The 59,399-nt window shown below is 43.6% G+C and overlaps 2 protein-coding genes across 4 annotated transcripts in view; one reads left to right on the top strand and one right to left on the bottom strand.

Annotated features, from left to right (window-relative positions):
• EEF1AKMT2 (EEF1A lysine methyltransferase 2) overlaps positions 1–16,327 on the bottom strand; it is a 37,646-nt gene extending 21,319 nt beyond the window's left edge. For 2 of the 3 annotated variants that reach the window (XM_023224316.2, XM_023224314.2), the window contains exons 1-3: positions 16,110–16,265; positions 14,654–14,719; positions 13,415–13,529 (exon numbers count right to left, since the gene is read on the bottom strand). In XM_023224316.2, coding sequence (XP_023080084.1) covers positions 13,415–13,529; positions 14,654–14,719; positions 16,110–16,219 — 291 coding nt within the window. In that variant the 5' untranslated portion in view covers positions 16,220–16,265. Of the gene's footprint in view, positions 1–13,410; positions 13,530–14,653; positions 14,720–16,109 lie in introns of all 3 variants that reach the window. The other variant, XM_023224315.2, reaches the window with a different exon arrangement.
• An 8,463-nt stretch (positions 16,328–24,790) lies between these two features.
• On the top strand, positions 24,791–54,580 carry ABRAXAS2 (abraxas 2, BRISC complex subunit). The gene is made up of 9 exons (XM_023224346.2): positions 24,791–24,901; positions 29,583–29,673; positions 36,045–36,081; positions 38,844–38,910; positions 43,327–43,517; positions 45,849–45,968; positions 46,481–46,565; positions 48,437–48,551; positions 52,419–54,580. The coding sequence occupies exons 1-9, from the start codon at positions 24,803–24,805 to the stop codon at positions 52,886–52,888; spliced, it is 1,275 nt and encodes a 424-aa protein (XP_023080114.1). The 5' UTR covers positions 24,791–24,802; the 3' UTR covers positions 52,889–54,580.
• The last annotated feature ends 4,819 nt before the right edge of the window (positions 54,581–59,399 follow it).

Genomic DNA, 59,399 nt, shown 5'->3' with positions numbered 1-59,399 from the left:
CTCGGCCTCCCAAAGTGCTGGGATTACAGCACTTTGGGAGGCCGAGACGGGTGGATCATGAGGTCAGGAGATCGAGATCATCCTGGCCTACACGGTGAAACCCCATCTCTACTAAAAAAAATACAAAAAACTAGCCAGGCGAGATGGCGGGCGCCTGTAGTCCCAGCTACTCGGGAGGCTGAGGCAGGAGAATGGCGTAAACCCGGGAGGCAGAGCTTGCAGTGAGCCGAGATTGCGCCACTGCACTCCAGCCTGGGCAACAGAGCAAGACTCCGTCTCAAAAAAAAAAAAAAAAAACATGTACACATACACAGCCATGTGTCATCATGGAGTGTACTTACACAAACATAAATGGTGGAGCCTATTGCACACTTAGGTTACATGGTATGTCTTATTACTCCTAGGCTACACACCTGTATAGCATTTTCCTGTACCAAATACTGGAGGCAACTACAGCATAATGGTATTTGTGTATCTAAAGTTTTTTTTTTTTTTTGAGACAGGGTCTCAGTCTTGTAACTCAGGCTGGAGTGCAGCAGGATAATCATGGCTTACTGCAGCCTTGCCCCCTGGTTCAATCAAACCTCCCACCTCAGCCTCTCAAGTAGTTGGATAGGCTCATGCCACCACCAGGCCTGGTTAATTTTTGTGTTTTTGTTTTTGTTTTTGTTTTGTAGAGACACAGGGTTTCACTACGTTGCCCAAGATGGTCTTGAACTTCTGGGCTCAAGTTATCCACCAGCCTTGGACTCCCAAAGTGCTGGGATTACAGGTGTGAGCCACTGTGCCCAGCCCTAAAGATATCTATACATAGAAAAGGTAAAAACACAATATTATAACCTTATGGGACCACCATTGTATATGTGGTACACTGTCAACTGAAACATTGTTATGTAGTATATGACTATACCTACATATACACACACACAACCCTCTATATCCACAGGGGTTCGAGACCAGCCTGGCCAACATGGTAAAATCCCATCTCTACTGAAAACACAAAATTAGCTGGGCGTGGTGGCGGGTGCCTGTAATCCCAGCTACTCGGGAGGCTTAGGCAGGAACCCGGGAGGTGGAGGCTATAGTGAGCTCCTACAATTTTAATACACAGTCCATACACAAACACATACACACACAAACATATATATATATATATATATATATATATATATATATATATATATATATATATATACAATCCATATGCGGAATCTGAGAGGAAAGGAAATCAGAACAGGGCAGAAGAAAAAATGGCACATGGCTAAGAATATTCCAATAGTGACAAAGGACTCAAGCCTCAGATTCAAGAAACACTATAAATTCAAGGCAGATGAAAGCAAAGAAAACTCCACTTAGGAACATTATAGTGTATCTGATGAAAAAAACAGAAAAATCAGCTGGGTGTGGTGGCTCATGCCTGTAATCCCAGCACTTTGGGAAGCCAAGGCTGGCGGATCACCTAAGGTCAGGAGTTCAAGACCAGCCTGGCCAACATGGTGAAACCCTGTCTCTACTAAAAAGACAAAAATTAACCAGGTATGGTGGCACATGCCTGTAATCCCAGCTACTCAAGGAGAATCACTTGACCCTCAGAGGCAGAGGCTGCAGTGAGCAGAGATGGTGCATGGCGCTCCAGCCTGGGCAATGGCACGAGACTCCATCCCAAAAAGAAAAACAAAAAAATCTCAAAAACATCCAGGGAGTAGGGATGCGGGATACAAGGAGACAGATTATCTTTAAAAGGACAACAATAAGGCTTACAGCTAACAATAAGTGATAAAGAATGGAAGCCAGAAGACAGTAAAAGAAAAATAGTAACCTAAAACGATATAGCAAAAACATTCATCAAAAATGTAGGAAAAGTAGCCATCAAAAATGTAGCTGATCAATGAAAAAGTAAGAAACGGTCTTCAACGGCTGTTAATATAACAAAAAGATAACAAAATGTTCTACGCCACATATGCAAATGTACACCAACACCTAATAAGTTTACTTGCCAAAACAATAAATCTAATAAAAAATCTCTCAGTCCAGGGTCAGCAATCTTTTTCTTTTTTTTTATGGAAACAGGGTTTCCTTCTGTCACCCAAACTGGAATGTAATGGTGTGATCACGGCTCACTGCTGCCCAGGCTCAAGCGATTCTCCCATCTCAGCCTCCTGAGTAACTGGAACTACCAGCACACACCTCCACACCTGGCTATTTTTCTGTGTCTTTAGTAGACACAGGGTTTCACCATGTTGCCCAGGCTGGTCTCAAATTCTTGAGGTCAAGCAAACCTTCCACCTTGGCCTCCTAAAGTGCTGGGATTACAGGTGTGAGCCACCACTCCCAGCCAGCAACTGTTTTCTATAAAGAAACAGAATAAATATTTTAGGCTTTGCCAGCCATACAGTCTCTGTTATAACCAGTCAACTCTACCAATGCATCACTTAAGCTGCCATAGACAATATGCAAATGAATAAATGTGGCTGTATTCCAACAAATATTTATAAAAGCAAGGGAAGTCCAGATTTGACCCACAGACTGTGGTTTGCTGACCCTTAATTTAGATCTAATGTCCAACCTAGAGACAAGACAAGGGGCAGAACACATGTTAAATACTACAGAGATGCAATTAGAAAATTCATTGTGAAAAACCATTTGGACAAATGAACTACCTTCTACAAAAAATAAATCATAATGGTAAATAAAGAAATAATGCAGAAAAAAATTAAGACATACCAACCAATTGCAATGTGTGGACTTAATAGCAAAATGAAGGTGACAGAGAAAAAAGTCAGTGAACCTGAAGACAGATCAATTAAAATATAACATTTGGCCGACAAAGACAAAAATGACTTTTAAAAAATTGAACAGAGATTCAGGGACCTATGGAGCAATAGAAAAATTGACATTTCATGTGTACAGACTCCCAAAAGGAAAGGAGAAAGACAGCAATACAGGAAAAAAAACGGAAAAAACAAAAGCTAGAAATATCGCAAATCTGGCAAAAGGCATAAGCTTACAGATGCAAAAAGTTCAGTGAACAACAAATGGGATAAGCCAAAGAAATCCAAGCGACAGTACGTATCATAAGCAAACTGCAAAAAACAAAAGACAAAGAAAAAAAAATCTTAAAAGTATCCAGAAAAAGGATGCATTCATAGGAAAACAAAATTCAAATGACTGCAGATTCCTCATGAGAAAACATGGAAGTCAGAAACAAGTGACATAACTTATTTTTTGAGACAGAATCTTGCTCTGTCGCCAAGCTGGAATGCAGTGGCGCGATCTTGGCTCACTGCAACCCCCGCCTCCCGGGTTCAAGCTATTCCCCTGCCTCAGCGTCCTGAGTAGCTGGGACTATAGGTGCGTGCCACCACGCCCGGCTAATTTTTTGTATTTTAGTTGAGATGGGGTTCCACCATGTTGGCCAGGATGGTCTCGATTTCCCGACCTCATGATCTGCCCGCCTCAGCCTCCCTAAGTGCTGGGATTACAGGCGTGAGCCACTGCACCCGGCCCGTAACATTTTTAAAGTACTGAAATAAACGGCTAGCTCAGAATTCTATATTCAGGCTGGCTGTGGTGGCTCACGCTTGTTATTCCAGCACTTTGGAAGGCCAAGGCAGGCAGATTATCCAAGATCAGGAATTCAAGACCAACCTGGCCAACATGGTAAAACCCCATCTCTACTAAAAATACAAAAATTTGCTGGGCATGGTGGAAGACACCCATAATCCCAGCTATTCAGGAGGCTGAGGCAGAAAAATCGCTTGAACCCAGGAGGTGAAGGTTGCAGTGAGCTGAGATTGTGCCACTGCACTCCAGCCTGGGTGACAGAGTGAGACTGTGTCTCAAAAAAAAAAAAAAAAAGAAAAGATTTTATATTCAGCAAAAAAAAAAAAAAACTCCTTAGGAATGAAGGTGAAATAAAGCTATTCTCAGGTAAAGGAAAACTAAAAAAATTTATTGCGAGAAAACTCTCTCTAAAATAATTTCCAAGAAGAGTTTCTCAGACAGAAAGAAAAAAAAAAGCTCAGAAGATCCAGAATACAAAGGTGAAATAAGTATCTAGGTGAATATAATTAAATATTCTTAGCCTAGTGCATTCCTTAAAATGCTTGAAAAACATCATAATATTATCTAATGGAATTTTCAACATAAAGATAATATTAAAGGCAATTACAACATAAAGGGGAAAGATCAAGAACCCAACATAATAAGGTTTTCACATTCCACTTATAGTGGTAAAATACTGATTCCAAGGAGATTTTGACAACTATATATATTGTAATCCACACAGGAAATACTAGAAAAGCCGTATCAAAAGACACAGTCAACTGCTTAAAGCAAACACTAAAACAGGCATATGCAAAGAGATATATTCAAAAAGATACACATAAATTAAAATGAAATACTAACAAATGTTCAAATAAACCAACACCAGCAGGAAAAGAAAAAGAGAAGAATAAAAAACAGAGGTTAGGCCAGGCGCAGTGGCTCAAGCCTGTAATCCCAGCACAAAGGCGCATCACCTGAGGTCAAGAGTTCAAGACCAGCCTGGACAACAGGGCGAAACCCCATCTCTATTAAAAATACAAAAATTAGCTGTGCATGGTTGTGGGTACCTGTAATCCCAGCTACTCAGGAGGCTGAGGCAGGAGAATCGCTTGAACCCGGGAGGTGGAGGTTGCAGTGAGCCGAGATCCCCCCATTGCACTCCAGCCTGGGCAACAAGAGTGAAACTCTGTCTCAAAAAAAAAGAAAAACAGGTAAAAAAGAGAAAACAATAAAATGCAGACCTAAATCCAAACACATCAATAATCACATTATACATAAATGTTCTAAATACACCAGTTAAAGGTTACAGATTGTTAGGATAAAAATAAGTACCAACTATATGCTGGCTACAAGAAACTCACTTCAAATATAATAAGTTAAAAAGTAAAAGGATGGAAAACGATACAACATGTAAAAACTAAACAAAAAGGGGTTGAACATCAAGTCCACTAGGATGGCTATAATTTAAAAGATAGATAATAAAAAGTATTGGTGAGAACATAGAGAAAAAAAAATTTTTTTTTTTTTTGAGACAGAGTCTCACTCTGTCTCCCAGGCTGGAGTGCAGTGGTGCCATCTTGGCTCGCTGCAACCTCCACCTCCCAGGTTCAAGCAATTCTCCCATCTCAGCCTCCTATATTTTTTGGTAGAGACAGGGTTTCACCATGATGGCCAGGCTGTTCTCAAACTGCTGACCTCAAGTGATTCACTGGCCTTGGTCTTCCGAAGTGCTGGGATTGCAGGCATAAGCCATTGTGCCCAGCCAAGAATACGGAGGAATTTAAACTCTCATGTATTGCTGATGGAAATTTAAAATTGTGCAGCCACTGTGGAAAATGGTCTAGCAGTTCCTTAAAAGGTTAAACTTAGAGTATGCTTAACTGGCGTATGACCCAACAATTTCCCTCTTAAGTGAAATTTCACCCAAGAGAAGTGAAAACGTATGTACACACAAAAACTTACACATGAATTTTCCTTTTTTGTTTTTGGAGACAAGGTCTCTGTCACCTAGGCTGGAGTGCAGTGGCATAATCATGGCTCACTGCAGCCTTGACCTCCCCAGGCTCAGATGATCCTCCCACTCCAGTCTCCTAAGTAGCCAGGACTACGGATGCACTTGCCACCAACCAAACCTGGCTAAATTTTTTTACTTTTTTTTTTTTTTTTTTTGAGACAGAGTTTCACTCTAGTTGCCCAGGCTGGAGTGCAATGGCGCGATCTCAGCTCACCGCAACCTCTGCCTCCCAGGTTCAAGTGATTCTCCTGCTTCAGCCTCCCAAGTAGCTGGGATTACAGGCATGCACCACCACGCCCAGCTAATTTTGTATTTTTAGCAGAGACGTGGTTTCTCCACGTTGGTCAAGCTGGTCTTGAACTCCCGACCTCGGGATCTGCCCACCTCAGTCTCCCAAAAAGCTGGGATTACAGGCGTGAGCCACCATACCTGGCGATACATACATTTTTCAAGCTCACATGAAACATTCACCAAGACACACTGTATCTTGGGTCATAAAACAAACCTTAACAAATTTGAAAGTACTGAAATCATACAAATCATACAAGGCATGTCATCTGACTATAACCGAATTAGACTATAAATCTGTACCAAAAACATAACAGAAAAATCCCCAAAACATGGAAATTAAACAAATTTCTAAATAACTAATGGATAAAAGAAAACAAAATTAGAAAAATCAGAAAACATTTTGGAATGAATAAAAATACAACAAATCAACAACTTAAAAAACAATCCGCCGGGCGCGGTGGCTCAAGCCTGTAATCCCAGCACTTTGGGAGGCCGAGACGGGCGGATCACAAGGTCAGGAGATCGAGACCATCCTGGCTAACACGGTGAAACCCCGTCTCTACTAAAAATACAAAAACTAGCCGGGCGAGGTGGCGGGCGCCTGTAGTCCCAGCTACTCCGGAGGCTGAGGCAGGAGAATGGCGTAAACCCGGGAGGTGGAGCTTGCAGTGAGCTGAGATCCGGCCACTGCACTCCAGCCCGAGCGACAGAGCAAGACTCCGTCTCAAAAAAAAAAAAAAAAAAAAACAATCCAGGTGAGGTGTAGAACATTTTTTTTAAAATACAATATATCAAAATTTGTGGGATGCAGCAGTGCTTACTGATAAATTCATAGCATTCATAGCATTAAATAATTTCATTAGAAAAGTCTCAAATCAATAACCTAAGCTTCCACCTTAACAAGGTAAAAAAAGGAACAAAGTAAATTCAAGAAGAAAAAAAAAAGAACAGAACTCAATGAAATTAAAAACATAAAAATAGGCCGGGCAGGGACAACATGGTGAAACACTGTCTCTACTAAAAATACAAAAATGAGCAAGGCATGGTGGCACACACCTATAATCTCAGCTACTCAGGAGGCTGAGGCAGGCGAATTCCTTGAACCCCAAAGGCAGAGGTTGAAGTGAGCCTCTGCTCACTTCAGGCCACTGCTCTCCAGCCTGGGAGACAGAGCAAGATTCCATCTTTAAAAAAAAAAAAGGTCTAAATGTAAAAGGTAGGCTGGGTGCGGTGGCTAACCCCTGTACTCCCAGCACTTTGGGAGGCCGAGGTGGGCAGATCACGAGATCAGGAATTTTAGACCATCCTGGCCAACGTGGGGAAACTCCATCTCCACTAAAAATACAAAAATTAGACGGCCATGGTGGTGTGCTCCTGTAGTCCCAGCTACTCCGGCGGCTGACGCAGAAGAATCGCTTGAACCAAGGAGGCGGAGGTTGCAGTGAGCCGAGATCATGCCGCTGCACTCGAGCCTGGGTGACACAGCGAGACTCCATCTCAAAAAAAAAAAAAAAGAATGTAAAAGGTAAAATGTTAAAACTTTAAACAAAAACACAGGAGTTCTAAGTGACTCTGGGTTAGGCAGAGTCCTTTAATATGACAACAAAAGCAGGATCCAAAAAAGGAAAAAATTAATTGGACTTCATCAAAATTAAGAACTTCTGCTCTTTAGAAGATACTGTTAAGCGAATGAAAAGATAAGCCAAAGAATAGAAGAAAACATCTGCAAATCCTGTACCTGGTGAAGAACTTATATCCAGAACATATTAAAAATTGTCAAAACTTAGTAAGTAAACAACCCAATTTAAAAATGGGCAAAAGATCTGAACAGACATTTTACTAAAGAAGATAAACAGGCCGGGCGTGGTGGCTTACACTTGTAATCCCAGCACTTTGGGAGGCCAAGGTGGGTAGATCACCTGAGGTCAGGAGTTCGAGACCAGCCTAGCCAACACGGTAAAACCTGTGTCTACTAAAAATACAAAAACGTTAGCCGAACATGCTGGCGCACGTAATCCCAGCTACTTAGGAGGCTAAAGCACGAGAATCACTTGAACCCGGGAGGTGGAGGTTGCAGTGAGCCAAGATTATCCCACTGCACTCTAACCTGGGCAACAGAGCGAGACTCCATCTCAAAAAAAAAAAAAAAAGATATACAGATGGCAAATAAGCACATGAAAAGGTGCCCAACATCATTACTCATTAGAGAAATGCAAATTAAAACCGTAAGAAGCTACTACAGTTAATATCAAAAACAGCCTACTATCTGATGATAGAAGTGACAGCAGTGGTCACCTTTAGAAGGGAAGGAGTGGGAGAGGCCACAAGGAGGCTTCTATGGTACTAGAAATGTCTTATTTTTTTTAGTAGCGTTGGTGAATAACCCAAGGGGTTCATTTTGTACCACTTATGCTCACCTTTCTACATAAACTACACTTCAATTAAGTTCAGGCCAGGCAGAGTTGCTCACACCTGTAATACTAGCACTCCAGGAGGCCTTGGCATGCAGATGGATCACCTGAGGTCAGGAGTTTGAGAACAGCTGGCCAACATGGCAGAACCCCATCTCTACTAAAAATATAAAAATTAGCCAGGCATGGTATATGCCTGTAATCCCAGCTACTCAGGAGGCTGAGGCAGGAAAATCGCTTGAACCCAGTAGGCAGAGGCTGTAGTCAGCCAAGATGGTACCACTGCACTCCAGCCTGGGTGACAGAGCAAGATTCTATCTCAAAAAAGAAAAAGAAAAGGAAAAGAAAAATTCACCTCAAAAAAGAAAGACTTCCCAAAAATGACCCTTCATCTAGGTGGTTCCACCAGTGAATTCTAACAAACATTTAAGGAAGAAGTAACACTTTTTTTTTTTTTTTTTTTTTGAGACAGAGTCTCGCTCTGTCACCCAGGCTGGAGTGCAGTGGTACGATCTCGGCTCACTGCAAGCTCGGCCTCCCAGCTTCAAGCCATTCTCCTGCCTCAGTCTCCCGAGTAGCTGGGACTACAGGCGCCTGCCACCACGCCCGGCTAATTTTACGTATTTTTAGTAGAGACAGGGTTTCACTGTGTTAGCCAGGATGGTCTTGATCTCCTGACCTCATGATCCGCCCACCTTGGCCTCCCAAAGTGCTGAGATTACAGGTATGAGCCACTGTGCCCAGCGAGTAACACCATTCTTAAAATTTCAAAAAATAGAATTTCAACTAATGATACCAGCATAACCTGACAACAGAACTTGACAATAGCATCAGAAGAAAATTACAGGACAATCTCCATCAGGAGAGAGCTGCAAAAATCCTAAACAAAATATTAAACTGAATCTAGTGGCATAGATAAGTTTGATTTATTCCAGAAATACACTTAACATTTGAAAATGGGCCAACATAATTTATCAACATTAATAGATTGTAAGAGAAACATTACTTGATTATCTTGATAACAGGAAAAACATTTGACAAACAACAAGATTCATAAGAAACATACACACAGCCAAGTGTGGTGTTGGGTGCCTATAATCCCACCTACTTGGGAAGCCAAGGCAGGAGAATTGCTTGAGTCCAAGTGTTCAAGGTTGCAGGGAGTTGTCATCACACCACAGCACTCCAGCCCAGGAGACAGAGTGAGGTTCCGTCTCCAAATTAAAAAAGAAAAAAGAAACCAGCCAGGTGTGGTGGCTCACACCTGTAATCCTAGCACTTTGGGAGGCCAAGGCGGGCAGATCACCTGAGCTCAGCAGTTCGAGACCAGCCTAGGTAACATGACGAAATCCCATTTCAACTAAAAATACAAAAAATTAGCTGGGTGTGGTGGTGCGCACCTGTAATGCCAGCTACTGGGGAGGCTGAGGCACGAGAATCACTTGAACCTGGGAGGCGGAACTTGCAGTGAGCCAAGACTGTACCACTGCACTCCAGCCTGGGTGACAGAGTGAGACTCCGTCTCAAAAAAAAAAAAAAAACAAGAAACACACATACATACATACATACACACACACACACACACACACACCCCTCTCTTAGCAAAGCAGGAATAGCTTTTTAAATCTGATATGGAGTTATCTACAAAACAAACAGCTAACATCACACCTAAGACTGAAATATTGAAAGCATTTTCTGAAAAGGAAAAGACAAGGTTGTCGGCCGGGCGCGGTGGCTCAAGCCTGTAGTCCCAGCACTTTGGGAGGCCGAGACGGGCGGACCACAAGCTCAGGAGATCAAGACCATCCTGGTAACATGGTGAAACCCCGTTTCTACTAAAAAATATATACAAAAAACTAGCCGGGCGAGGTGGCGGGCGCCTATAGTCCCAGCTACTCGGGAGGCTGAGGCAGGAGAATGGCATAAACCCGGGAGGCAGAGCTTGCAGTGAGCTGAGATCCGGCCACTGCACTCCAGCCCAGGCGACAGAGCGAGACTCCATCTCAAAAAAAAAAAAAAAAAAAAAAAAAGACAAGGATGTCTTCTATCACCACTTCTTTTCAACATTCTACTGCAGGTCCTAGACAATGTAATAAGAGGAAAATTTATAAAGGATTGGGAAGAAAAAAATAAAATTGCCACTATTCATAGTGTATATAAGTGAAGAAAGCCTAAAAGAATCTACAAACTGGCCGGGCACGGTGGCTCACACCTGTAATCCTAGCACTCTGGGAGGCCAGGGCAGGCAGATCACTTGAGGTCAGGAGTTCAAGACCAGCCTGGCCAACAGGGTGAAACCCTGTCTCTACTAAAAATACAAAAAAATTAGCTGGACATGGTGGTACGTGCCTTTAGTCCCAGCTACTTGGGAGGCTGGGAGGCAGGAGAATTGCTTGAACCCAGGAGGCAGAGGTGGCAGTGAGTCAAGATGGCACCACTGCACTCCAGCCTGGGCTACAGAGTGAAACTCCATCTCAAAAAAAAAAAAGAAAGAAAAGAATCTATAGACTATTAATCTTGAAGGATAAATCATTAGCCTCTACCAGTAAACTTTTTTTTTTTTTTTTGAGACGGAGTCTCGCTCTGCCCCCAGGCTGGAGTGCAGTGGCGCAATCTCGGCTCACTGCAAGCTCCGCCTCCCGGGTTCACGCCATTCTCCTGCCTCAGCCTCCCGAGTAGCTGGGACTACAGGCACCTGCCACCGCGCCCGGCTAGTTTTTTGTGTTTTTTAGTAGAGACGGAGTTTCACTGTGTTAGCCAGGATGGTCTCGATCTCCTGACCTCGTGATCCACCCGCCTCGGCCTCCCAAAGTGCTGGGATTACAGGCTTGAGCCACCGTGCCTGGCCTAAACTTTTAAAACTCAAAAGAACCTATGTAAGTAAACAAAGAATAAATGAAACTGATATTATTGTACAAAGGAATCTTTTTTTTTTTTTTTTTTTTTGAGATGGAGTCTCACTCTGTTGCCCAGGCTGATCTCCGCTCACTGCAAACTCTGCCTCCCAGGTTCACACCATTCACCTGCCTCAGCCTCCCGAGTAGCTGGGAAAACAGGTGCCTGCCACCACTCCCAGTTAATTTTTTGTATTTTTAGTAGAGACGGGGTTTCACCGTGTTAGCCAGGATGGTCTCAATCTCCTGACCTCGTGATCCACCTGCCTCAGCCTCCCAAAGTGCTCAGATAACAGACATGAGCCACCATGCCCAGACACAAAGGAATCTTATACAGCAATAAAAATGAACTACATAGCCAGATATAATGGCGTGTGCCTGTAATTCAAGCTACTCAGGAGGCTGAGGCACGAGAACTGCTTGAACCCAGGTGGTGAAGGTTGCCGTGAGCCAAGATCGTGCCACTGCACTCCAGCCTGGGCGATAACAGCCAAAACTCCGTCTCAAAAAAAAAAAAAAAAAACCTGAAAGACACCAGAAATAGCACATCCTAAAGAGTTTCATTTATACCTTCCAAGGTATAAATGAAAACAGGCAAATTAATCTGATGTTAAAACTCATCTTTGGTTCATGATTGGTAGATAGTGGTTACTTTTAAAAAGGAAGGAGGGCCAGTCTGGGCAACAGAGTGAGACCTTGTCTCTACAAAAAAAATCAAAAAATGAGAAGACAGGATCACTTGAGCCTGAGGGGTTGAGGCTACAATGCGCCATGATCACACCAGTGCACTCCTACCTGGGTGACAAAGTGAGACCCTGCCTAAAATAAAAAAAGGAAGGATGGAGTAATAATTGGTAGGGAGTTCAAGGGGAATTTCTAGAGTTCTGTAATATTTTACATCTTGACCAGGTGATTGTTAACGTGAATGTATTCACTTTCTGATAATTCACTTAGCTGTACACTTCTGATTTGTGCACTTTAATGTATACATACTATATCTCAATGTTTCAAAAAGGTTATTTCAAGTATTTCTAATCATATTCCACTACTAAAAACACTTTAACAATTCCCCATAGCCTAAATGCAAAATTGAAGCTCTTAAGCATGGCAAAGCATAATATGGTTCCCATCTTTTAACTTAATCCTCATGTCTGTCCATCCCCACGGATACTTTGTATTTCAATTTGTCAAATTATTTACAGGCCCAGAACATAAAATACTGCTTCAGCCTTCATGCCTTTAGATAATATTTCCATTAGTTGAAATTTTCTCCCTCTTTACACTCCACTAGGTCACCATACTGTCCTTGAAATTTCCACCCAACTTGGATATTAACTCCTCCAAGATGCTTCCCTATCCTTCCACTCCAAAATTAATCACCCTCTTTTCTATATTCAGTGTATTACTGCATGCATCAAGTGATAGCACAACTGTCTATGTCAGTACATACTCTATTGTAATGTAAACAATTCAAGCACAAAGTCTAAATTTTCATGTTGCCAATGCCAAACATGAAGGCTTGGCACGTGGTGGTTACTCAACAAATTTCACTCTTATGTTTATTTCTGTACTAATTAAGACTGTAAAACTATCTAGGATGAAACCTAAGTCTTATAATTCCTCCATAGCACGCAGCATAGCAAGAGCACACTACAGGCATACAACAGTGATGGTTTAGCTAGCAGAGTTTACCAAAACACAGTTTCATGGACAAAATGCGCATTTCAAACCATATGCTCACCTAAGATATGTATGGCAGAAGGTCATATTTTTATATATATATTTTTTTTATTTAAATATATATATATAAATATATATCTTTTTTAAATATATAATAAAATAAAAAATATATAATATATATAAATATATATTTATATACAAAATATATTTTTTATTTATATATATATATACATATATATATATATACACACACACACACACACATATTTCCAGAGTTTTGAGCTATAAGAAACCAATAGCAATCACCTAGTTACAACTCTTAGGGAAGAACTGAAGCCTAGAAAAATTAAGTGGTTTGCTCAAGAATAAGGCTATATAGCCAGAAGGGTCAAGACTAGGACTCAGATTACCTAGGTTCTCTCACAATCCATGTAGCCTCCCTTTTGTACTATGTGACTTCTCAAAGTATGACTGCTTTACTATTTTATATTTAGATGGTTAATATCCACAATTGCAGGGCTTTTAAAAATTTTCATTTTAAAATTTGTCTCTAACAAACAAATACTGAAAGTACCAACAAGTTCAACCAGGAAAACACCATTTCCAGTTCCAATATCAAGCACTGAAGCATCCAATGGAATCTTGTGTTTCTGCATCCACCTTATTAGTCGATTCATACTCTCTTCTCCAAACCTGTTAGAGAGAATCAGTCAAATAACTGAGGGGTACAGAGCAAAAGTCACCACTATATTCCATTTAAGCTATTTATACCATATGCTCAAACTCTTATTTGAAAGTGAAAACAGGCCGGGCGCAGTGGCTCAAGCCTGTAATCCCAGCACTTTGGGAGGCCGAGATGGGCGGATCACAAGGTCAGGAGATCGAGACCATCCTGGCTAACACGGTGAAACCCCGTCTCTACTAAAAATACAAAAAACTAGCCGGGCGAGGTGGCGGGCGCCTGTAGTCCTAGCTACTTGGGAGGCTGAGGCAGGAGAATGGCGTGAACCCGGGAGGCGGAGCTTGCAGTGAGCTGAGATCCGGCCACTGCACTCCAGGCTGGGCCACAGAGCGAGACTCCGTCTCAGAAAAAAAAAAAAAAAGAAAGTGAAAACATCCGTGACTGCTTAAGCTTTGTCTCTACTGTAATTTAGAAGAAACCACCTCCAGGAATACAACAGAATAGACAAGGTCAGTATGTTACTAACATTTCTCTGTATCAGCATTAACACTTGTATGTGTTGGGGGCTCAAAATTTTATTGTTTATTGAAAAAGGACAACTACAGGGTGAAATGTTGTCATCAAATGTAAATGTGAGATTTTAAAAGAGGGCTCACACCCATTCTCCCAACACTTTGGAAGTCCACAGTGGGAGGACTGCTTGAGGCCAGGAGTCTGAGACCAGCCTGGGTAACACAGTGAGACCCTGTCTCTACAAAAAAGAAAATTTGCTGGGCATGGTGGCACGTAGTTATAGTCCCAGCTACCCAGGAGGCTGTGGCAGGAAGATCACTTGGGCCCAGGAGGTACAGGTTGTAGTGAGCTATGATGATCATGCCACTGTACTCCAGCCTGGATGACAGAATGATACCCTACCTCTCTAAAAAAAAAAAAAAAAAAAAAAGTAAAAAATAAAAAATAATAAAAGAAAAGACATACTTTAAATCTACCCACTAAAGTCAGACTTAATGCAAGGTTCCCAGGATTTTTAGGCTTTCTTTAGGTATAAGCACTTGAATATATACATATTTTTTTAAACACACACACATATAAATACAATCTTCTAGATTATAACTTGATTCTTTTCCTAACTCACCAGATTTCACCTGTATCTCCAAATTCTCGGAAAGTTTGCAGTTCTCTCTCATAGACAGCATCCCAACTATGTAAACAATGAAATGCAAAGCAAGACTTTTGAATTAAACTGTATTATGAATTACATGTATGTTTCTAATACATTGCAGAGCTATTTATGACAGAGGTTTAAAACATCACTAGTGTTATTAATAAGTACACACATAGTTCAATCTTTTAACATCCTTGAGTTAAAAGAATGAAATATGTGGGCAAGCAGAATACATTTATACTGTACATGTAAAGCATTTAGGACAGTATCTGATGCACAACAATAAGTTTCAGCCTAAAAAAACACAGACATTTGTCCACGTATCCCTAAGTCCCTGACCCAAGTTCAAAACTTGATGAAACAAGCACATCTGGTCTCAAACGTGCAGGCACACAGTCTCTTTCCCGTGCTATTTGTCTCTGCCTATTCCAGTCTTCTAGCCCTCCGTTTAAATTTTCTCTGAACGCTTTTCTTTCTTTTTTGGGACAGTGTCTCGCTCTGTCGCCAGGCTGGAGCGCAGTGGCGCGATCTCCGCTCACTGCAACCTCTGCCTCCCGGGTTCAAGCGATTCTCCTGCCTCAGCCTCCCGAGTAGCTGGGACTACAGGCGTGCGCCACCACCCCCGGCTTATTTTTGTATTTTTAGTAGAGACGGAGTTTCACCATGTTGGTCATGGCTAGTCTCGATCTCCTGACCTCGTGATCCGCCCGCCTCGGCCTCTCAAAGTGCTAGGATTACAGGCGTGAGCCACCGCACCCGGTCCTCTGGATCCTTTTCATTTGCCTTGTCTTTTCCTACAATGATTCTCTAGAATCCCTGCTCCCTCTCATCCCGCCAATTTACCTCTCCCCAGCCGTTCCCTGCAGTCATTGATCCACCCACATTAATTCATTTAATAATTCCTGAGCGTCTGTTTTACGTCAGATCGCTTTCTCTCACCCCATGATCCCCCACTATCTTCCTCGCTCCCGCCTCGGGCCATCCGCTATTCCCACCCCACTTCTAGATCCCACATCTCTCCCCTCCTACCCTTAGCCTTTTCAGCTCCCAGGCCCAGCACTTCTCCCTCGGTCTCTCACTCTCGCTGACCAGCCCTATTCGCCAGCCTCGCCCTCTCCCCCTTTCCCCCAAGCCTGGGCCTCAGGTTCGAGACTCTCAGAAGGCCTCCCAGGAGCTTCAAAGCCTGTCCCGCATCCACAAGCCCCTTGGGCTCCAATCGCTTGAAACGTCGGTTAACCGCGCAGGGCGACCCCTAGAGATTCCACTCTTTCAAATCCCCCTGAGACCCCCGCCAGGTGGCCCTGCTCCCGTCATGCTCCCGAGGGTCTCCCTGTCCCCGAGCCCTGGGTCTCTACCCCGCCGTCCCCTTCTCGGGGCCCAGGCAGGGCGGCACGGCTCATCCTCCCCTGCCCAGCGTCACACTCACTGCTCGCGGGTCCCCAGGGCCGACGGGACGAAACCGTCCTCCCCGGGACTGCCCTTGTCCGACAGCGCAGCCACCTCAGCGCCACTGCCGCCGTCAGCATCCGAGCTCATCTCGCTCCACGTCCTGGACGGCCGTTGGGTCCGCCATAGAGACGGGGCACAGGCAGAGCGGACAAGCGGGCCGGCGCCTCTAGGCGGCGGGAGGCCGCCCTCTCGACTGCTCCATCCCCCCGCGCTGGGGCTGGGCTGGGGACGCGAAGCCCTCCGGGGTGTACCCGGCCTCCAGGCGTCGGCGCGGACCGTGGGCTCTCCCCAAAGCGTTAGTGGTACTCCCTTCATCGAGGTCCAAGCGCGGCTGTATTTGGGGACTGCTGTTTGTGAGGGACCATTAGAGGTATTGCATTTTGGTAAAAGGCTAGCTTCGGTACCGTGGACACCTAAAGCCGACGCCGCTCTACCCAAACGCTGAAATCACCTCACCTCTGCACCGGGTGCGCCCGTCTGCGAAGCGGCTGAGAGCGTCCATCCAGTTATTTGGCTCCTGGACAAGAGGCCAACTTCGTTTCTGGCTGAGATTCTGACTTCAAAATTGCGTTCTGGCCTCTTGTGATTTGATGTCACCGGTAAACGGTGGAAATTTATGTCCAGGGAAAGGAATGCCCTGCAACTCCCCACAATAAGCCAAACACGGCGATCAGTGTGGTGTGAAAGAAAGACTGCTAAGTGAGAGGATGCCTGGCCTCGACCCAGGCACCTGGCCTTGTCTAAGAGTTTTGGGGGTTTTTTGGGTTTTTTGTTTGTTTGTTTTGTTTTGTTTTGTTTTTTTGAGACGAAGTTTCGCTCTTGTCGCCCGGGCTGGAGTGCAATGCAATGGCGCCATCTCGGCTCACCGCAACCTCCGCCTCCCGAGTTCAAGCGATTCTCCTGCCTCAACTTCCCGAGTAGCTGGGATTACAGGCGTGCGCCACACCTGGCTACTTTTGTATTTTTAGTAGAGATGGGGTTTCTCCATATTGGTCAGGCTGCTCTCTCCAAGTCCCGACCTCAAGTGATCCGCCCGCCTCGGCCATCTTGGCCATCCCAAAGTGCAGGGATTACAGGTGTGAGCCACCGCGCTTGGCCTCTTGCCTAAATCTTAACCTCTGTGTGTTTCCTCCCTGTACCATGTTAGAACTAGGCAGTGACTTTGTTCCACAAGACTGCTCCCAACCCGCGAACCGGAGATTGCATCTGCCTCTAGGTCTGACTGCCATTGGTAGATCTGCAGTATAATACGAGAGATCTTATGGGCCAAAGTCTGGGGTATTTTCTGTAGTAGCTATGAAATACTTTTGGTCCAATGTCCTAGGAAAGGCCCCCAAAGACCCCTAGCGAGACTGCCTTCCAACCAAAAAGCATTGTTTGCTAAGCCACGTTTCTGTTGGCTTGGCAGACAGAAGCGCAGTAGCAAGTCCCTAAAGATAAAACAGCGTTAGAAATCCTTCCTAGGATCGGAAGCGCATCTCCTATACATGGTGATCTGAGATCTTCAGGCAGCCACTAGTAATAGGGTAAGGTAAAAGGCACATGGGAGGCCAGACGTGGTGACTCACACCTGTAATCCCAGCACTTTGGGAGGCCGAGGCGGGCAGATCACGAGATCAGGAGATAGAGACCATCCTGGCCAACATGGTGGAACCCTGTCTCTACTAAAATACAAAAACTTAGCCAGGCATGGTGGCGGGTGCCTGTAGACCCAGCTACTCCGGAGGCTGAGGCAGGAGAATCACTTGAACCCGGGAGACAGAGATTACAGTGAGCGGAGATCGCACCACTGCACTCTAGCCTGGCGACACAGTGAGGCTCTGTATTTAAAAAAAAAAAAAAAATGGCAAATGGAAATCCATGTGCATAGTGATTAAACAAAAGGCCGGGCGCAGTGACTCAAACCTGTAATCCCAGAACTTTGGGAAGCTGAGGCAGGCAGACTACCTGAGGTCAGGAGTTCGAGACCAGCCTGGCCAACATGGCGAAACCCCATCTCTACTAAAAAGACAAAAATTAGCCAGGCGTGGTGGCAGTTGCCTGTAATCCCAGCTACTCAGAAGGCTGAGGCAAGAGAATTGTTTGAACCAGGGAGACTGATGGTTGCAGTGAGCAGAGGCTGCACCACTGCACTCCAGCGTGGGCAACAGTGTGAAACTTTGTCTAAAAAAAAAATTTCAAGAAAGAACTTTAGTAACCTTATTACAGAACAATAAAACCACCTGATGCCACGGTCAATTAGTGCTGGGCAAGTGGTTCTTTTGATCTTTTCTAGGTTCTAGATGCTAGAGAAAGCAAGCTTGAGTGGGGCTGAGTGAGCCTTTAAGAGTTTTAGGTCGGCCAGGCACGGTGGCTCAAGCCTGTAATCCCAGCACTTTGGGAGGCCAAGGCGGGTGGATCACGAGGTCAGGAGATCAAGACCATCCTGGCTAACATGGTGAAACCCCGTCTCTACTAAAAATACAAAAAAAAAAAAAAGTAGCCGGACGTGGTGGCTGGCACCTGTAGTCCCAGCTACTCGGAGGCTGAGGCGGGAGAATGGCGTGAACCCGGGAGGCGGAGCTTGCAGTGAGCTGAGATCGCACCACTGCACTCCAGCCTGGGCAACACAGCGAGACTCCGTTTCAGAAAAAAAAAAAAAAAAAGAGTTTTAGGTCAGCCAGGCTCAGTGGCCCACGCCTGTAATCCCAGCACGTTGGTAGGCTGAGGCGGACAGACGAGGTCAGGAGATCGAGACCATCCTGGCTAACATGGTGAAACCCCGTCTCTACTAAAAATGCAAAAAAAATTAGCTGGGCGTGGTGGCTCACGCCTGTAGTCCCAGCTACTCGGGAGGCTGAGGCAGGAGAATGGCATGAACCTGGGAGGTGGAGCTTGCAGTGAGTCGAGATCACACCACTGCACTCCAGCCTGGGCGACAGAGTGAGACTCTGTCTCAAAATAAATAAATAAATATAAATAAATTTTAAAAATATAAAATAATTTTTGTGAGTACATAGGTGTATATATTTATGGGGTACATGAGATGTTTTGATACAGGCATGTAATATGAAATAAGCACATTGGAGAAAAGGGTATCTATCCCCTCAGAAATGTATCCTTTGAGTTACAAACAATACAATTACATTCTTTAAGTTATTGTAAACAATTAAGTTATTATTGACTATAGGCACCCTATTGTGCTATCCAATAGTAGGTCTTACTCATTCTTTTTTTTTTTTTTTTTTTTTTTTAAACCCATTAACCATCCCCACTCCCCAGCAACCTCCCACTATCCTTTCCAGCCTCTGGTAACCATCCTTCTACTTTGTATGTCCATGAGTTCAATTGATTTGATTTTTAGATCCCACGAGTAAATGAGGACATGTGATGTTTGTCTCTGTGCCTGGCTTATTTCACTTAAGGTAATGATCTGCAGTTCTATCCATGTTGTTGCAAATGATCACGTTTCTGTTGTTTTGGCAGACAGACAACTTTGGCCCTCATTCTTTTTGTGTATTCCCTTGTGTCTATATGCTACATTTGCTTTATTCATTCATCTGTTTTTGGACACTCAGGTTGCTTCCAAACCTTAGCTATTGTAAACACTGCTGCAACAAACATGGGTGTGCAGTTATCTCTTTGATATACTGATTTCCTTTCTTTGGGGTATATACCCAGGAATGGGATTACTGGATCATATGGTAGTTCAATTTTTAGTCTTTTGAGGAAACTCCAAACTGTTCTCTACTATGATTTGACTAATTTCCATTCCTACCAACAGTATACAAGGGTTCCCTTTTTTCCATGTCCTCGCCAGCATTTGTTATTGCATGTCTCTTGGATAGAAGCCTTTTGAGACAGAGTCTCGCTCTGTCACCCAGGCTAGAGTGCAGCTCACTGCAAGCTCCACCTCCGGGTTCACGCCATTCTCCTGCCTCAGCCTCCCGAGTAGCTGGGACTACAGGCGCCCGCCACCACGCCCGGCTATTTTTGTACTTTTAGTAGAAACGGGGTTTCACCGTGTTAGCCAGGATGGTCTCCATCTCCTGACCTCGTAATCCGCCCGCCTCGGCCTCCCAAAGTGCTGGGATTACAGGCGTGAGCCACTGCGCCTGGCCAATAGAAGCCATTTTAACTGGAGTGAGATGATATCTCATTATAGTTTTGATTTGCATTTCTCTTATGATCAGTGATGTTGAGCACCTTTTCATATGCCTGTGTTAGTGACTTCTGATTCCAACCTCTTGCTCTCCCTCCAGATTTGTATTTTCTCTTATTTTATTGTATTGCAGCTGCCTGGATGTCCCTTGCTACATTAAACTCAATGTGTTCAAAACTGAACTCACTTGCATTACCATCCCCACACCGTGCCTCCCCTCCAAACCCTTTCTCCTCTGTGTTTGCAGGTGGTCCCTGACCATCTACACTGTCACCCAAAGCGAAGCATCATCCTCCTCCTTTCCTCCCTGCACAGCTCCTCTTGGTCTCTTCCTGGTCCCTGGGCTCACTTCCTTCTGGCCACTCAGGCCATTGCAGCAGCTTCTGAGTAAACCTTCCGCGAGCCATTTGGCACTTGGCCCTTCCTCAGGCCCCAGCTATGCCTTGTTTCCCATTCCCTCTTGAAAGGCCTCCAAGACTTGCCCAGTTTTCCTCTCCTTCAGTGCCTGACATCACTCACTCTTTTCCTTTGCATTTTCCCACCTGATCATGGACTGTAGAGGCAAACCAACTTGAACTTGAATCACAACTTAGTCCATACAAGGTATGACCTTGAGTGAGTTACTTAATTTAAACATCTTAACTCGCAGTTTCCTCAAATGGGCATAATCCAAATGAAGCTGGACTTTCTCGTTCCCACTTTCAGGCGCATCATAGCAAAGTGTGGCATTCTTATGCAGAAATGCTTTGCATTGTATTGATACATATAAATGGAATCTTACTATTTGCATGTTTGCATTTTACATCTTCATTTAACAATATCCAGTGATATACTGTACTTGGAAATCTTTTTTTGTCAATGCCTATGGATCCCTTACCTTTTAAACTAATTCATGATAATAGAAATGATGGCTAGCAATCGTACAGCTGTCACTGTGTGCCAAGAACTGTGTTCAGTGCATCCAATGTATTATTTCAGTTACTCCTAATGATAGCCACATTCCCAGCACTTTGGGAGGCCGAGCCAGGCAGATCACGAGGTCAGGAGTTCAAGACCGGCCTGGCCAACACAGTGAAACCCCGTCTCTACTAAAAATACAAAAAATTAGCCAGGCATGGTGGTGGGTGCCTGAAATCCCAGTTACTCGTGAGGCCAAGGCAAGAGAATCGCTTGAACTCAGGAGGTGGAGGTTGCAGTGAGCCAAGATCACACCAGTGCAGTCCAGCCTGGGTGAGAGAGCGAGACTCCATCAAAAAAAGAAAAAGAAAAAAAGATTGTCACATGAGGTAGATACTAGTATTAGCCTCATTTTACAGATGAGCTAACTAGGGCACATAGAAGTAAGTTCTGGAGCTGAGATTGGGACCCAAGCAATCTTTCATAAAGTTTTCAAGCATAACCACTACATGAGTATGCTCTATCACTATGGGTGTTTTGCTGAAGATTTTCTTTTGTTTGTTTGTTTGAGACAGGGTCTCACTCTATCCCCCAGGCTGGAGTACAGTGGCATCATCTACTTTTTTTTCTTTTCTTTTTTTTTGAAACAGGGTCTTACTCTGTCACCCAGGCTGGAGTGCAGTGGCATGATCTCAGCTCACTGCAACCTCTGCCTCCTGGGTTCAAGCAATTCTCCCACCTCAGCCTCCCAACAAGCTGAGATTTCAGCTGCATGCCACCACATCTGGCTCATTTTTTTGTCTTTTTAGTAGAGATAGGATTTCACCATGCTGGCAGGCTGGTCTTGAACTCCTGACCTCAAATGATCAGCCCGCCTCTGCCTCCCAAAGTGCTGGGATTACAGGCATGAGCCACTGCACCCGGCCTAGTGGCATGATCACTTAACTCACTGCAGCCTCGATTTCCTGGGCTCAAGTGATCCTCCCAACTCAGCCTCCCAAGTAGCTGGGGTTACAGGTGCCTACCACCATGCCCAGCTAATTTTTTAATTTTTTTGTAGAGACAGGGTCTCACTATGTTGCCCAGGCTGGTCTCGAACTCCTGGGCTCAAGCGATCCACCTACCTCGACCTCCCAAATTTCTGGGATTACAGGTGTGAGCCACCAAGCCTGGTCAGAGCCTAAAAATTCTTTATCCTCATCTCTCTGTCACCAAAGTCCAGAACCTCACTGTAGCCACTCATCTCCTCTTCTCATCCTCTTTCTCCTTCACCCCCTAAATTTTCCCAGTTCATCTGTCTGTCTTTCCTCTCTCATCTCCTACATCCCAAATTGTTTCTTCAGTGAGCAAACCTAGGCACCTCCTTATTAGCAAGCCTACACCTTTTATCAGCTACTTTTGTCTCCATCCCCCTCCAGCACCCTGCTGATCAAACACAACTATCTCCCCTAAAACCCTCTCACTTTTTCATACAGCATTCATTCTACAGTCCCGTATTGGGCAACATTTACATGCCAGCCATTATTCCAGGTGATGGACATGCAACAGTAAATAAGCAGGAATCCCTGTCTTTGCTAGATGTGGTGTCTCACGTTTATAATCCCAACTACTGAAGAAAATAAAAGAATCCCTGTCTTCATGAAGTTCAGAACATGCTCAGAGAGGGGGAAAGACAATGGACAGGAAAGATGAATAACACAGAGATGCTGCTAGATGATAAGTGGTAAAGGGAAAAGTAAACAGGGAAGTACTACTGAGAACATGGAGTGAAGGTTGCAATCCTTGATAGTGTACCAGGGAAGGACTGTCTGAGGGGGTGGCAGCACTAAGTGAAAACCTAAAAGAGGTTGTCATTGGTTTTGTTCCCAGGGAGCAAAGTGTGACACTGAGATGAACATGGAGGAAGTTGATTAGGGAGTATTCTGAGAATCATCATCTGTTGGAGAAGAAAAAGAAGCAGGATTGGCTGAATGAAGTAGTTGGACTGAGGTACCACTACAACAGAACTTCAGCAAATCCTCCTGGCCCTCCCCTGTATTCATCTACCTCAACCAGGCATTGAATGCTGGATGCCCACAAAGGGGAGGACTGGCCTTAGGCAATGAAGCTCTCTTCAACTAGGCATACTTACAGGAGAGAGCTGACCTGCAGCAATCACTCAATCCTGCAAGGTGGACCGGAGGTCTCAGCGGCACACCAAAGCATCTAGGGCGGAAATAGTAAACCATGCAGCTGCCTGGGAGAAAAGCATCCCAGGCAAAGAAAACAGCAAGCTCAAAGGCCCTAAGGTGGAATGAGCTAGGGATGTCCAGGAAGCAGAAAGAAGACTAATGTAGCTGAAGCTCGGTAAATAAAGGGGGCAGTAGCAAGTAATGAAGTCAGACAAGTAATAGGGGCCAGGTCTTGGCAAGACTTGTGTGTTTGGCCAAGAAGCAACATGGTTTAATTTTTACATTTAAATGTCGACCATTTTGCTATGTTGAGCATAGATTTGGCAAGGAGGAGATTAAAAGCTGAAGCAGAACACCGGGTTTCTCAGCCTTGTCACCACTGATGGTAATTATTTGTTGTGGACCTGTCGTTGTGCACTGTAAGATTTTTAGCCCCTTCTCTGGCCTCTACCCACCCACCAGATGCCAGTGGCACCTGACTCCAAATTATGATATCTGATAATGTTTCCAAACATTGCCACATGCCATTTTGGGAGGCAAAACTGCCACCAGTTCAGACTCGGTGAGTAAGAGGATGCAAAATTCTGAGAGAGAGAGAGATGATGGTGCCTTGAACCACCATTTCACTTCCCTCCCACCCCATGACGCTACAGTCTCAACTCTGCAGCCAAAGCAGTCGTGTTATCTGTTATCACATTATGTCACTACTATACCAAACTGTTTATTTGCCTGAATTACCTCTGTCCTTTGATCCTTGAGCTTGGTAAATGTTGGCCTTTTTTCTTTTCTTTTTTTTTGAGACAGAGCCAGAGTGCAGTGGCACAATCTCGGCTCACTGCAATCTCTGTCTCCCAGGCTCAAGTTATCCACCTGCCTTGGCCTCCCGAAGTGCTGGGATTACAGGCGTGAGCCACCGCGCTCAGCCTAAATGTTGGCCTTTTTTTTTTTTTTTGAGATAAAGCTTTGCTCTTGTTGCCCAGTCTGGAGTGCAATGGCACGATCTGGGCTCACCGCAACCTCCGCCTCCCGGGTTCAAGCGATTCTCCTCCCTCAGCCTCCTGAGTAGCTGGGATTACAGGCATGTGCCAGCACGCCCGGCTAATTTTTGTATTTTCAATAGAGACGGGGTTTCTCCATGTTGGTCGGGCTGGTCTCGAACTCCTGACCTCAGGTGATCGACCCACCTCGGCCTCCCAAAGGGCTGGGATTACAGGCGTGAGCCACTGCGCCCAGTTTCACTTGCAAAGGGAAAGAACTGTTTGTGTAATTATCAATCGCTGAGGCGTGTCGGGAGCGACACCCCCTGCGGAGGATAAGGTACCGAGGTCCTTCCGAACAGGCGTTCCTCAGCCTTCAGGACTGGGCGGGCTCAGGGCCCTCGGCCGCTGCCCGCAGCGGACTCCACTTCCCATGATGCCAAGGGGTCGGGCCGGCCGGAAGGCCGTGTGCCCTCCGCGGGGCATGATGGGGGAGCTAGAGATTTCCATCATGGCGGCGTCCATTTCGGGCTACACCTTCAGTGCTGTGTGTTTCCACAGCGCCAACAGCAACGCGGACCACGTAGGTGCCGGGCCCCCTGCCGCAGCCGCTGGGGGCTTTCAGCCGCTGTCTCGGGCCGGCGCTCGCGGCTAAGCCGGGACCTCATGAGGCTCGCCCCCTGGGCACCAGGGCCGGCCAGAGGGGCTGGTGACCCGGGCGGCTCCCGCCCCCGGTGAGCTCTTGCCTCTGGGGGCTCTTTCCCCCCTGGGACGGGCCCCGTAGCTTCGCGCTCTCAGCCGCTGGGCCGTCCCGGCACAGCCGCCTCCCATGCAGCAAAGCTGTCCCACCTGGCCTCCTGCAGTGTCAGGAGTCGCTCGGTGGAAACCCAGCGCCTGCCCCTCCCTGAAAATCAGGCTTCTAGACTTATGAGGGGCGCACGGGGTCGGGAGGGAATCTAGAGGCCGGGCGTTTAGTCCAGAAGGCTAGGTACTCAGTCCCGCCCGCCGGTCTTACAGGTTGTCGTGGGGGTGCTACGAGTGAAACCATGGCTGTCACTATTGATACTTGTTAGGCATGGTTGTGTGTTTTCTTCGCCCTGATGCAAAATGGAGAATGTAAACAGGAGCGTTAGGTGCAGGTTCTATTTTGTATTTCCTTGAAGTTGCGTGTTTAGTTCTTTGGCCGGAGTTCTAAGACCACGGGACTAGTCACAGTGAAATAGGGAAGTGACAGGCCCACTAGTGAGTGATCGGAAATGCATAGGCTTTGGAGCCCACAAGAGGATCAGATCCTCTCTGTTTTAGTGCCTTTATTTTACAGATTGTCTTTTAACGTCATTGATCTCTGATTGGAAATGCTTTGTGAAACTAGATCACTTTTCTCTTAAAGGGCGTATATAATTTGGCCACCAAATTGGGGGATTATTTTAAGTTATGTTAACAGTGAATGATTCAAACTCATTAAACCTATATGTGGGGTTTTTGGTTGTCATTACAAAGCAAAATGGTACACTGCAGAAGGAGGAACTGCATTTGGTTTGATGTCAGCAATCTTAGCTTCTATTAATAAAAACTGATTTCAGAGAGGTGATTCCATTAGTAAATTGAATGCAATTAAATTATTGTACCTTTCATCCCTTCAGTGTTGATGGTAGAACTTAATGATAGGAATAGGAATATATACATCATGGGTTTTTTCCAGAGGCAGCTTTGAACACTATGGCCTACGGTACTACAACCAGCTATTTAATAATGTAATATAGTTCCATATGTAAAGGTTTGTGATACCCCTAGTGTCCATGGACTATTAAAAATGGGACCTTTATTTCTTGAGTGCCTAGTAATATCACAGTTTATGTATATGGCAAGATTACTGTAAGAACAAGCAGCTACCTGTTGAAAAAAATTAATTCAAGAGCTATCCCTTAATATCTACTCTGTGCAAGGCATGGTACTAGACTTCATAGAAATTTTCACCAATGCCAATAGTTTGCAACTGTGTTTTATATGACCATGCCTGTTTATAGTAACTTTCCCACAATTATAGATGTGGAGTCCTTGAAAATAATTTCAATTTTAAGGTTGAAGAACCAACAATTTACTTTTGTAGTACATACTTATTTTGTCCAGGCAAGAAATTAATTTAAAACCACTCATCTGTAGACCTGGGGCTAGCATACTTTTCTGTACAGGGCCAGATAGTAAACTTTGTAGGCTTTGTAAGCCATATGGTCTCTGTAGCAACTATTCAACTCTGCTATTATTGGGAGAAAGCAACTATAGACAGTAAAACATTTAAGTGACTGTTATTAGCTGGGTGCGGTGGCTCATGCCTGTAATCCCAGCAGTTTAGGAGGCCGAGGCGGGCAGATCACCTTAGGTCGAGAGTTCGAGACCAGCCTGACCAACATGGAGAAACCCCGTCTCTACTGAAAATACAAAAGTAGCCGGGCGTGGTGGCACATGCCTGTAATCCCAGCTACTAGGGAGGCTGAGGCAGGAAAATCGCTTGAACCTGGGAGGCAGAGGTTGTGGTGAGTCGAGATCACACCATTGCACTCCAGCCTGGACAACAGGAGCAAAACTCCGTCTCAATAATAATATTTAAATAAAATAAAAACATAGAAACCATTCTTAGCTTACAGGCCATACATTAATAAGCATTAGGCTGGAATTAGTCCCCATGCCATAGTTTGCCAACTCCTACTATAAAGTAACAGTGGCTCAGATAATCCAGACCAGTAGATGTATAAACATTCCTCTTATACTTGGCTTTAGAATGTCCTTTTAAAAAAAAAAATTACAGACAAGTCTTGCTATGTTGCCCAGGCTGATCTCAAACTCTTGGCCTCAATCAGTCTTCCCTCTTTGGTCTCTTGAAGTGTTGAGATTACAGGCGTGACCCACCGCATCTGACCTAGAATTTCTTGATGTCACTGTTGAGTTATATCGTTATTCCACAAACGGAAGACTGTTGTAGGGTTACCAGATGAAATACAGCACACTGAGTTAATCTGAATTTTAGATAAATAGCAATTTATTTATAGTATAAGTATATCCCAAAACTTACAGAAGAAATTATTTGTTATCTGAAATTAAAATTTTATTGTGTGTCTTGTATCTTTTTTGCTAAATCCAGCAACCCAATACTGTAGAACACCAGGAATCTAGCTAAGTTCTTAAGGTCTAAAGTTCTGTGTGAATATGAAATTATTTTTTCGCTTTGATTTTTTGAAAGTGGGTTTGGTTTTGTTTTGTCTTTTGCTTGTGACAAGACAGAACTGCTTTTGTGGTGAGAATTCATAACCGAAAGATTTTCATAGGGTCAAACAAGCTTATTTAGGCAGTGTTTCTCAAATTAGTAGTCATGGACACTCCTTTGGGTCGCAGTTTTTTTTTTTTTTAAAGGGAATATATATATATTTTTTTGAGACGGAGTCTTGCTCTGTCACCCAGGCTTGAGTGCAGTGGCATAATCTCAGCTCACTGCAACCTCTGTCTCCTGGGTTCAAGCAATTCTTCTGCCTCAACCGCTCTAGTAGCTGGGATTACAGGTGCGTACCACCACACCCGGCTAGTTTTTGTATTTTTAGTAGAGACAAGGTTTCTCCACGTTGGCCAGGCTGCTCTCAAACTTCTGACCTCAGGCAGTCCACCCACCTCAGCCTCCCAAAGTGCTGGGATTACAAGTGAGAGCCACCGTGCCCAGCCTACGTGTTTCTTAAGTTTGAGAAATGCTCTGTGATGATTTGGTATTTTAGGACACTCCCCCTCCTCAAATCAAATACAAAAATTAGGCTGTAAAGTGTCTGTCTGTCCCCACTCCCGTAGATTCTCACTTTAAACTGGAAATGTTTTTAAACTAGGCAACTTCATTAATTGATTTGAGGGATCAACTTAGAATAGAGGGATATATTGTACAACGGCATTGTTTCAACAAATTTATTCTACGAGTGTTAGTGAGGCACCTACTAAGTATTAGGCATTGTGCTGGGTGATGAGATAGAGCAGTGAACAAGCACAAAGTCCCTGCTCTCGTGGAGTTTACATTCTGGCAAGGGATGATAAATGTATTTATTTATAAATATGTAATATGATGGATAATGAGAAGACTAAGAAGAAAGAGAATGTAAGATAAAGGGGGCAGAGTGCCTGGCAGATGCTATTTCCATTAAGTTGGTCAGGCAAGACCTCTCTGATAGGGTGCCATTTGACTAGAGATCTGAATGAAGGAAAGGAGTAAGCCATGTGGTATCTGGGGAGAGAGATTCCAGGACAGCTTCTCAGTTCAACCCTCTGTATAGGAAAGTTACTTTAAGATTTAGAGTATGTCTCCTCCCAGCTGTGCTTGTGCAGAACATGGCAGCAAGTACACAAAGAGTAGGTAATAAGCCAAGTAATCTAGAATCAACTGTGATGGTTAATGCCCTCCAAAAGTGTAAATAAATTAACCTCTGCATTTATTAAAGAAAAAGATTCATGTGAATGATACGAAATTAATTTTCTATGCCAGCCTGTATAAAAGCATTTAGTTGTCATTGTGTTAACTTTATCTTTTTATCATCAGCGATGTTTTTCCAATAACGAAATACATTGTATGTGATTTCAAGAAAACAACTATGAAATATTTCCACTTCCTGAGTTTTTTGGCATTGGTTATGATCCTTAAGATTTAGGTGATGAGGCCGGGCACAGTGGCTCAAGCCTGTAATCCCAGCACTTTGGGAGGCCGAGATGGACGGATCACAGGGTCAGGAGATCGAGACCATCCTGGCTAACACGGTGAAACCCCGTCTCTACTAAAAAATACAAAAAACTAGCCGGGCGAGGTGGCGGGCGCCTGTAGTCCCAGCTACTTGGGAGGCTGAGGCCAGAGAGTGGCCTAAACCCAGGAGGCGGAGCTTGCAGTGAGCTGAGATCTGGCCACTGCACTCCAGCCTGGGCGACAGAGCAAGACTCCGTCTCAAAAAAAAAAAAAAAAAAAAAAAGATTTAGATGATGAAATTCACTCTTCCAAAAACTGGGAAGAGTTGAAGGGATTAAAATAATATTTTATCTTGTTATCCTTTTTTGGAACAATCCAATTAATAGATATACCTCAGATTGCTTTAGACTATTTGTTGGTTTATGGAACAGTGGTTTACATGGGAAGCTTGTTTGGATTATTGTGAAAATTATAAATTTATATGTCCTCAATTCCTCTTAATTTCAGTAAAAGTCATTTTTATTTTTAGTCTGCAACTATTTTCTTTAATTACTTTTAGGAAGGATTTTTACTGGGAGAGGTAAGACAAGAGGAAACGTTTAGCATCAGTGACTCACAAATCAGCAACACAGAATTTCTGCAAGTAATTGGTAAGTAAATTTCTCAATGACTTCAGAAATATCTTTTTTGTATGTTTACTTAATGTTTGTTTTGTTGTTTTGCCCTGAACTGATTTTATCCTAAAGAATTCAGAGTATGCTGGGTACAGTGGCTCAAGCCTGTAATCCCCAGCACTTTGGAAGGCTGAGGCAGGCGGATCACGAGGTCAGGAGATCGAGACCGTCCTGGCTAACACGGTGAAACCCCGTCTCTACTAAAAATACAAAAAAATTAGCTGGGCATGGTGGCTGGTGCCTGTAGTCCCAGCTACTTGGAAGGCTGAGGCAGGAGAATGGCGTGAACCAGGGAGGCAGAGGTTGCAGTGAGCCGAGATCGTGCCACTGTACTCCAGCCTAGGGGACAGAGCAAGACTCCGTCTCACAAAAAAAAAAAAAAAAAAAAAAATTCAAAGAGTATGTAGAAGAGAAACTAAAAGGCTGGCCATGGTGGCTCATGCCTGTAATCCCAGCACTTTGGGAGGCTGAGGCGGGTGGATCACCTGAGGTCAGGAGTTTGAGACCAGCCTGGCCAACATGGTGAAACCCTGTCTCTACTAAAAATACAAAAATTAGCCGGGCTTGGTGGCAGGTGCCTGTAGTCCCAGCTACTCAGGAGGCTAAGGCAAGAGATCGCTTGAACCCGGGAGGCGGAGGTTGCAGTGAGCCAAGATCTTGTCTCAAAATAAAAAGAAAGAAAAAAACTAAGATTATTTGCACTAATAAATGATATGAGATGTTTTTATGTCACTATAAAGTCAGAGAAAACAGAATGTCTAACTGTAAGTATGGGTCTTCTATAAAGTGTTCCTTTCCCACCAATGGGGGTGACTTTCACTGAATTGTTGTGTGACCACTTGATCGATAGTCTCTGCAAAACCACCATGAACCTCAAGTTTGCAAATTAGGCTCTCCCTATTGCCAATATCACCTCATACTATAACAAATGCATCTGTTGTGCTGGTCCTTCCTAAAGGGATCCAGCAAGGATATTTACATTTGTTTACATGGGATATTACTAAACCTATACAGCCTTCTGAGGGATAAGCCAGATACCACTTTGGAGGAGGTATCTGGGGAAGATGAAGGAGTCTTTGTAGATATAAATGAACCCACTCTCTTTGGATCAGCCTCCTTTTGGTGAATAGAGGTCATAATCCTTTCAGGTACACTTCAGGCAGATCACCAAACCGCATATCCTAATATTCTGAACAAAGCAAGGCACTTTTCATTTATTTATGCGGCAAACATTTATTGAAGAACTTTCATATGTGAGGTGTGTGCTGGGCAGTGAAGGAAATACCCAGAATCATCCCTGCCCTCTAGAGCTGCGGGGAGGATTAGACAGGCAGGAAGAAATACCAGACAGTATGAGAAGAATGCTATAAGAAAGTAATAAAGAAAATCCCCGAAGTACCCAAAGTTGAGAGGAAAACTGCTAGTGGGGAAATCAGTTAAGATGTGTGTCAGGAGGTAACTAAATGGGCAGTACATTCAGGGGAGCACAGAACAAGGTCTGCATAAAACACACAGGGAATCTGGCCTGTTCATATGACTAAAATACAGAATATGTGGAGATGAGTGGTTTGTGGTTTGAAATACTGTTGGCTAGCCGGGTGCAGTGGCTCACGCCTATAATCCCAGCACTTTGGGAGGCCGAGGCGGGCGAATCGCCCGAGGCTGGGAGTTCAATACCAACCTGACCAACATGGATAAACCCCGTCTCTACAAAAAATACAAAATTTAGCCAGGTGTGGTGGCACATGCCTGTAATCCCAGCTACTCGGGAGGCTGAGGCAGGAGAATCGCTTGAACCTGGGAGGCAGAAGTTGCGATGAGCTGAGATCGTGCCATTCTACTCCAGCCTGGGCAACAAGAGCAAAACTCTGTCTCAAAAGAAAAGAAAAGAAAAAGAAGGAAATACTGTTGGCAAATGGCAAGTTTGGTCATGTTGGTAGCAAATAATTTATTTCAAGCCTGTTCTGATAGGCTTCTAGTATGTGGGGTAGGGGACAAGGGTGTTTTATTTATTTATTTATTTTTGAGACAGAGTTTGGCTCTGTCACCCAGGCTGGAGTGCAGTGGTGTGATCTTGGCTCACTGCAACCTCAGCCTCCTGGGTTCAAGTGATTCTCCTGCCTTAGCCTCCCGAATAGCTGGGATTACAGGTGCATGCCATCACGCCTGGCTAATTTTTGTATTTTTAGTAGAGACGGGGGTTTCTCTCTGTTGGTCAGGCTGGTCTCGAACCTCTGACCTCAGGTGATCCACCCGCCTCAGCCTCCCAAAGTGCTGGGATTACAGGTGTGAGCCACTGCGTCTGGCCCCAAGGGTGTGTATTGAAGTTAGGTCAGGATTAGGGGGAATCAAGAGACTGAACTACCTACTAATGCAGGCTTGTCCAACCCACGGCCTGTAGGCTGCATGCGGCCCACGACTGCAGCCCAACACAAATTTGTAAACTTTCCTCAAACATTATGAGGTTTTTTAAAAAAATTTTTTTTTTTTTTGAGACGGAGTCTTGCTCTGTCACCCGGGCTGGAGTGCAGTGGCCGGATCTCAGCTTACCGCAAGCTCCGCCTCCTGGGTTTATGCCATTCTCCTGCCTCAGCCTTCTAAGTAGCTGGGACTACAGGCGCCCGCCACCTCGCCCGGCTAGTTTTTTGTATTTTTTAGTGGAGACGGGGTTTCACCGTGTTAGCCAGGATGGTCTCAATCTCCTGACCTTGTGATCCACCTGTCTCGGCCTCCCAAAGTGCTGGGATTACAGGCTTGAGCCACCGCGCCCGGCAAAAATTTTTTTTTAAGAGCAAGTTTTGCTCTTGTTGCCCAGGCTGGAGTGCAATGGCGCAATCTTGGCTCACTGCAACCTCCACCTCCCAGGTTCAAGCAATTCTCCTACCTCAGCCTCCTGAGTTGCTGAGATTACAGGCATGCACCACCACGCCCAGCTAATTTTTTTGTATTTTTAGTAGAGACGGGGTTTCTCCATGTTGGTTAGGGTGGTCTCGAACTCCCGACCTCAGGTGATCTGCTCGCCTCGGCCTCCCAAAGTGCTGGGATTACAGGTGTGAGCCATCCTGCCCGGCCATTGTGAGATTTTTTGCAATTTTTTTAAAGCTCATCAGCTATTGTTAGTATATTTAATGTGTGACCCAAGACAATTCTTCTTCTTCCAGTGTGGCCCAGGGAAGCCAAAAGACTGGATACTCCTGCCCTAGTGGATCAAAACTGTAAAACCCACTCACCACATTATTGACTTATTTACTAAGTAAAGGCTTGAGGCTGGGTGCAGTGGCTCATACCTGTAATCCCAACACTTTGGGAGGCCGAGGCAGGAGGATGGCTTGAGGCCAGGAGTTCAAGACCAGCCTGGGCAAGGTGGCGAGACCCTGTCTCTACTAGAAATTTTTATAATTAGCCAGGCGTAGTGTTGTGCTACTGTAGTCATAGCTACTCAGAAGCCTGAGGTGGGAGGTTTACTTGAGCCCGAAAGTTTGAGGCTGCAGTGAACAGTGATCATACCAATTCACTCCAGCCTGAGCAACAGAGCAAGATCTCATCTCAAAAAAAAAAAAAAGACTTGTGATGTGTAAGACAGTAGAGCTAGTCTTTCATCACGGATGTTTTTGTTTTGTTTTGTTGAGACAGAGTCTCGCTCTGTCACCAGGCTAGAGTGCAGTGGCACAATCTCGGCTCATTGCAACCTCCACCTCCTGGGTTTAAGCGATTCTCCTGCTTCAGCCTCCCGAGTAGCTGGAACTACAGGTGCGCGCCACCACTCCCAGCTAATTTTTGTGTTTTTAGTAGAGATGGGGTTTCACGGCCGGGCGCGGTGGCTCAAGCCTGTAATCCCAGCACTTTGGGAGGCCGAGACGGGCGGATCACGAGGTCAGGAGATCGAGACCATCCTGGCTAACACGGTGAAACCCCGTCTCTACTAAAAACTATAAAAAACTAGCCGGGCGAGGTGGCGGCGCCTGTAGTCCCAGCTACCCGGGAGGCTGAGGCAGGAGAATGGCGTGAACCCGGGAGGCGGAGCTTGCGGTGAGCTGAGATCCGGCCACAGCACTCCAGCCTGGGTGACAGAGCGAGACTCCGTCTCAAAAAAAAAAAAAAAAAAAGAGATGGGGTTTCACCATGTTGGCCAGGGTGGTCTCGCTCTCTTGACCTTGTGATCTGTCTGCCTTGGTCTCCCAAAGTGCTGGGATTACAGGCGTGAGCTACTGCACTGGCCCATCAAGGGTGTTTTTGTTTTTATTTTCATTTTGCTTAATTCTTTAAAACCCTAAAATGGCTGGGCACAGTGGCTCAGAGATTGTGCCACTACACTCTAACCTGGGCAACAGAAAAAAAAAAAATTAAAAAAGAAATGAAGCAAGAGAATCGCTTGAACGTGAGAGGCGGAGGTTGCAGTGAGACGAGATCGTGCCACTGCACTCCAGCCTGAGTGACAAAGTGAGACTCCGTCTCAACAACAACAAAAAAGAGTATCACATTTTGAACATGAAATGTCTGCATCTTGTTTTGAATATGTATGAATTGAAAAAGCTGTGCTAACTCACTTGAAGCAGAGCTGTCCCCCCTTAGTTCTAGGAGTGGCAGGGAGAAGGCAGCAACAGAAGTGTCCCTAGTTAATGAGGTGATGCAGTAACAATTATTGGAAAGAATGAAAGGAGGAAGGAGAAGAAATGTTCAACTCACCCAACAGAAAGAAAAGCAAGAACAGTGGCACCACGCAGCAGGGATTTGTAAAGAAATGTGTGCTGCGAGGCGACGTGTACATGAACAGGTGTCTACTGTGTTGTTGAGGCACAAGAAACTCTGGAAATTCCAGGTGAGGCTGCCCAGCCCCTGCCTGCTTCCAGAGGTTTACCTGTCTATTAAGGTGCCCTCCAACTTCATTTGGATCTGCAGTTTTTCATGTTTGAGATAATCACTCTGTTTTTCCATGAGTGCTTAGTATTGCAAAACATCTTAGAAAGCTTTAACTTCCTTCAAAAAATACCACACAATTTCCATAGACTGTCTTTAGCGTGCTTCGAATCCAGTTTGTAAAGTTGAAAGAAACTGCTTTGGTAACAGTGTGCATTCAGAGTTCAGAACTTACTCCAGGAATTTCATTAAATGACAGTTCTTTAAAGTAGAAGATGATTTTTTTGTATTTTTAGTAGAGACGGGTTTTCACTGTGTTAGCCAGGATGGTCTCAATCTCCTGACCTTGTGATCCGCCACCTCGGCCTCCCAAAGTTCTGGGACTACAGGCTTGAGCCACCGCACCCGGCCTGTGGTTTCCTTTTAATTGAGTTAAAATTACAGCCTAGAACTCTGAGGCTGTGGTTTTTTAAACAGCAGGTAATGAGCTGCTCTCTAGGAGAATGTGATTAATATAACTGAATGGTCAATTAGTTTCATGGTCTTATAAAGAAACCCAGACCCTAAACCCCCTGATGAGCTCGAAGAAATTGTTCAGTCTGCTTAATCACAGCAACTTTTCAGAAGCTGTTACAATCTACCCTGCAGTGATTGTTTCCCTAGGTACTGACCATCTTTGAAAGGATTAATAGACTTCCAGAGTTCCTTCCACTTCAAAACACCTGGCCCAAGTTGTCATGAGTTATTATTGGTTATTAATGGTAGGGTGAGGGTGGTTAAGGCCCTCTGTCCCCAGGCTGGCCTCACAGCATTTTTTTTTTTTTAATGAGACAGAAACTCACTCTGTCGCCCAGGCTGGAGTGCAGTGGTACGATCTCTGCTCACTGCAGCCTCAGCCTCCTGGGTTCAAGCGATTCTCCTGCCTCAGCCTCCCGAGTAGCTGGGATTACAGGCGCCCACCATCATGCCCTGCTAATTTTTGTATTTTTAGTAGAGACGGGGTTTCACCACTTTGGCCAGACTGGTCTTGAACTCCTGACCTAGTGATCCGTCTGCCTCGGATTCCCAAAGTGCTGGGATGGTGAGCCACCACACCCAGTCACCTTACAGCTTTTATCCCACTTGATTAAATGCTTCCAGTCAGTGGTTGCTTTTTCCTGTGATGCTTTTTTAAATAGATAAGATTGAATAAGGCACATAATAGCTGCATATTCCTGAATAATATCTTTCAGATGTGTGCTCATCATACATGGGCAAATAGAAATAGAACTTTCATTCTGTAGTCTCCTTTATTCTGAGAGTGTGTCACTGAGGGTGAATGTTCAGAGGTCGTGCTGCCTTCACTGGTGTACACGTAGCAACTGTTTGGCAGAGGAAAAAGCTGTCTTTGTTGTCAGAGATTTTGGTTTAAAAAAAAAATCCTGAGCTATTTTATAGTTGCCTATGTCTTATATGATTAACTAAGATGTATTTCCTCTTTCTAATTACAGAAATCCATAACCATCAGCCTTGTTCAAAACTTTTTAGGTAAGCCACGTGTAAGCTTTTAGTCCTTATTAAAAGGATTGATTGATGAAAAACGAGTGAATTTTGGCCTGTAGCTGATTGTGGCTGTAAAGTCACAAGGGTACCCACATCCATGGATTTATGGAGTGCTGTGTACACGGCATTGTGTTAGGTTAGGAAAAGGGAAGGGGAGAGCGTCAGTTGTGGCCATAGTGATTTAGAATGGAAGTATTTCCTCTCAGCCTATCAAGGGCTCTTCAATTATAGAGAAGAAAGTTAATCAACATAACATAATTCAATGGATGTTCTTAAGAGGAATAAAAAATGTTTAGTGTTCAACTTTAAAAATGTAAGAAAGGCCGGGCGCGGTGGCTCATGCCTGTAATCCTAGCACTTTGGGAGGCCGAGGCGGGTGGATCACGAGGTCAGGAGATTGAGACCATCCTGGCTAACACAGTGAAACCCCGTCTCTACTAAAAATACAAAAAACTAGCCAGGTGTGATGGCGGGCACCTGTAGTCCCAGCTACTCGGGAGGCTGAGGCAGGAGAATGGCGTGAACCAGGAGGCAGAGCTTGTAGTGAGCTGAGATTGCGCCACTGCACTCCAGCCTGGGCGACAGAGCAAGACTCCATCTCAAAAAAAGAAAAAAAGAAAAAAGTAAGAAAAGGGAGTATAAAACGTTCTTTTTGTGGTCATTGAAGTGAATACAGTAGTCCCTGCTTATCCTCGGGCGATACGTGGCAAGACTCCAGAAATCATGGATAGTACTGAACCGTATCTATATGTACTATGGTTTTTCCTATATGTACATACCTATCATGAAGTTTCACTTATGAATGAAGCACAGTAAGAGATGATTGAAGTTATGTGAATGTGTCCACTCACTCTCAAACATATTTGAGAGATTGACCAAGGGTAACTGAAACTGGAAAGTGAAACTACAGGTAAGAGGGGGACTACCATATTCACCAATGCCATATTATGACCAACTAAAGGACAGAACGAAAAAGAAATGAGGGGAGAAACGTTCGGAAAGGAGAAAGCATACAACAGAGAGACATCTGGAGGGAAAGGAGTGAGGAAGAGTGAGTCCAGGGTCTCTTACTGGACTTCCCCCCAAACCACCACCAGGCCTTTGCCTTCTTTCTCAGCCCTAAATCCTTCCACCTAATGGCTGGGATCATGATTTCAACTCTATGTTTCATTAAATTCCCCCAAGACCCAACTTCTTACCCCTTTCCAAAAGCCAGGCCAATACTTTCCTTCTAGCATTGCCCACATGAATACTATCAGCGTTCCTGATCAGTACTTCCTTCGGTAACACCAGCCAGCCCTTTCACTTGCCTCTTCCTGCTGTTCCCTGCAGCTTTCACCCTGACCACTCTCCCACTGTCAGGTGGCCCAAAAACCTAGCCCCCTTGCCCACAAACCCCTGGAGACTTGTGTCACATTCACCCTCGCACATCCACCCCCACCTATTGATTGCTTCAGAGAATTGTCACCATGCAAGATGACTACCTATAAATGAAGCCATCAGTTGCTGAGAACCTCACCTCTTTGAGATGTACACATAACTGAAAGAGGAATGGGGAAGCAAGACGATCAGTCAGCAGTTCGTTTGAGAGGAATCTCAGAACAAGTGAAATTGTTTAGACTCTGGTTCACACATTGCCTCAGGTCTACGAAGGTATCTGATTTGGTTTTGACTGTCCAAAGCTTCACTAGGTGTACCCTGCCTCAGCCTTCTGAGGAATTCATTAAAATAGTGTCAGCAAAGCAGTACTAGAACAAGGATTTGAGTTTAAAGAATAGACTCAGTTATTAGAGCCAAAAGAAACCTTAGATAACATCTGTCTATTCCAAACTCCTTATTTTGCAAAAAATGGAATGGAAACCAGGTGAAGTGACTTGCCCCAGATCATACAGTGAGAAACAGAACAGGAGCTGGAGCTTGTGTCACTTGCCTTTCAAGCCAGTGGTTTTGTTTGTTTGTTTGTTTGTTTGTTTGTTTTTAACCATATATTGAATTCCTTTCTGTCTTATAAGGCCCCAGCTTATGGTGGTAGGGAAAGAGGTAGAAGTGTGGCTTTCCCAAGCCCACATTCAGTGATAGAGGAGGCCCATGCATCATTATACCTGGATGTACACCACGGCATCCTGGTCATGTTGGTCTGTTTTGGAGGTGATTGTATTAGGTTTGAAGCTAGCCAGACCTGGCTTCAAATTCCAGCCCTTCTGTCTACCAGCCCTGTGATTTGGAGGAAGTCACTTGGCCTTGGTGCATTTATCTACGAAACTGGGAATAAAACTTGTGGAATTGTTGGGTCAAACTAATACCTCCCAGCACTGAGGCAAGAATGGAATGAAACAACCTGAGAAAGTATGCAGCCCAGTGTCTTCTTCCACATCCCACAAATGTTTATTTCCCTTCTTCATTTCTCAGAAAATGAGCTGCTATGTTATCTTTTTTTCATAAGTAATTGATACCTAGAAACAAAGAAAAGATGTCACAGCCATTTGAAACCCCACATTTTATAATTACTTGCTATCAACACCTCCCACATGTGGAAGTAATATCTCTTGAATGTACCAATCTCTTGAGTATTCTTCGATGCAAAAGGTACCTCCTTTCAGAAAAGCATTTAGACTGATTTCTCTTTATGTGCCTATGTAAGGTGAGAAATTAGGTCTTCATTAGGGTTACCACAGACACATGTAGCTCAGCACGTCTATGTCACAAAGCTATGTGGTTTTAGTAAAAGATTTTTTTCTCTTAAACAGTTTTTATGACTACGCAAGCAAAGTGAATGAGGAGAGTTTGGACAGGATTCTTAAAGATCGGAGAAAGGTATGTTCTGTTTGTTGCCCAGTGTGATTCTGAAATCGTTCCTTATCTCCCAAAGCTAAAACCAGACAGGAACGTAAAATGGAACAATAAGATTTGGTGTTAATATGTAAGAGTTTTGTTAACCTACATAGATTTTTTGATATATTAATAGAAAAAATTTAGATATTTATAGCCTGATACCATTATTATTATACGCCTGTAATCCCAGCTACTCGGGAGGCTGAGGCACAAGAATTGCTTGAACTCGGGCGACAGAGGTTGCAGTGAGCTGAGATTGCACCACTGCACTCCAGCCTGGGAGACAGAGCGAGACTCCATCTCAATTTAAAAAAAAAAAAAAAAAGGTTGAACACAGATGTTTCTCCAAAAGGTCATGCGTTTATTATTTCTATCAGCATTTGCATACGATGTTCTAGTTATGTATAGACTAGGTAACCGAGTCTGAATACAACTGAAAATAAACCAAAGTTTTCTTGTTGCAGTAGTGACTAATAATGCCATTTGTAATTTACTGTGTTGTACCATGTATGGGTTTTACTTTTTACCTTGGGATATTAATTCTATAAAAATAGATCCATTACTAACCATTTCTTAAGAAAGAAAGTACCAATAAAAGTTTTCAACTTGTCGCCGGGCACAGTGGCTCATGCCTGTAATCTCAGCACTTTGGGAGGACGAGACAGGAGGATCATGAGGTCAGGAGATCGAGACCATCCTGGCTAACACGGTGAAATCCCGTCTCTACTAAAAATACAAAAAATTAGCCGGGTGTAGTGGCAGGCGCCTGTAATCCCAGCTACTTGGGAGGCTGAGGCAGGAGAATGGCGTGAACCCAGGAGGTGGAGCTTGCAGTGAGCCGAGATGGCGCCAGTGCACTCCAGCCTGGGCAACAGAGTGAGATTCCTTCTCAAAAAAAAAAAGGTTTTCATCAAGCGGGAAACAAAATGCCTTTGTTTAACAGTGTTAGAAGTAAGTGCAGTTAGATTAAAACAACAGCCTTTCTAATGTACAGGAGGAGGTAAGGATAAAAGGAAGAATAGGAAGTGTGGAAGGATAGGTCAGAAGAAAGGCAAATGGCTTTATGCAAGATAGTAAGCTGAGGAGGTGCTCCATTCTGGTAGTCTAACCAAGCTGCCTGCCGAACCAGGAAGGGGTGTTAAAGCAGCCACAGGCATCACATGGTCCAGCACTCTCATATTAGTGAGTTGCCTGGGAACAGACATTCTGGAATCTCTTAGCAGCCTATCCCTCACCTCTCAGATGCTACCTTACAACCTCATTTTTCATATTTTAAATTATGAACCTTTATTATACTTTTTTAAAAAACTTTTTATTTATTTTTTTGAGATGGAGTCTGACTCTGTCACCCAGGCTCTAGTGCAGTGGCGCGATCTCGGCTCACTGCAAACTCTACCTCCCAGGTTCAAGCAATTCTGCCTCAGCCTCCTGAGTAGCTGGGACTATAGGGGTGTGCCACCACACCCGGCTAATGTTTACATTTTTGGTAGAGACGGGGTTTCACCATATTGCCCAGGCTGGTCTCAAACTCAAGTGATCCACCTGCCTCAGCCTCCCAAAGTGTTGGGATTACAGGCATGAGCCACCGCACCCAGCCATGAATCTTAATTATACTTTCTAAAACTAAAATTTGTTCTATACAGATTCTTTTTGGAGCACGATTTTCTAGAGCACTCACTACATATTAGAAGTACCAGGAAGTATTTTTTTGTAAACAGATTTCAAATTTTTATTTGATTTGATTTTTATTTATTTATTTTGAGATGGGGGTCTCATGCTGTCACCCATGCTGGAGTGCAGTGGCATGATCATGGCTCACTGTAGCCTCGACCTCCCAGGCTCAGGTGATCCTCCCACCTCAGCCCCCCAAGTTGCTGGGACTACAGGCATGCGCCATAACACCTGGCTAATTTTTTGTGTTTTTAGTAGAAACGGGGTTTTGCCATGTTGCTCAGGCTAGTGTCAAAGCCCTGGGCTCAAGCGATCTATTCATCTTGGCCTCCCCAAGTGCTGGGTTTACAGGTGTGAGCCACTGCACCTGGCAGATTTCAAAATTTTAAGTGAGAAAGATGAGTAACGGCCTTGAACAGGAAATTCACAAAAGAAATCCACTGGGCACGGTGGCTCATGCCTGTAATCTCAGCATTTGGGGAGCTGGTGGGTCACAAGGTCAGGAGATGGAGACCATCCTGGCTAACATGGTAAAACCCCATCTCTACGAAAAATACAAAAAAATTAGCCAGGCGTGGTGGCATGCCAGGTACTTGGGAGGCTGAGGCATGAGAATTGCTTGAACCTAGGTGGTGGAGGTTGCTGTGAGCCAAGATCATGCCACTGCTCTCCAGCCTGGGCAACAGAGCAACAAGACTCCATCTCAAAAACCAAAAAAAAAAAAAAGGCAGCTGGGAAAAAAAATGAAATAAAATAGTTCAAATTGGCATAACTGAAAAGCACCGTTATTCATCCAATAGCCACTTGAAAGATTCTGTCAGTCAATGAGTATTTCATGAAAACAGCCAGTGTGCTGAGCACCGTTCAGGTCTTTGCAGGAAGGTGGGGGAAGTGTGGGGCATGCCTGAGGTCTACTGAGTAGGTAATTCCAGCATTCCAAATAGGAGTTGGGTACGGAGTATTGAATCTTAGAATGAAATGTGCCGTGTTCACATACATCAATAGCTCTATCTAATTGTATCCACATTTTCTTGAAATGAAAACTATTTTTACCTTTTTTATGGCCACCATCGTGTCTAATGTAGAATGTGAAAGTTAGTGTTGCCCGGTGGAAAGAGGCAGGCATCTTGATTCCACATCTTGGCTGTCACTCATGAGCTCTGTAACTTTGGACCAAACATCTCTTCTATAAGATTATATACTGAGGCCAGACACAGTGGCTCATGCCTGTTATCCCAGCACTTTAGGAGGCTGAGGCGGATGGACCACTTGAGGTCAGGAGTTCAAGACCCACCTGGCCAACATGGCGAAACCTCATGTCTACTAAAAATACAAAAATTAGCTGGGCGTGGTGGTGCATGCCTGTGATACCAGCTGCTCGGGAGGCTGAAGCAGGAGAATCACTTGAACCCAGGAGGTGGAGGTTGCCATGAGCCGAGATCGTGCCACTGCACTCCAACCTGGGCAACAGAGCAAGACTCTGTCTCGGAAAAAAAAAAAAAAAAAAAAGATTACACCCTGAAAGAAAAGCTTGGGTTTTCTTTTTATTTAAGGAATATCAGAATTAATTGCTTTAATCTATGGGAGGATTTGTTTTATGTTCAGTAGTACTCCTTGAGTCGGGAACTATTGCGTATTTCTTTGTTCTCTGTAGTTCTTTGCATGTGATATGAACTCAGCGGAGAAAACATTATTCATTTAGAGTGGTGTAATTAGTGAACATATTTGTGACATAGCTAGCCTCAGCAAGAGTTGGCTTACTTTCTACATGCAAGTGTCAAAACAATCTCGATTTACTGTTAATTTTAATTTTAATGTGACACTAATAGATTTAAACTACCTTTACTTCTTAAAACAAGATTTTAGCCCAGAGTTGGTTTCAAAGAAGGAAGCTGTATGAAAATTGATCTTCTAATAAATAATTAAATGTTTTGACAACAGATGTTTTTAAATTTCAATATGCAAAAGAAAAATTCAGAAACGTACTTAAATTCAGATTCCTGGCTCTGTCTTGGGAGGTTCTGATTCTGCAGATTTGGGTGGGGCCCAGGAATCTGCACTTTAGCAGTCTTTCGGATATCCCTGAAGTCATCTGTCTTCCTGATGACCAACAAATCACATTGTGAGTATTCTAGAGAGCGTAACAGTTTCATCAGCCAGTTTAGTTATGCTGTAGTTAGAGCTGACAAAGCCAAACTTTTAAAATAGTTTTATTGAGGTAAAATTGACATATAATACATATTTCAAATGTATACTCTTAGAAGTTTGATGTATGTATAAACTTGTGAAACCATCACCATACTAAGATAACGAGCATCTCTATCACCTACAAAAGCTTCTTCATGCCTTTCCAGTCCTGCCTTCTCCCCCGATTCCTGTTAACCACTGATCTGCTTTATGTCACTGTAGATTAGTTTTCATTTGCTAGCATTTTGTATAAATAGAACCCTATAACCTATACTTGTTTTAGTGAGGAGGTGTCTAGCTTCTTTCACTCAGCATAGTTATTTTGGGACTCATTCGTGTTCTTTTTCTTACTAAACAGGATCCAGTGTATGTCGAAACCAGTCTGTTTATCCATGCTCCTGTTGATGGACACTTGGGTTGTTTCAGTGTGGGGCTTTTGCACATAAAGCTTCTGTGAACATTTGTGCATTTGTGTTTGTATGGATACATTCAGAATTAAATTTGTAAGATTTCATGCAACTCTTCACACTTTTCTTTCAGAAAGTCATTGGGTGGTACAGATTCCGGCGCAACACACAGCAGCAGATGTCCTATAGAGAGCAGGTTCTTCACAAGCAGCTCACCCGCATCCTCGGTGTGCCCGACCTCGTCTTTCTTCTCTTCAGCTTCATCTCCACTGCCAACAATTCCACTCACGCTTTAGAATACGTACTCTTTAGACCAAATAGAAGGTAAAGCTTTCTTTTCCATCTGTCTCACATACAAGAAGGATGTTGGGACCAGGCGCAATGGCTCACGCCTGTAATCCCAGCACTTTGGGAGGCTGAGGTGGTCAGATCATGAGGTCAAGAGATCGAGACCATCCTGGCCAACATGGTGAAACCCTGTCTCTGCTAAAAATTCAAAAATTAGCTGGGTGTGGTGGCACGTGCCTGTATTCCCAGCTACTCAGGAGGCTGAGGCAGAAGAATCGCTTGAACCTGGAGGCGGAGGTTGCAGTGAGCTGAGATCGTGCCACTGCACTCCTGCCTGGCAACAGAGCAAGACTCCATCTCAAAAAAAAGAAAAAAAAGGACGGACGTTGGTACAAGTCATTGAGATTCATGACTTTGAAAATGTGCATTATAGTGCATTTTATCCTTTTTTTTTTTTTTTTGAGACAGAGTCCAGCTCTGTCATTCAGGCTGGAGTGCAATGGCGCGATCTCAGCTCACTGCAACCTCTGCTTCCCGGGTTCAAGCGATTCTCTTGCCTCAGCCTCTCCAGTAGCTGGGATTACAGGCGCACACCACCATGCAGGCTAATTTTTTTGTATTTTTAGTACAGACAGGGTTTTGACATGTTGGCCAGGCTGGTTTCGAACTCCTGACCTCAAGTGATCCACCTGCCTCGGCCTCCCAAAATTTTATGCATCTTTAAATAAAAACTTATTCTCTTTAGCTCTTTTTGTGGTTACAGAAAGTATTTTTCTTGTCAGTTATTTACATAAAATTGTTTTTGGATCAAGAAGCATTAATAAGACGTGTTTATTATGCATAAATTCTTATAAGGAATAAATAGCTGGAAATCATCATTTGCTTCTCCATAATCCACTGTGTGGAAATGCAGTTTTATTGCTGTGGAAGTCTGATTATAATTTTGAAACATAAATTTCAAATACAAAATTGTGAAATTGATCCACCTGCTGGTTAATAAGGGTTTTGCATTGTGAACTTGTTAAAGCAAAAAAAAAAAAAAAAAAAAAAAACACCCATACGATTATATGATCATGTTGTCTGTTTGAAAACAGCAGAATGGTTTCCCTCTGGAAGTTTATTTGTTGTAGAATTGTAGAATAAATTAAATTGACATCAGTGAAAATAATTGTTAATTGTTAAAAAGGTTTTTTTTTTTTTTTTTTTTTTGAGACGAAGTCTTGCTCTGTCGCCCAGGCTGGGGTGCAGTGGCCGGATCTCAGCTCACTGCAAGCTCCGCCTCCCGGGTTCACGCCATTCTCCTGCCTCAGCCTCCCGAGTGGCTGGGACTACAGGCGCCCGCCACCACACCGGGCTGTTTTTTTTGTATTTTTTAGTAGAGACGGGGTTTCACCGTGTTAGCCAGGATGGTCTCGATCTCCTGACCTCGTGATCCGCCCGTCTCGGCCTCCCAAAGTGCTGGGATTACAGGCTTGAGCCACCACGCCCGGCCTAAAAAGGTTTTTATAAGATTTCATTACGTAATCTGTAGGTATTTCTTGAGCGCTTACAATAGGCTCAGCATTGTGTCAGTCACTGTGGGTATATGAAAGATGTGTAAGGCATGACCTCTGCTCTCAAGGAGTTGATAAGCAAAGTTCTACTTTATAGGAGGGGAAAACATTACTAACTCATGTATCCTTGGGTTGTCTTAGAAGGAGGTGCTCCATGAGACCTTCCTGTTAGTTTACCAATGTCAGCAATTAAGACTCCTATCACCAAGCCCCATTCTTTTTTTTGTTAATTAATTTTATTTATTTTAATTTTTTTATTATTATTATTTAGAGATAGGATCTTGCTCTGTCACCCAGGCTGGAGTACAGTGGCACTATCATAGTTCACTGTAATCTTGAACTCCTGATCCTGTCACCTCGGCCTCTTAAGTAGCTGGGACTGTAGGCACATGCCACCACACATGCCCTTTTTAAAGAATTATTTATTTATTTATTTATTTAGAGATAGTCTCGCTCTGTCGCTCAGGCTGGAGTGCAGTGGCACAATCTTAGCTCATTGCATCCTCCGCCTTCTGGGTTCAAGTGATTCTCCTGCCTCAGCCTCCTGAGTAGCTGGGACACAGGTGTGCACCACCATGCCCAGCTAATTTTTTTTTCATTTTTAGTAGAGACAGGGTTTCACCATGTTGGCCAGGCTGGTCTTGTTCTCGAACTCCTGACCTCGGGTGATCTGCCCACCTCAGCCTCCCAAAGTGCTGAGATTACAGGTGTGAGCCACCACACCTAGCCCTTTTTTTTTTTTTAACTGTCAATCTCATTTGAATATGATAGAATGGTACATTTAACATGATCTCTTTCTGAATTTTTCCCATAGGTATAATCAAAGGATATCACTTGCTATTCCCAATCTAGGAAATACTAGCCAGCAAGAGTACAAAGTGTCTTCAGTGCCAAATACTTCTCAGAGTTATGCCAAAGTGATTAAAGAACATGGGTAAGTTGAAAGGTAAAGTGCTAGTTTTTTCTTTTCTCAGCAATATTTCTTCTGTTAATAACATTTAAAAGGTGTATGGAAAAATGTAAAACCAAGTTTGATATGATTAAAACTGGAGAATACAGTAAGGTAATTGTCTAGATACCACCAGCATGCATCAAAATTTTGTTCTTGTTGAAAAGAGAATTTCCTTTTATGAATTTTTAAAATCATTTACCACAATATTTTTTGTAATTGATACAAAAGTTTTGGATAGAGTATTATTTCTGAGGTTCTAAAACCTAAACATAGTCACTGAAAAATACATAGCTTTTTATTATTTTTTAAATGATCTTGGTAACATGGGTTTTTTAAATTTCCGTAATTCTTGTGGTATGAGCATTATTCCTTAAACACTGTCACCTTGGAGTCACAGCATTTAAACAATAAAGTGGAAGAGATAGGAAAAATGCCTTTCCATTTCACAGCGGTTATGGTAACCTTGTGACATCTGTTTTCTGTTTGCCTTCTAGTACTGACTTTTTTGACAAGGATGGAGTAATGAAAGATATCAGGGCGATTTATCAGGTTTACAATGCACTTCAGGAGAAAGTTCAGGTAACTGATTTATTTATTAGTTTTCATCTTACTTGTCTTGCCCAAAAGTTTTTAATTCTACTTTAATTTTTAATTATCTTCCAACTGACAAATAGAGTTATGATCCGAAAGTCAGAATCTGTTTTCCCAGAACAGAGTCAGGCTGTGGAATAATGATTCGTGCCGTCTTGCAGAAGCCCAGCTCACTCACTCTGTGCCTGAAGTAGATTGTTGATGCTACTGTTTCAAATACTTACAGCCCCATTTGTGATCGTAGTTTTTCTAGGAAAATGTAGAAAGGCTTGCTAAGAACACAGCTATCTCCATCAGTTATATTCTAAGTAGAGACAATATCAAAAGGCACCCATAACTGGTTGCAGCTCTGCTTCTTCATCCTAGTTCACTCATTTTGCCCCCAGCTGCCTCCCTGAAGTGGGAGGATCTCGGCACAGCCTGTTCATTCCTAGTCATTTATGCAACAGGCATCGATGGAAACATCTCCTGTGAGCCAACTACTGAGCTAGATGCTAACGATACTTTCCCACATTCTTTTCATCATCCCCGCTGTCTTCTTAGGAGTAGTTTACTCTAAAATCTAAGAACAGAAGAGCCTTTGAACTTGCCTTTTGAGTACAGCAAAGAAAGTGGTAAAATTGATGAAGCTCTCGAGATCCAGAGAAAGGCCTGACTTTAAGGAAAAAGGCTTTGGCCAGGCATGGTGGCTCACACCTGTTATCGCAGCACTTTGGGAGGCCTAGGCAAGAGGATCTCTCGAGCCAAGGGGTTCGAAATCAGCCTGGGCAACATAATGAGACCCCATTTCTACGAAATAGTTAAAAATGAGCCAGGTGTGGCAGCATGCACCTGTAGTCCTCTGCTACTTGGGAAGCTGAGGAAGGAGGATTGCTTGAGCCCAGGAGGTCAAGGCTGCAGTGAGCTACGATTGTGCCACTGCACTCCAGCCCAGGTGACAGAGTGAGACCCCATCTCTAAAATATAAAAATAAAAAGGATGAAGGCCTCAATGAGTAGAAAGAGGAATGAAGGCAGACACTGAAAAAGAGGAAAACAGGCTGAGTTCAGCCCAGGGCAAAAGGAGAAGCATACAAGAGCCATTTCCAGTCTAGTGCTCCAAACTAGGGTCACTGTGCACCTACCAGTATAGGGAGCTTTATACAGACTCACTGATAACCAGCCTACTTTCTGGAAGCTTCTGGTATTTCTGCTATGGAAGGAACGTGCAGTGGAAAATAGCTTTTTGTCCTGAATTCATGACCATGCCCTTTTCAGAATATCAGCACTGGCCAAAAGTGGCTGTTATATTTCATTGTTGATTGAATAAGGCCTGCTTTGAAAATACCAAATCACAGAGTTTTCTCAGGATTATAAATAGCTACATTACACAGATGCAGTCTCAAATAACTATCTTTTATTAAACCTTGACTTTGAAACTTTTTTCAACTTTTCTTTATAAATATTTTCTGTTAAATTGTCTTATCTGATTTTTTGAACGTTGGTGATAAATAAAAGTTGAAAGCATCTTATTCCTGTCTTGTCTTTTGTTCTTCCTTTGTATGCTAAACTGGTACCAAGAGTTGCCTTTTCATTTCAATAAAAATTATTAATCAAAGGAAAGAGTAAATCTTTCCTATCTTACCCTTATTGGTCAAGAATTTATAAGCTAAATAGCGTAATCATCTTAAAATTAAAGCAAATCAGTGAATAATAACAATTCTAGTTTTTTGGGCTTTCTTGATTTTGTTCTACCTTATGTGGCTGCTTTTTAACTCAGTAAACCATCTGGACTTTTCCTGGAGTTGTAATCAGCGCTGAATTTATGGAATGCCTTGTGCTTGAACTTGAAGCTAACTTTGTTGTCATTTTTTTCCTCAGGCAGTGTGTGCAGATGTTGAAAAGAGTGAGCGAGTTGTTGAATCTTGTCAGGCGGAAGTGAACAAATTAAGAAGACAAATCACTCAGAGGAAAAATGAAAAGGAACAAGAAAGAAGTAAGTTTATTATTAATTTTACCATTCAGTATGAGGGAAATGTTGTTTTAAACATCAGATTATATTATACAATAAATGATATGCCTCTTTCTATGCTCATCAGGTCTCAGATTAGCCTGGCTGGGGCAGAGTAGTCTCTTGTGCAGCTTCTCTGGAGGGCAAATGCTGTTTTTCATAGTAGCCCCCTCAATTCTCTGACACTTGAAGAAAAAGAAGACCAAAGGTAGAAAAGCTGAAGTGGAAATTAGAATAAATCCCAAGAAGTTATTGATACAGATTTGTGTATATATTGACAGTCGGATCTAGTTACAGTGAATGTGGTGGTTGTTACTTAGTTAACCCTGGCGTGCCCAGCAGGTAGGCACTGTGTCCTGTTTTTTTTTTTTTTTTAGACGGAGTCTCCCGCTGTCATCCAGGTTGGAGTCAGTGGCGTGATCTTGGCCCACTGCAACCTCCACCTTCTGGTTTCAAGTGATTCTCCTGTCTTAGTCTCCTGAATAGCTGGGACTATAGGTGCCCGCCACCATGCCCAGCTAATTGTTTTTTTTTTGTTTGTTATTTCAGTAGAGACGGGGTTTCGCCATGTTGGCCAGGCTGGTCTCAGCCTCAGGTGATCCATCCGCCTTGGCCTCCCAAAGTACTGGGATTATAGGCGTGAGCCACCGAACCCAGCCTGTGTCCAGTCTTAATACAGCCTCATAGAGGAGCTACCAAATATTCTTTTAGCTTTATGTTCGGTCATAGTAAAAGTTTTAAATGTCTAATTTTGGTAACCATGGATGAATACACACCATTAGGCTAAGGAACAAACTGAATGAGAATTAGGCCCATGAACCTAGTAATTCCAGCATAACAGCCATGTTTGCTGTAACACCACCAGAATTATTATCTGTATGTAAAATTTATAAACATATGGCAGATAATATCAAGTGTAAAAGATAAGGTTAGGGCTAAACTTTTCTAATTTAATAAGAATATATATAATCCAGTTAAAATGTAATTCATGTTTTCAGGCAAATGTAACAGTCTGATTTACTGTTACATTTTTCTGGAAATAATCAGAAATATAGATAGGGCCAGGCGCAGTGGCTCACGCCTGTAATCCCAGCACTTTGGGAGGCCGAGGCGGGCAGATCACCTGAGGTCAGGAGTTCGACTAGCCTAGCCAATGTGGTGATACCTCATCTCTACTAAAAATACAAAAATTAGCCAGTCATGGTGGCGTGCACTTGGCAGAAGAATTGCTTGAACCTGGGAGGTGGAGGTAGCAGTGAGCCAAGATCACACCACTGCACTCCAGCCTGGGCGACACAGTGAGACTGTCTCAAAAAAAACACAACAAAATAGAGGCTGGGCATGCTGGCTCATGCCTGTAATCCCAGCACTTTGGGAGACCAAAGCGGGCAGATCACGAACTCAGGAGTTTGAGACCAGCCTAGCCAACATGGTGAAATCCCATCTCTACTAAAAATACAAAAATTAGCTGGGCATGGTGGCAGGCACCTGTAATCCCAGCTACTCGGGAGGCTGAAGCAGGAGAATCGTTTGAACCAGGGAGGCGGAGGTTGCAGTGAGCCAAGATCACGCCACTGCACTCCAGCCTGGGCCACAGGGCGAGACTCTATCTCAGAAAAAAGAAAGAAAGAAATACAGATAGGAATTTTTATTTTCATTTTTTAGAGATGAAGTCTCACTCTGTTGCCCAGGCTGGTCTCAAACTCCTGAGCTTTAAACGATCTTCTTGCCTCAGCCTCCCAAAGTGCTGGGATTACAGGTGTGAGCCACTACGCCCGGCCAAAATAGGAATTTAAAGTAGTTAAGTCAGCAAAAGTAAAATAATTGAATAAATTACAGTATGTTATAAATATGTATAACTATAATTTGTCAATTTACAGTTATAAATTTTATTTAAATTATGGTATATATATGTATGATGGAATATTATACAGCCATTGAAGTGAATTTGAGTTAATGCCCAATATATTATTTTATTTTATTTTTTCTTTTTGAGACAGAGTCTTCCTCTGTCAGCCAGGCTGGAGTGCAGTGGCTCAGCTCACTGCAAGCTCTGCCTCCTGGGTTCATGCCATTCTCCTGCCTCAACCTCCCGAGTAGCTGGGACTATAGGCACCCGCCACCACACCTGGCTTAATTTTTCTGTATTTTTAGTAAAGAGGGGGTTTCACCACGGTAGCCAGGGTAGTCTCGATCTCCTGACCTCATGACCCACCCACCTCGGCCTCCCAAAGTGCCAGGATTACAGGCGTGAGTCACCACGCCTGGCCCCAATATATAATTTTAAGTAAAAAAACTAGACTGGGCACAGTGGCTTACACCTGTAATCCCAGCACTTTGGAAGGCTGAGGCGGGCAGATCACGAGGTCAGGAGATCAAGACCATCCTGGCTAACACGGTGAAACCTCGTCTCTACTAAAAATACAAAAAATTAGCCGGGTGTGGTGGCGTGGTGGGCGCCTGTAGTCCCAGCTACTCGGGAGGCTGAAGCAGGAGAATGGCGTGAACCCGGGAGGCGGAGCTTGCAGTGAGCCGAGATAGCGCCAGTGTACTCCAGCCTGGGCGACAGAGTGAGACTCCGTCTCAAAAAACAAACAAACAAAACTAGGTGAGCCATGGTGGCTCACGCCTGTAATCCTAGCCCTTTGGGAGGCCGAGGCAGGTGGATCACTTGCACCCAGGAGTTCAAGACCAGTCTGGGCAACATGGCAAACCCTGTCTCTACTTAAAAAAAAAAGAAAAGAAAAAAAGCCAGGTGTGGTGGCATGCACCTCTAGTCCGAGCTCCTTGGGAGGCTGAGGTGGGAGAATCACCTGAGCCCGAGAGGTCAAGGCTACAGTGAGCCATGATTGTGTCACTATACTCCAGCCTGGTGACAGAGTGAGACCCTACCTCAACACACAAAAAACTAGGATCTAAAACAGTATAAACCAGGTGGTGTCAGCCATGTTTTATATCCATGTGTACAGACAAACACTCAAAGCTGGATAATAAAACCGAGTTCAGCAAGGATTAGTGACTTCTGTAACACAGCAAGGAAGTGAGGGCCTGATACTTACAATTTAGGTCTCTTCGCTTGCAATCCTGTGCCCTTTTCATCCTGACAATGTTATTGGGATGATGGAATTGTGGGCAGCCTTTATTTTCTTTCTTCCTTTCTAAATAAACATTGTACGAGTGTGTATCAGTTTTATAATACTTTTAAAAAATGTAAATGTTACCTACAAAAACTTTCAAGACTATATGGACTATGTGGGTTCTTTCACAGCATTAATAAAAATAGAGCAAAGCTGTGGTTCAGTACCTACTTAACATAGGGCTTTTAAAGTTTTAAAGCGTATAAGTGTATTATGACAGGTAGCTATAAAGAAATCGGTTTTTTGATAGGAGGCTGCCAAAGAAAGAATCTCACATTTCCATTCCATGGACAGGACATTTCCATTTCAACCTTTGGGCCCCACAGCGTGACACAGCAAGCCCCACGCCAGGGAACCCGCACAGGGTGTGGAGCGGCAGAGCCTGCATTCTGAGTCTCAGGCCCACTTCCAGCTGTCCCCTTAGCCACATCACCTCACCTTTCAGAACTCTGGTTTCTTTGCATCTATAGTGGAAACAGTAATCATAACGATAATGATAACACCAGAAATTTGTCATGGCCTTAAATGAATTAATGTGTAGGGAAATATATTGTAAATTATCAAGTACTATGCAATTGTAAAATAATGAATAGTAACAGTTAGCTTCATTGCCTCACTGCTGTTTTCCAGAACATTCGGGTTGACCATGTTATACATTGAGATGAAAAGCTGTGAGAATCTAGAAAGTGTTAGAATATTCTTTTTTTTCATCCAGGATTGCAGCAGGCAGTGTTAAGCAGACAGATGCCGTCTGAAAATTTGGACCCGACATTCAGTCCTCGGATGCCCTCTTCTGGGTTTGCAGCTGAAGGTAGAAGTACACTTGGAGATGCAGAGGCCTCTGATCCTCCTCCCCCCTATTCGGATTTTCACCCAAACAATCAAGAAAGTACTTTGAGCCACTCTCGCATGGAAAGGAGTGTCTTTATGCCTCGACCTCAAGCTGTGGGCTCTTCCAATTATGCTTCCACCAGTGCCGGACTGAAGTATCCTGGAAGTGGGGCTGACCTTCCTCCTCCCCAAAGAGCAGCTGGAGACAGTGGCGAGGATTCAGACGACAGTGATTATGAAAATTTGATTGACCCTACAGAGCCTTCTAATAGTGAATACTCACATTCGAAAGATTCTCGACCCGTGACACATCCCGACGAGGACCCCAGGAACACTCAGACCTCCCAGATTTAACTAAACAAAAGAACTCTCCACCTAGCACTGTTTTTCTTCATTGCTTACTGAGAGGTTTTTTGAGAACTTAATCTGGGGGAACTGCTTTCTCAGATACCTTGACTCCCAAGAAGAGAGTCCTTGTGCACAGAACCTGTGGGAGGCTCCATCTGTGGGTCTTTTCCTTTGGATACAGTGTGCAAGCTTCATGGCAGAATCATTAAGATAATCAAATTGTCCTAATTCTGGTGCGATTCATGGATGTACTGGTAAATTTAGGCAAAGTGAAACTTATCAGCGTAGTTTCTGTTCTTTAAAATAAATTGGAAATTAGAGACTAAGCACAATTAGTCTATAAATGTTCTATAAATCAAAAACTTACCTCTTGCACTATCATGCCTTGAAATTTACTTTTTCAAAGGGAAACAAGTTTAGCAGCAGCCTTCAAAGAACTTCTTTCTATGATGAGCCAAATTCATCTTTGCCAGAAAAGAAATTTTGATAATTCCAAGAAACCTGATTGGAACAAATCAGATACACCTTCTCTTGTCTGCATGACTTTGTGAGATAAAAGAGAGGGCTTTCAACTCTTTTCTACTAGCTTGATATGTATTATCACTTAAAATGGTTGCCTTTAAAAAAAAAAAGTAGAGATACTAATTACCAGTAAGTAATCATCCAAATAAATATGTCATAAAATACATGAATTATTGTTTTCTTGATGGAGTACAGTGACTACTGCGTTGCACTGGCACCTGTATGGTCTCTGTTCTGGAATCCTAGAGGACGCACAGCAGTGGAGAACAGAAGGAGTGAGTTTTATGATGAACAGATTCCAGACACGGTAGCTTTAGCTGAGTTCATACAGAGGAGATATAACTCATTTAGATCTTCTGACAAATCCTAGTGTTAGTTTTATTTGTGGAGGAAAGACATTTAATAATAAACTGTTTGGGACTCTTGGTGAATAAAGATTCATTTTCAAGCTGAATAACCATACTTATTTGAAGTTGCCCTTTAGGGAATCATTGCGATATGTGTAGAGACTCTCTTGGGATGCACTTATATTTTTATTTAATGACTACTTGTTTTCTAGTTTCGCCCACAATGTGTGAAACCACTAAGACATTCAGGAGCATGTTGGGCTTCTGGTTTGGAAACTGCAAGACCCGCCATTTATGACAAGGACAGCCAAGAGGTTAATACTTGGAGTTTTAACTGCCTTTCCTTTGAACTAGTTAAAACCTGTAAGAATAAGGAAGTTGTTGGAGAGGCTTAAAATCTTGGTTCTGAAAAAGTAGTTTCAGTTTATAGGATAGACATTTACTCACTGAGCTCCAGTTCCAGTACTAAATTAGACAGTATCATATAGACCGAAAATGAAACGCTAGAACTGCCGTTCTTTGGATCGCCCCTCTATGGGGGTCTGTCTTTTAACTACTCTTCTGGTTTTGTTGGCCTTACACCACTGCCATTTGATTTAAAACGCTGCAGACCACTTTATCTGCAAATGTGTTCCAGTTTTTATCAGCTACCTACTACGCAGCTTCAGCGCCAGTGTGAATTCATTTTTTTTAAGTGCCATTACCATCTCCTCTGTTCAGATTTTGACATTCAGGAAAATATTTTTATTTTGATGCCATACTGAAATCTACAATGTATATCTGACAAAGCAGTTAAATGTGACAATAAAAAACTTATTTAATCATGGTACCATTGTTTTAATGTCTGTCTCAGCACTGGACAAGGCCTTTCCTCAGTGTACTCATTCTGGCAATTAATAATGGACTTAAAAGAGTTTTTTAAAGGGCATTAAAACTCATCTCCATACAAAGTTTTTGTCAGGGTGCTTTCAGGAGACATCCAGGAACACAACTTGCTAAAATGTTTCTGTGATTTTCAGGAGTTTCTGTTTCCAAAATGTTTCAGTTGATTTCTTGTTACCTATAGAACTAAGTATCAGTTGAGTATAAAATTGAGTCTTGGAAAGGTCCTCACAAAGCATCTTCCACAGAGGAACTGATCTTGTTTAAAGTGACCCCTCAGCCTGGATCCCCTAATAATGGAGATACTGTAGAACTTACTGCCTGAGAGCATCTTAGGAATCGTGAGATCACTTTAGAACAAGAGTCGGCTGGCTAACAAGTGTATTCTGGATTCTGAGGGAGCCATTCCTATTGAGTGACGTAGCTCTTCCAAAATGCAAGGGGAGAGTGTTTTCAGCAGGGTTTTAACGTGTGAATTACAGCCTTTTAGGGTTCTACTTGACATCTCCAAGAATTTGGAGAAAAGGAAACTGGATTCTTTTTACTTACTTCAAAGCCTGGAAATGCCCGGTTACATGTTGTAATTGGTTTTTCTGGAGTAAAATCAAAACAGAAATCTCATCCCCAAATATTCAGGATACGTATTTTTTTTAATTGCAGACACAGTGGGGCATTGACCGTAACTGCTTTAACAAAAATATTTAAATTTTCTTGTCAGTCTGTGTTTTAAGGAGATAAAAAGAATCTGGGATGATGTAAAATAAGAAGACAGTGGAAATAACTAATGGTTATTAACCGTGTTCTGGGTCTGACTTGCCTTGGCTGTAGGTTTCATTTCAGTTACTGAAAAATCTTCCTTTTTTCATTAGGATCTGCTTCATCCTTCCCCATAGCAAACCTGAATTCCACCAGACAGGCAGGAAGCCTGAAGGCAAATAGATTCGTAAATGTAGTGCTAATAAATAATGGAAAATGTTTACTTTTCAACTTTATGACAAACAGATTTCGGAAAAGTTCTGGGATTTAGCTTAGCTGTCTTCCTTTTATACAGTGATCTTTGTAATGTCCTAAAGAAGGCGAGTCCGGACATAGAGTACCTCCAAGCTGGGTTACTCTAGGGTTCTTCTGATCCCTAGGGATGGGGGGAGGAGGACCTTCCAGCAGGGAGGCTTTGTAACATCTGCAAGCAAATGTCCCTCTGGATGCCAGATGTGACATGTGGTCCAGAATGTAGTGCTTAACAAAAGAAAGCTCATTGCAGCATATTTCTAATAGCAAAAACCTGGAAGTGACATTAATGCTAATGTAGGGGAATGGTTAGATTTTGATACACTCCAGAAGAAATAGTCTTTGCAGCCATTAACAATATTTAGGTAGAAATCAAAAAGATGGGTGGGCGCAGTGACTCTGACCTGTAATCCCAGCAGTTTGGGAGCCTGGGGTGGGCAGATCGCTTGAGCTCAGGAGTTCAAAACCAGCCTGGAAAACATGGTGAAACCCTGTCTCTATTCAAACAAAGCAAGGCCACTTGCGGTGGCTCGCGCCTGTAATCCCAGCACTTTGGGTGGCCAAGGTGGGTGGATCACCTGAGGTAGGGAGATCGAGACCAGCTTGGTCAACATGGTGAAACCCCATCTCTACTAAAAATACGAAAATTAGCCAGATGTGGTGATGCACACCTGTAATCCCAGCTACTGGGGAGGCTGAGGCATGAGAATTGCTTGAACCCAGGAGTCAGAAGTTGCAGTGAGCTGAGATCACACCACTGCACTCCAGCCTGGTCAACAGAGTGAGACTGTCTCAAAAAAAAAAAAAGATTTCTTTACATGGAGATACCAAATGAAGAAACCCAGGTGTCCAAACAGCATGTTTGATCTGATTTTTGTGGGGAAAAAAATTAGTATTGTTCTTGATAGGAAACAATCTGGAAGGATATTCACGTAAGTGTTAACAATGTGGTCCTGGGATGTGGCAAGATGGATACTTTTTCTCTCTTTCACTTGTTTGCATTTTATAGTTTTTCTGCAGTAAGTGTGTGTATAATAAAAGACTTCAGAAATGGTGGTCACTGACTACACGAGTTATTTCATGCACACCAGCTTAGAGGGGATTCTAGAAACATTCTGGATTCTCTGGGTTTATTTACCACGCTTGAATTTTTCACATCTGTGGCCTGTATAAGATCAACCTTGTTGATGCTCTTCTCTTCCCTTCCGTCAACCTTTATCTCATTTCCAGATAAAAATCACGTTTTGTTTTGCCTTGACACTGATTTGTTTTCTAATAAATCTGGAGCCTGTTTGACTTTACTTAGTTCAGAATCCATTTCCTAAATTTCCAAGAAACACTTAAGAAATAACTTCAGAGACTGAAGCTAATTCAAAACTGGAGCAATTATTTATATTTTTCTCAAGGCAAAAGTTTCTACAACATGGATGTTTTGAGTCTTAAAATATAAGGCCAGCTTTCCTTGATCTTGCAGATACACTCTTTGCAAGATTTTTTCTTTTCTTTTCTTTTTTTTTTTTTTTGAGGCGGAGTCTTGCTTCATTGCCCAGGCTGAGGGCAGTGCCGCCAATCTCAACTCACTGCAACCTCCACCTCCCAGGTACAAGAGATTCCCCTGCCTCAGCCTCCCAAGTAGCTGGGACTAGAGGCGTGTGCCACCACACCTAGCTAATTTTTGTATTTTTAGTAGAGACGGTGTTTCACCATGTTGGCCAGGCTGGTCTTGAACTCCTGAGCTCAAGCAATCTGCCCACCTCGGCCTCCCAAAGTGCTAGGATTACAAGCGTGAGCCACCACACCCGGCCTGTTTGAAAGAGGCTTGTGTCATGCTTGCTGTAATGCTGAACAATGCCTTTCCTGCCAGGTGTTCCCTCAGGTCGTATTAGGAGATGTAGACCCTTGTTAGTCCAGTCTGCACACAAACGAATCTGGGAGGTGTTTTATTGCAAAGTAAATCTAGTCTTGTTTGGGATATTTGTTGTGGCCAATCAGTTGTGGGCTCTGCTTGGTAGAGGTGGGGGCCATTCGGTCTCAACTGATTTGAAGCATGATTTATCTATACTAGAATGTGTATCATCCAAAAGACCTTGTCCAGGGCCAGGCAAGATGGTTCATGCCTGTAATCCCAGCACTTTGGGAGGCTGAGGCGGGTGGATCACCTGAGGTCAGGAGTTCAAGACCAGCCTGGCCAACATGGTGAAACCTGTCTCTACTAACAGTACAAACAATTAGCCAGGTGTGGTGATGCGTGCCTGTAATCCCAGCTACTCAGGAGGCTGAGGCAGGAGAATCACTTGAATCTGGGAGGTGGAGGTTGCAATGAACTGAGATTGTGCCACTGCACTCCAGCCTGGGTGACAGAGCAAGACTCCATCTTAAAAACAAACAAAAAAAGACTTTGTCCATAGTTTCAAGGTATGTGAGTGGAATTGGGGAACAGTAAGTAACTGCTCTCTGGAAATACTAAGCACAGGGTAAATCCCTGGCACACACATAAGATGGGAAGTTTGGAGATGCATTTTATACAACTTCTTAAAGAGTTCTTCATCTTCTCAATCTGTCACGATCCTACCCGTTCTTGTTGCTGTTGTTGTTGTTTTTATTGTTGTTTTGAGACGGAGTCTCACTCTGTTGCTCAGGCTGGAGTGCAGTGACGTGATCTCAGCTCACTGCAACCTCTGCTGCCCGGGGTCAAGCAATTCTCCCTCAGTCTCCCAAGTAGCTGGGATTACAGGCGCACGCCACCACACCCAGCTAATTTTTGTATTTTCAGTAGAGACGGGGTTTCACCATGTTGGTCAGGCTAGTCTCGAATTCCTGACCTCAGGTGATCCACCCGCCTTGGCCTCCCAAAGTGCTGGGATTACAGGCATGAGCCATCACGCCCGGCCATATGGCCATTTTTAAATTTTTTATACGAAAGTTTTAAAAGATATACAAAAGTGAGAGTAAAAGAACCACAATTTTTTCCTTCCTCACTTTCAAGGATTATCAACTATTTGACACCCTTGTTTAATCAACCCCCTTTCCTTTAAAAAGTTATTGCTACCCTCTTTTAATTTTTGATTTATTTATTTGTTTTTTTTTATTTTGTTTCTGAGACAGGGTGTTGCTCAATTACCCAGGCTACAGTGCAGTAGTGCCATCATAGCTCACTGCAGTCTCAAATTCCTGGGCTCAACCAATCCTCCTACTTCAGCCTCCTGAGGACCACAGGCATGTGCCACCATGCCCAGCTAAATTTTTCTTTTAGAGGTGGGGGTCTCATTATGTTGCCCAGACTGGTCTTGAACTTGAACCACTGCGCCTGGCCTGCTATCTTCTTTTAAAGCAAGCTTGGGCGGGGCACAGTGGCTCGTGCCTGTAATCCCAGCACTTTGGGAGGCCGAGACGGGTGGATCACTTGAGGTCAGGAGTTCGAGACCAGCCTGGCCAACATGGTGAAACCCCCATCTCTACTAAAAATACAAAAAAAATTTAGCTGGGCATGGTGGTGGGTGCCTATAATTCCAGCTACTGTGGAGGCTGAGGCAGGAGGATCACTTGAACCCAGGCAGCGGAGGTTGCAGTGAGCTGAGATCATGCCACTGCACTCCAGCCTGTGCAACAAGAGCAAAGCTCCATCTCAAAAAAAAAAAAAAAAAAAAATTTAAAATTTTTTTTTGTAAATAAAAAGAAAGAAACATAGCGCCCTGAATTGGCCTCAACTTCGAAAAAACTGGAAAAAACATGGGACCTTTGGGGAAATGATTGTGAGT

Source organism: Piliocolobus tephrosceles, chromosome 9, assembly GCF_002776525.5.
Source record: "Piliocolobus tephrosceles isolate RC106 chromosome 9, ASM277652v3, whole genome shotgun sequence".
Classification (NCBI taxonomy): Eukaryota; Metazoa; Chordata; class Mammalia; order Primates; family Cercopithecidae; genus Piliocolobus; species Piliocolobus tephrosceles.
Note: the sequence above shows the minus strand (reverse complement) of the source record. Positions and strands in the feature narration are given on the sequence as shown.

What these genes read in the sequence shown, in the direction of transcription:
- ABRAXAS2 (XM_023224346.2), top strand. Translation starts at nt 24,803, where the DNA reads ATGATGGGGGAGCTAGAGATTTCCATCATGGCGGCGTCCATTTCGGGC. An exon ending in AGAATTTCTGCAAGTAATTG is followed by an intron (nt 29,674 to 36,044) that starts GTAAGTAAATTT and finishes TTCTAATTACAG; the next exon opens with AAATCCATAACCATCAGCCT. An exon ending in AAAGTGATTAAAGAACATGG is followed by an intron (nt 45,969 to 46,480) that starts GTAAGTTGAAAG and finishes TTTGCCTTCTAG; the next exon opens with TACTGACTTTTTTGACAAGG.